The sequence below is a fragment of the Adiantum capillus-veneris genome, chromosome 5, assembly GCF_014529385.1.
Source record: "Adiantum capillus-veneris isolate H3 chromosome 5, ASM1452938v2, whole genome shotgun sequence".
In the NCBI taxonomy this organism is placed as follows: domain Eukaryota; kingdom Viridiplantae; phylum Streptophyta; class Polypodiopsida; order Polypodiales; family Pteridaceae; genus Adiantum; species Adiantum capillus-veneris.
Window position 1 is genome coordinate 142,563,226 of NC_140935.1, and position 60,948 is coordinate 142,624,173.

General features: G+C 39.9%; 1 protein-coding gene across 2 annotated transcripts; it reads right to left on the reverse strand.

Annotated features, from left to right (window-relative positions):
* Positions 1 to 41,031: 41,031 nt before the first annotated feature.
* LOC147458204 (uncharacterized) lies at positions 41,032 to 59,155 on the reverse strand. 2 transcript variants are annotated; one of them, XM_086512910.1, is made up of 7 exons: positions 58,926 to 59,155; positions 52,583 to 52,702; positions 52,384 to 52,495; positions 51,774 to 51,889; positions 41,733 to 41,918; positions 41,477 to 41,625; positions 41,032 to 41,343 (listed from the first exon to the last, which is right to left on the reverse strand). In XM_086512910.1, exons 1-7 carry the CDS (start codon positions 59,042 to 59,044, stop codon positions 41,153 to 41,155), a joined length of 993 nt encoding a protein of 330 aa, XP_086369036.1. In that variant the 5' UTR covers positions 59,045 to 59,155; the 3' UTR covers positions 41,032 to 41,152. The 2 variants fall into 2 exon arrangements, with proteins under 2 accessions (XP_086369036.1, XP_086369037.1); XM_086512911.1 differs by having other exon boundaries at positions 52,583 to 52,684; positions 58,926 to 59,152.
* Between the last annotated feature and the right edge of the window lie 1,793 nt (positions 59,156 to 60,948).

Sequence of the window (60,948 nt, forward strand, 5' to 3'; positions counted from 1 at the left end):
TTTAGATAGAAAATGATGGATAAACTAGCATTGTTTTGCTTTATGAATTTATCAAATAAGACTTTTTGGAAGATGGTTTTAAACTTTGAATAAAACTAATGTTTTAGGAAAGAATCTGTTAATTCTGGACAAAGAGTAGAATTAAGAATGAGACCATGATTTTGGGGCAGTGACATCTCTCGCATGAACCTGATAACAAATCATGAATCACAATTGATTCAATGGAATGAATGACTGGACCACTTTGTTCTAGTGATGGATTGGGATCCCCAAAAAATATTTCTCGCACACGATAGTGCTTGAGGCAAATGATTCTCACACACGATAGTGCTTGAGGCAAACGATTCTCGCACATGATAGTGGTTGAGGCGAATGACTACTTGCACATGATAGTGCTTGAGTTGGAAATCTCTATAGACATGACCATAATATGGGATTAGTTAACCCGACATCAATGAGGTCCAGAATCGATCTAGATATGGTTACTAAATACGTTGCTGGCAGTCATTGTTTGAGATTTAGAATGAAATTTTTTGAGATTTGTCATGTGATGTGATATGGGATTAGTTAACCCGACATCAATGAGGTCCAAAATGGATCTAGATATGGTTACTAAATACGTTGCTGGCAGTCATTGTTTGAGATTTAGAATGAAATTTTTTGAGATTTGTCATGTGATGTCATGTCACAAATTGATGACGTGGCATGTCCAACTTATGGACCTTTGTTGAGGGGCCCAGGTGCCATTAATAAGAAGCGAAGAGCATGCTGATGTGGCTGCTGTAAGGATTGCCATATAACGTGATGGGCTGCTAACATGGAAAAATTGTATGGATTTTTGCAATTTTGGTGATTTTTGCTGACTGCTTTTGTCAGCGCTAGCTTTTTGGAGACATGGCTTTTGAAGTATAATGCTTTTGGGGCTTTGCTTTTAGCAACCCTTGTTAAACCTTCATAAGTGACCCAAGGGGGCTCACTTCTCAAAGCGTCTGGACGTAGAGTCTGAGAAAGAGCACCTGTGGTCCGGTTGTACTTTTCTCAACGATTAATATAAAAAGAAATACCAAAAGGGGCGCGACTCTTTGGGGCCAATATCTCTTGGCACGGAACTAAGCCGGGCCGTGTCAACTCTCTTTTGATTTGTGAAGTGTTTTTAAGTGAATCTCGATTGTGTTGCGGTAGAATCTTGACTTCGGGTGTCCTTGAAGTTTGTTACATACAATTCATCAACAAGTGTAAAAGAACTGCCATTTGTAGCAGTTGGTGCAATATTTCCAACTCCATAAACCGGATAAGAGGCATTCTCGGCACAAATGACTAAATTTCATGAGGGACAGTCTCAAGAGAGGCAAACAAATCACGCTGTGAAGTAATGTGCTTTGTAGCACCACTGTAAAAATACCACACATGTGATCAGCAGCAACTGACGTACATGTATCATGGACATAAGGATCATAAGTGCACTCTACATTAAAAGCCTATTCTGCATCAACATCCACATTACCGTCTCCTTTCACAGAAGCCTCAACAATAGCTGCATTGTAGTGGAACCAACATTTGTGGTGGAAGCAGCCTCTTTCTTCTTAGCCTTTTTGGCCTTCAACTTAGGACACTGCTTGATCAAGTGATCATTAGCTTTACAATAATGGCAATGCATCTTCTTTTTTCCCTTTTCACTAGAATTCCCATATGAATTGCTTCAAGCAGAAGCATTAGGAACATGTGACTTACCACTCATACAAGAACCATGAGAAGTGGCTACATTGTTGTTACCACCTTTTGTTTGAGTAGAAATAAAGGCTTGTTCAACCGCACGTTGTCTAGTCCTTTTTTTTCTAGAAAGTGACTCTTGCAACAGCAATGTGCATAATGCATCAAACTTGACAACTTCTGGATTTGCTTGGGTCATAAGTCTCCAAGTGAAGGAGTACGAGCGGAAGTGCGATGCGAGAGAGAGTGCGAGAAGAAGAGCACGACGATATGGTGAACTCGCTCTACTGTAATGTGTAGAGCATAGTGAGTTCTTATTAGGTTTTTACAAAAGAATATGTGTACATACCTGGCGGCCCGCCCACTTACCTGGGCGACCACATTGGGCTTTATACCCCAACAACCTCCCACTTAAAGTCCAATGTGGTACTTTAAGTGTGAGAGAAGCTACTATACAAGCTAATATACAAGAGATGTAGAGAAGTGATGTACTACCCTACACCTAACTGCTTGCGAAAATGTGCAAAGCTCTCTGAGGGAAGTCCTTTTGTAAGTAGATCGGCAGGATTTTCTGTGGTGTGAACTTTGACAAGCTGAAGTTGCTTATCCTCGAGCATTTCCCTGATGAAATGATACTTCACATCCACATGCTTTGTCTTTGAGTGATAAACTGGATTGCGAGCCAATTGTATAGCACTTTGACTATCACAATATAACACAGGCATCTCTTCTTTGATTCCCAAATCTGTTACTAATCGATTAAGCCAAATTGATTCTTTGCATGCCTCTGATGCTGCAACATATTCAGCCTCTATAGTAGACTGAGTAACACAATCTTGTAATCTAGAACGCCATGATACTGCTCCACCAGCCAATGTAAAGACATACCCTAACGTAGACCTTCGGTTGTCTAAGTCACCTGCATAATCTGAGTCTGTAAAACCCTTTACACTTAACTCCTGACTCCCATAGCATATACGCATACTCTTTGTAGCTTTCAGGTATCTCAATATTCCTTTCACTGCCTCCGAATGTTTCTTGCCTGGGTTTGACATGTATCGACTTACTACTCCCACTGCAAATGCAATGTCTGGACGAGTAGCAATCATTGCATACATCAAACTACCCACTGCAGACGTATATGGAATCTTATCCATTTCAGTATGTTCTTCCTCAGACACAGGACAATCTTGTTTGCTAAGTTTCACATATGGTGGCAATGGAACACTCAGTGCCTTTCCCTTCTCCATATTGAAACGTTGCAAAACCTTGTCAATAAACTCTGTTTGAGATAACCAAATCAACTTATTTGATCTGTCTCTCTCAATGCGCATACCAAGTATATGACTTGCCTCACCCATGTCTTTCATGTCAAACGATTTTGCCATCTTTGACTTCAAAGCTGAAATTTCTTCCAAGTGCTTGCCAGCAATCAACATGTCATCCACATACAAAATAAGGATCAGCCAACTGCCATCCTTAGCCTTCTTTGTATATAGACAGTGATCGAACTCACTACGTTTGTAGTTTTGAGAAAGCATAAACTTGTGGAATTTATGGTACCATGCCCTCGGTGATTGTTTTAAGCCATAAAGACTCTTTAACAACTGGCATACCCAATCTTCCTTGCCTTTCTCAACAAACCCTTTTGGCTGTTGCATGTAAATTTCCACATCTAAATCACCATGCAAGAACGTTGTCTTGACATCCATTTGGTGCAACACCAAATCTAATATGGCAACCAATGCAAGAAAGCATCTCAATGTAGTCATCTTGACCACCGGAGAGAAGACTTCATCAAAGTCAATGCCTTGTTCTTGCTTAAAGCCCTTGGCAACAAGCCTTGCTTTGTACTTTGGCTGACTATCATGAGCGGTGATCTTATACCTGTAAACCCATTTACAAGGTAGAGCCTTTTTGCCCAGTGGTAATTTAACTAGCTTCCATGTCTTGTTTTTATGCAGAGTTGTCATCTCTGACTGCATGGCCAATTGCCAATTCCCGGAGTCCTTCATTTGCACTGCTTCCTTGTAACATGAAGGCTCATTGCAATCAGTCAACATGACATAGTTCATAGATGGAACAAATCTATCAGGAGGTTGCGTGATACGTCCAGATCGACGCACAATAGGTGGCTCAGGCTCAGCCACAACCTGTGGTTCCACTCTATCCTGTCCTTGCTCCTCTTGAGCCCTGACATTTTGTCTTGCACGTGCAAGTCCATCTTCTTGGAAGACAACTCTTCTAATCTCCTCAACCCTCTCTGGTTTAGAATGATATTTGGATTCATTAAAGTGAACATCATTGCTGCGGACAACCTTTCTGGATTCGGGATCCCAAAGTCTGTACCCCATCTCACCAGAATTACCATAGCCTAGAAAGATACACTTTCTACTCTTTGGCTCAAGTTTGTTCCTAAATTCCTTTGGAACGTGAGTATATGCCTCACAGCCAAAGACTCTGAGATGCTTGCATGAGGGCATTTTGCCTGACCATACCATCTCTGGCACTGAATCCTTCTGCAAAACCTTGCTAGGAGATCTATTTACAAGATGAATTAGACAACATACTTCTGACCTTCTCTTGTATGGTCCTATTCATCCTCTCAGCAACACCATTTTGAGGAGGATTGTAAGGAGCGGTAAGTTCACGTTTTATACCTTTTGACTCACAAAAGTCCTGAAAGGCCTTTGAAACATACTCTCCACCATTGTCAGTGTGTAAGCATTTAAGCTTCTTGCCACTTTGATTCTCCACAAGTGTCACAAACGTTTTGAAAACACTAAACGCTTCATCCTTGTGCTTGAGAAAGTAAACCCATACTTTCCTCGAGTAATCATCTATAAATGTCATAAAGTAAGAATCTCCCCCTAGAGATAGGTTAGGCATAGGTCCACACAAATCACTATGAACAAGTGCCAACTGTGTATCTCTTCTGTTTCTATGCTTATGTGGCTGATGTGTTTGCTTACCATACAGACAATGTTCACAGAATTCAAAATCATTAAATGAAAAGCCAGGCAAATAACCAGAACGAGACAAGATTTCTATTCCCTTCTTGGACATATGTCCTAACCGGCTATGCCACAAAGAAACGTTCGGCTGCTCGGTTACATTGATTACATTTTTAGAGACATTTGATACATAAATCATGTAAAGTCCTCCAGACTTTACTCCATGTGCTACTGTCAAAGAACCCTTGGATATCTTCCACATGTTCTGTCCAAAAGTGGTGACGTAGCCAGCATCATCAAGTAAACATGTGTTGATCAAGCTCTTTGTAATTGCGGGAACATGTCTCACATTCTTCAGCGTGAAAGAAGAGCCATTCTGAAAATTCAATTGAACATCTCCAACACCTAAGATCTCACATGTCTGCCCATTGCCTAGCCGAACATGATCTTTAGTGGTCACATAAGAGGTAAACCACTCCTTGTTTGGAGGCACATGAAGTGATGCCCCTGAGTCTATAATCCAGTCACTCAGTGCATTTCCATCAGATGCTGTAAGAAGAGCTGAGTCCTTTGTATTCTTCAAAAAGTAGATGTCTCCTGACACTAGACTGTCATCCTCTAAAACAGTGTTTGTCACATTTATTTCTTGAATCTTCACTGAGGACTTGTTCTTCTCACCATGGTCTTCAGCTTTCTCTTTGCCTTTTTCTGCTTTCCATTCTCTGCAGTCTCTTTTCATGTGACCCTTCTTGCCACAATGGTAGCATTCTATGTCACTCTTGCCTTTAGCACTACAGGACTTGCTACGAGACTGATTCCTCTTTCCACCTTTGTACTTTTCTTTGGTCCTTCCCCTGACAACTAAGGTTGTTCCTTTGCCTTTGTCCATTGTCTTTCTATTGGTTTCTTCAGTAAGCAGACTTCCTTCTACACCTGCTATGTTCAAACCATCTGGAGGTGCAGAATTACTCAAAGCTGTGCGAAAAGTGTCCCAACTTTCCGGCAATGTGATCAACAGGAACATAGCTCTAACAGGTTCATCAAACTTGACACCTTGAGCTGACAACTGACTATAGATTGTGTTGAATTCATTCAGATGATTGGACATAGGTGTCCCTTCTTTCATCTTCAAGTCAACAAGCTTCTTAAGGCAGTATACCTGTGAAGCTGCACTCTGCTTCTCATAAAGATCACTCAGCTTTAACCATGCTTGATAAGCCGACATCTCGTCTGCTACATTGAGGTAAACGCTTTCTGCCAAAGTCAGCATAATGGTAGAAAGTGCCAATTCATCCATTTCGCTCCATTCATCTTCGTCCATATCTTCTGGTTTTATCCCCTTGAGCTTTATAGGTTTTATCTGCTTCTTTTGTACCAACACTTGCCAAATCTACTTCTTCCACAATGGGAAATTGGTTCCATCCAGCTTCTTGATATTGTAAAGAGCAGTGTCCTGTGATCCAGCCATAGCTACGCTTCACAGTGGTTTACTTTCCTGGGAAAAATTCGACAGAGTTTCCCCTGTAAACTGACCTCTGAACCAATATCAACCTGTCAAATGAACCAAGAAAGCTTCAGATTCTCCATAAATTTCGACAGAGTCTCCTTTGTAAAATGGCTCTGGTGTACTCAAAAACAGACCAAAAAACAACTCAAAAAACACTATCTCTCTAACACTGTAAGCTGCGGGTAAACCTGTCCTGCACCTGTACTGTCTCTCACTGTCCTGTAAGCATAGACTGCAACAATGCCTCAACGGCAGTAAAGCAAAGATGCAATCCCAACTGTCTAACTCACAGTCAATACATCCTAGCTGCCTATCTAAGGGTGCTCGACGGATCTCTCCAAGACCTGTATCACCGAAAGGATCTCAACATTCGAGAATCCCCCAGCTCAATAAAACCTCACTCGACCCTCAACAAAGGCTGCAGTAAATCTGACAGTACATAGACTTCCCACAAAGTCATACATCCACAAATTTCCCACTGTATGTTGTAACCGCTGCGGCGGTTGTTTGCTGCGTGACTCACAGCCAACAAACCCTCAACAGACATACATCATCTCTAACAATACATCCCATGTGGAAGTACCTGCAATGTCAGGATGAAATCTGGAATATCAAGCAGCAAACACAAGCTACCTGATGAACTAGTGGATGTCGCCTACAGACTGTGTGTAGATGCGCCCGTGTCATATGTGACACACCTCCAAGAACTGTGAGCCGTCCTTCGATGTGTAGACAGCCACAAATCAACACTCTGGGAGTGTCGATATCCTCAGCACCTGCAGTCGTAGGCCGAAAACCCCAAATTTGCAGAGTCAGATCTGCACCCGCCGAGACCACGTAGTCGAAAATGGCCTGCGCAGACCTTTGTCGAAGCCGAACGGTGGTCGAGATGACCTCAGAATGAAATTCTGGCAACACCAAGCCCTTTGGTCGGTCCCACAGGATTTGGGTCCGTGTATGCCCCTGTCCAATTTTACTCCAATCTGATCAAGTGACTCTAGCCTCCTGCAGTGCTGCCCCGAGCCTCGATCTGAGCTCTGATACCAGTTGAAGGAGTACGAGCGGAAGTGCGACACGAGAGAGAGTACGAGAAGAAGAGCACGACGATATGGTGAACTCGCTCTATTGTAATGTATAGAGCATAGTGAGTTCTTATTAGGTTTTTACAAAAGAATATGTGTACATACCTGGCGGCCCGCCCACTTACCTGGGCGACCACATTGGGCTTTATACCCCAACACCAAGTACTAGCAAAAGTCAGGTAAGAATATGGCAAAGCATCAAGAACAATTTACACAAGGGAACTGTTGACTTTGCCTGCAAAAATAAGTTTCTCATTGATATCCTTGACACCAGCAAGGAAAGTGTCCATATCATCTTCCTCATGCATAATTTTTTACTGCAGCTCTTTACGCAACAATGCAATTTTTGCCTCATTGCGACTTGCATCAAGACTAAACACAATATCCCAAACCCATTTTGCAGATTCATTAAACGAATGTGAGGAGTAATAGTGCGCTTCACAGATAATGCAATCAATGCATGAGCCAACGCATATTTAACATCTCACAAGAAGCTTGCCCAGCCGTAGGCAAAATAGCTCTGGCAACAACAATCCTGCCACCAAAACCTGCAATATTCTCAACATTGCCTACATCCTCAGAACCAAGGTGTACAGCAATGCCCTGCACAATATTCCAAACACCCTTTGACACAAGGACATGCTGCATCATATAAGCCCACATAGGGTAATTGTCCCCATCCAATCTATCCTCTGTAGCAAACATCTTGAAAACATTTGTGTTGTTGTCAGCCATGGAAAATGTTGCATTTGATGTGAAAACTACCTGACAACAGGAGAAACAAAGCGGGAACAACACGTGCTATATAGCACAATCTGTAGTAGATTGTAAGGGACTTGTATTGCAAAAAAGGCGCTGATAAAAATTCTACCCCAAAATGACAAAATAGCCTTCACAATATTGTCTGCAATGGAAACGAAGGCCAAAATGAGTCTGAATCAAAAATCTGAGAAGACTAAGCTCTAGAGCTAGCCCGAAATATTTGTCTACCTACTGACGCTCGCCAAAGATCACAAAAATCGTAGAAAATGAGCAAGCATGTGCTGGAGTTGTTGGCGACTAAGCCCAGTAGGACGCAGCATGCTATGTTACCAATTGTTGGAATTAGGGTTGCAAGAAGACACACACAACTTGGAGAAGCAAAAAAAGCTCAAGGCACACAACAGAGAGTGTACTACTTAGTGTGAAAATGAAAAGATAAGATAGCCCTAGAGTGATGGGCGTATATACAATGGGAAAAAAACTTGTAGTGAGAGAAAAAATGCCCCAACGATCCTAAATTTGTTCACACACATCACTAACACATGTATATGGTAACAAATAATTTTATATTTGCTTGAAAAGGGTTAGGCTTGCAGCAATCCGACCTACGAGATGAAGGCATATTTCATTTGCATTATATGGCTTAGTCTTGATGTATATGATAAGTGGAGTGTGATGTCATTCTAACCATATTGTAGAAAAATTGGCAAATGCAAAATTATTTTTGTGTAAACCACCTTCCTAATGTCTAAAGCCAGTTGTCTTTTTGAACAAAATGTTCTTTTGTGCAATATTTTAAAACAACAACACACACACACACATAAAAGATACTCATAAAGATGTACCTAACTCAAAGTCTTCTCTCTCTCTCTCTCTCTCTCTCTCTCTCTCTCTCTCTCTCTCTCTCTCTCTCTCTCTCTCTCTCTCTCTCTCTCTCTCAATATACAAAATTTGTGTCAAACGGCATGTAGGGCACAATGATTTGGACCTCAAAAGAGTTTATGTGTGCCATTCAGCACACTCTAATAGTTCTTTGTGTCCTTTATAATGTATCTTGAGAGAGGGACCGCTTCTCCTATGTTGTGTGTTGTACATCTCTCTCTCTCTCTCTCTCTCTCTCTCTCTCTCTCTCTCTCTCTCTCTCAAATTGTTGAGGTCTCTTGGAATTGTTCCTATGACATTAAAAATTCTCTTCTCTCTTAGTTTCTTTGATACTCAATGATCTATAATTAGTGTTGCTTGGTAGGCCTTCATATAGAACGTTATGCTTATCAACAATAGATTGTAGTGTAAAGAGATTAATAGTTCAACAAAAATACAAATATCATTTAATAGACATGAAAATGAATACATAACAACCAATTGATAATTTAAAAGTTATAGACAATATAGGGACAGACATCCACAACAAAAATCTATGAGAAGACATTAATGTAAGTGAGGCATGTGAAAGAGAGTGTGGCATTCATTTGTTGTAGAGTCAGGCAAGTGCAAAGGAGTATGAATAGATATAGTAAAAAAGCAAGCAAATGTCTAATGCAATATAAAATACGCATTGCTGAGCTATAAAAAAAATGAAGTGCCTGTGTATTTATTAGACATATATGATGTGACGTGGAACATCTACTAGTGAGGAAAACATGTAGCTACATGCAAGTAAGGGAAGCCTTAGCAAATTGAAATATAGAAAGAAAAGATGAATTCTAAAATTGAAGTACACTACTGACCTAGAAATCATGTATGAGTGTCATCCGGGTGTGCAAGGCAGACAACATTGTTTAAGTTACACTACATGAAAACAATATGAAATGACATTTTGTCATGCAACGAAGCATAGAGTGAAAATGTAGAACGTATATTGCACACCATTCAAAAGTGCCATAGGAAAGTATGGTGGAGAGTCAAAGTGTACCCTGCCCACCAGTAGTCTTCATTGTGTTGTCCAAAAAAATGCATACACATGGAGGTCTGGATGCGAATCACTAACGTCACGGTATTGTCAATGTGTAGTCATGCTTGCCTATTCAAAACCAGTGGTTGTGAATATATATGCTTCATGTGGTATGAGAGTACTTTTAATATGAGATTCTAAACTAGAAAATATCACAATGTGACAGTGCCCTTTTTAATGATATTGGAATTGGAGACAAAGTTCAAGAGATCAAGTGTAATTGTTTATTTGCAGAGTCTGAACTTCTTGTCAATGCATGAGCATGATCTCTCACACATGACTTGCTAAGGAAGAATTATTGCCCACCGTGTAGATTTCAATTTAGCTTTTAATTTTTCAATTGAGCTTTTGGATAAGGGCTACTAGTGAGTCTTTGTATTATATGCTTTTGTATAAATTCTTGATTTTTTCTACACCTTAGTCTTGCTTGGTTAGATTTGCTATAGTAGTTAATGCTTGAATTGGTGTGAATGTGGAATAATACTCAATATAGTGGTGTATGAGTCATAGTAGCTACTATGTAAATAGGATACTAACAAGTACATTACTAAAAAGTTTTTCTACACAAAAAAGATAGATAAAAATAAACATGAAACAATTTTTGAAACATAATCTCATTTTCCTGGTAAAGCATGCATGCAGCCTCTCCATTAAAATAGAGGACTAACCTTATGAGTATATCTTCACTTGAACAAGATGGTACAACAAAAATATCAGCTTTGAGGATCTACAAAAGAAAGTGGAAAATACTAGCACATTTTGTACTAAGTAGATAGTGGACGGTCTGCGTGAGTGCCATATGGAAGATGGTGGAGACTTGGTTAAGTGTCTCTCAAAATTTATAAAAAACACCGTGTCCCATAGTCCATTTCTTGCTACATGATCACAGTAACTGGAGATGGGCAAGCACTTGAGACACTTGGGCCACATTGTTAAAGGGTTGAAGTAGACTAAACACACATGCCAGGAATGGTGTGTAGGTCACAATAACCACACCATCCTACACAATTCTATAGATTCTTCTTCCAAGATTTAGGAAAATAAACTCTTATGTCCATGCTCCAGAGACAATAGCACACTACCTTCTCTGTAAAGTTGTGTGAGACTGTGTTCAAGTTCTTGAAAGAAAATTGTTGATCTAGAGCTAGTGTTGGAAGATACAACTTGCACATGGGGAGAGCTTCAAGCACTCTCATAGATTGCTCATATCTAGTGGCAAAAGAAATTGGTAATGCTTTCTAATTCTAAGAATGAATGCACACAATGTTTTAAGAAGGGGCTCGCTTGTAAGAAAGCAAGGGATTGTCCATATTTGGTTATAAATATTTTTATAGAAGCTTCAAGGTGTTGTTGAAGGAGATTTGATGAGTGCATTTGCAAAGGAGGACATTGGTAGAAAAGGAAGCTACCATGGCTGAAAGAAGGACATATCAGAGAAAGTGACAGTTTGAAGAAAGTGTGGCACAAGTGGTTGCAAGAAGAACACATCAAAGAAGTGATGGTGTCAAGAAAGTGTGACAGAGAAATGTTTGATGTTCTTGATAAGTTGTAGATTACCTCCCTTATGATTTGTTTGAATCAAACATGTCCATGATACCTTTTGATGTTTTGAGAGACCTAGAGCATGCATCACTAAAGGTTGAATGTTTGGAGAAAAGGTCTTGGTTCAGCTTGAAGCAATTCACATGGAGGCCAATGAAAGAACAACTTTCAAGCATTTCAAATCAGCTTATAATGTGCTTAATGATTTTGTCAAGTTATTGATGATTTTGTGCACAGCAAAGCTAGCAAGCATGAGGCTTCTATGGGATTTCTTGATTTTTACTAGAGTCATCAGATGATGCAAGTAAAATTGAGCCACATCTTTGCTAGAGCTACACACAAACTGATGTGTTAGTGGTGGAGCATTATGGCACACTAGCTAAAGTGAAGAAACTCAATGGATCCAAAAACACAATCAGTGAGGGAGAGGTAGTAATGCAAGTTGTAAAAAAAATGGCTTGAGGGAGATTCAGTAGCGGATTTGTCACGTACACTAGGAGCACCAATGTTAATGGTATCTCCTCAGAGAGTGAAGGAAGGATTTGTTGATTGTCTAATGTTGCAACTCAATGATGATGCAACATTTGATTATAGCCATGAAGCTATGTTGGAGCTACAATATTGGTTGTAGCTAGAAGAGGATTTTAGGCTTCATTAACATACATCTGATAAGCTGGATAATATTGCATTGGGTAATGTGATTGTAGCTTATGAAGATCAGTGAGTGCAAGTCCAAGTCGAGATAAGATGTGGCCAGATATTAAAGGTACAACAACCACCAAAATTGAAGATGATAATATTGATAAAGTGATGATGTTTGGGTTGGGTGAGTATGTTTGAGAGGGATCGCCATTTTGATTATGAGTTTCTAATAGTTTAGAATGAGACTACTACATTTTTAGAAAAACTTTGTGCCTTCGAAAGGGAATGGGATCCAAGTGGAGGTGTATAAATGCAGCTATGCAAGCTACTGTCAGTGCACTGAATCTAAAGGACAACAGTGCTACTAATTTTCTTTGGGCGATAGTCATAATATTCAAGTTACATAATCACAAATTAGATGCTCAAAATAATTGCCTCATAGTATAGACAACATCTAGTTTTGAATGTGTTGGTACTTCAAAGAATCATCACAGTTCAACTTTCAAAATATCTAGATCAAAATGTTTAGAGAGCAGACCAAACAATTTCATATTAAAATTTGAAAATTAGAAAATTAGAATCTAAAAATTCAAATGAGACTAGATCTAATCAAATTTAGGTTTAGAAATCAAAAAATTTAGATTAAAAATCAGAATTTTTGGAACTTTCAGATAAAAACTTAGACCTTTCAAAAATTTAGCTCAAACAATTCAAATCTTAAAATTCTTAGATCAAAGAAAAAAATACAATTTGAAAATATGTAGGTTTTAGATCAGAAGTTTTTGAAACTTGAAAATTTTGATTTCAATAAATCTTAAGTTTTAGATAAGAAATATCAAAAAAATAGATTTCAACAAATTTTAAATTTTAGATCAAGATTTTTGAAATTTCTAAAATTTTCAAAATATTTAGATGAGAAATTTCAAATTTTAGTTGAAAATTTTCAAAATTTCTAGAATTTAGGGTTTAGGGTTCCAGCAATCCCAAGAATTTTCAAATTTCAAAATCATAACTCAAAATTTTTAAAATTCCAATGATGTGTGGCTCTAGCAGAGTTTCTAGCTAGTCTATACAAATTGCCAAATGCCTTTAGCAAAGTTTCATATGTATTTTGAAATTTGCAAGGTCACAAATCAAAAAAAGGGGAGGAGAATGGAGATTGGCAAGTACTTGGGGCACTTGGGCCGCTTAGTGTGAAAGGGTACACTCCATAAATAAAGCCCTAAGTCTTGTATTAAGGGGCACACTTTTAGACATTTATCAATATATCAATGTGAGTTGCTCTCTTCTAGGAAGCAACAATGGAGAGCTTATATCTTTCTTCTTCTTCTTGCATGTCTTTTGTATAGCATTTCTGTCTCTATCTCTCTTCTAAGTAGCAAAAAACCTTCTACAATACTGACAAACAACTTGAAGTTCTCTCTAATAATTTGGTATTCAAGTCTTTGCCATAGCCATGTGAATTTTTCTCGTTTAATATTGTATTCAATTCCTTGCCATAGCCCTTTTGGGGTATCTTGTGATATGTATGCCAACTTTGGTGCCCTTAGGACATAAAGTTCTTAGTGAGCTTTCTATAAAAAAGTGTATCCTCTTGGAACATGTTGATTAAAGAAAGCTTCTTTTTGGATGCAGTCAAGCATGGTCCTTTTCTATTGTTCTCGTAACTTCTCCTCTTTGGCTAAAGCTAATTGTGTCATTGCAGTTCTTTGAATTGAATCATCTGAATTTCTTACAATTTTCAAGATGAAATGATATTGCAAGGGTCAAGATTGTTTGAGAGAGCAGACAATTTCTAGGAGGTGTTCTTTTGGTTTAGTTGAATATTAAGGGATATAGCATTGTGGCCTCATAAAAGATTGACAAGCACCTTTAGGTGCTCTGTATGAGTAGAGAATAATGTTGACACCATCCAAAATAGTATGCAGAAATCTCTTGTAGTAGGTGAAAGGGTTGTTGTTAGTTAGGATAATTCTTAGAGAGTTTAAACATACATGTCATACATATCGTGAAAGAGCAATAACAAGTGATTCTCACCTAATTCCCCTGCTCTCTTCATGATATACTTCATCATAGGTTGTTGAAAGAAAGGTGAGTGCCATCTATTCACCAACTATTAACTTATGCCTTTATCACCACCTTATAAATTTGACTCATTAGGATGGAGCTTGCTAAGTTGAGACTCATATATATACATACATACATATACATACATACATACATACATACATACATACATACATATATATATATATATACATATATATATATATATATATATATATATATATGTATATGTATGTATGTATATATATATACATAGACATATACATATATATATATATATATCTATATATATATATATATATATATATATATATATATATATATATAAACATATATATATATATATATATATAGACATATATATATATATATATATATATATATATATATGTTTATATATATATATATATATATATATATATATATATATATATATATATAGATATATATATATATGTATGTATATGTCTATGTATATATATATACATACATACATATACATATATATATATATATATATATATATATATATATATATATATAGAGAGAGAGAGAGAGAGAGAGAGAGAGATGGAAGAGAGAGAAAGAGATAGATAGAGAGAGAGGTGCATGGAGGGAGAGACAGAGAGAGAGAGAGAGAGAGAGAGAGAGAGAGAGAGAGAGAGAGAGAGAGAGAGAAAGCTCCCTTCAAAAAATCATTTTGCAGCAAACCGAGGTTTTTTTTTTAATTCCTCAGTTGAGAAAAAATCTAAAAAAAGCTCCCTACAAAGCTTCCTCCAAAAGCTCTCTCGAAACCTCAACTCACGTCCTTTGTAGCTATTGACGAATTCGTTCCCCGCCCGCTTTCTTCTTCTTGTCTGCAGAAGAACCCAACTGCCAATGGTTATTGTAGTGAATAGCCATCAACCATGGTCCAAGTCGAAGTTGTTGAATATTTCTACTGACTTGATATATGTAGACGGTCGACGAGGTCATCTGCTCTCCGTTTGTTGTTTTCTCTACGGGCTTTGTGATAGAACACAAAGAAAGCGGCACTGTAGTTTAGACAGCAAAGAAAATGTCGGGAAGAGAGTTTCACCTTCAGTATATGCAAACTTTCTTTAAAAAAGTGCACTACATTCAATGTGATTTACGCCACATTTGGCCTACCTCTGTCCGGTGGGCAAAAGAATGATTCGTGCAAACTGCGGCATATATTTTATTCCAAGATTTTTAAAGCAATTAAAACATCATTTCTATAGAAGAAAAAATTTGAGAGAAATGAAATAAATCGGAACTACCATTACGGCATGCCAAAATCTATTGGTTGGATGGCATTCTCTCTCTAGTGCCAAAAGGACCCAAATTGAGTCCAAACTTTCCTTAATGATTAGGCTAGTGCTAACATTCCCCCCCTCCTATATTGGGTAGTGCTTGGGCTTTCATGCTTTATGATGCTTTTGGAGTGCTTTGAGAGCTTCATAATATTTGATCCGCAACTTCTTGTTGCCTTTAGTGAGGAACTGGAGGTTGATTGGACTTTTGAGTTCTATGTTAGAGTAGCAAACAATTCTAACAAAAAGGATTTCTATTACAAGGCTGAAGATTTTGGTTCTGAAAGTGAAGAGCCCTGTATAGAATGCTTCTTCAAAAGTTTGCATGTAAAGAAAGAAAATAACATGACTCGTGCATAGATGTTGTAGAGGACTTCATTGCAAAGCTGATGACAAGTTGTAGCATAGTCCTTGATTGCCCTTGAGAAAGGATCAACCACTTCTAGGGGAGTTGCCAACAAATTACGGAAGGTTCTTGTAAACCCTTGGATCTTGTTTTTGAATGCATTCATCTCTTGATTTATTTTCTCAATGATGTGGTGGGAAAATTGAGTGTGAGGACCTCAAGATCTCCCAAGTATGAGATCCCAATGCTATTCTTGGTGCTCTCCAATGTGTTGATGAGCACGTAAGAGGCAATGATTGATTGGCATTGGTAGCATGGTCTTCAAAGCTATGGTACATGTTGAAGCTATACCATGATTGGGGTTACTATATAGTGGTGGCCTTTTGGTAAAAAGTGGAGGTAATGGTGATATAGCCGTGTAGGATCTTCTCTCGGCTTGTGGATCATATTAGTGAAGATAGCTGCGATGTTGTTTTTGGTAAATACTCTTGTTCTTTTCTTCTCTTTAGACCTCATTGACTCTCCTTCTTTCGGTAGCCTTAGTGCCTTTGCTACTATATCTTTGGTAATATGCACTTCAATGTCCTGCTCAATGGAGTCAATGATCAAACATTCTGATGAGCTTGAACCATATATCATTGGCAGTCTTGAAATTCTATATGGTGAGAGAAATTTCCTTTGTAAAATATTTCGCAATGGCCTATGTTGCCTTCACATTGCTTGCATCCCAATTGTTGGCTCCTCATGATTTTAGATGCTCCTCATCCTGAAGGTGGGTGCACCTGTTGTGGTATCCCTCATGTAGGACATGGCTCCGAGCCGTCAACTATATCTCATAAGCCTTTTTACGTGAACCAAAATCACATGATCGAATGTCAATGAGTGTAATTATTGTCATTCAGTTTGTCGTTGGCGTTGGAGCAAGGGGGGCCACGTTGCATGCACAAGATCTTGAGAAAAAATTTCTTCCTTCTTGCACTTAAAAAGGACCTCAAAGATGGCTCCACAAAAGTTTGCACAAAAGGGCTCCAAAATTCCTTCCTTCCAATCCACCAAGACTATGTTGATGTCCACCCTCTTCTTTGCCATATGCCACCCAGCACTCTTTGCGCATAGCGTTTTAAAATGCTAAGTCTCCAAAAAGGGGGTATTCATCATTGAGTGTTGTGGTCAAGGGAGTCGTCATCGTCAAGGAATGCTAGAAGCAAAATTTTTGAAATGCAAGGGGGTCTGGTCACTATTGCATTGCCATCGACAGGGCTAGCATTTTAGAGCACTATAGTCATCAACAAGTGCAACACCCACAAGCTCCGATAGGGGAAAGATAGCTATGAAGAAGACGTAGAAATGCTATGAAGAAGAGGCAAAAACAACATAAACCAAGCATTTTAAAATGGGACAGGGGAGATAATGTAATTCCAATGGTAGAGGGGGTTGAGAAGAGAGAAACGACACCTTCTCTTCTCAATGCTTGTTGGTCTCCTCCAAAGCTTTGATACCATGTCAAAGTTGATGATGTGTAAGCGTTGAACCAAGGAGAGAAGCAAGAGAGAGAGAGAGAGAGAGAGAGAGATACTTCTGAACCAACCAACCTTGGCAATGAGCTAGGATATCTTTACAATGGAGGCTAGGTGCTCACCTTAGCAAATTTCCCTACCCAATATTTGACAAATAAGTAAAATAAATACGTAAAGCCAAAATAAATATTGGGATTACATTCGGTTATTCACTTGAGATGCTACAAAATTTAACAGATACTTCATCTAGGATGAAGATTTCTGAGCATGAAAAGTACTAGCACCATGTTCTACAAGAGAACTTGATGGTGGGATGTCATATGGCTGCTAGGACCATGTGAAGGAGGCTTTACTTGATCTGCAACCAATTGGGTCATGAACTTATTAACTAAAGTAGCTAACTAAGTCAAATTGGTGTTGAATAATCCAAATTTGTCTCAAGCTACAACATATGGTTCATCATTATACTAAAATCTCAAATATCCACAAATCCATGATTACTTTGCACATCATCAATAGTCACATCCCAAATATCTATTATGCTAGCATCGGCGGATCTCACGTGTGGTAGTGGTTGCTCAAAACCAAACTGATAATCCCATCCTAAGAACTGGTCGAAATGGATTTAAAAATATGTACTTCGATATAAAGTAAAAATGCTCGTAACTTGTGTCAATATGGCACGAAACCATCACAATCCATGTGTGCTTTTGTTGGTGAAGAATGAGCAGACACTCATAGCTTGTGTCAATACGATACAAAACTTAAAAACTCCTTGCATGCATTATCATGTTGGCATTTGTTGAAGAGTTGACTTCACAAAATATGACGTCAAAATCCTTCCGTGCTTTTGTTAAAGAGTCAACCTCACAAAAGATGAGTAGGTCTACAAATCTTGCACATTCAAAAATCCCTTTACGAAGGTTACAGAAGCAAGCCCCTTTTGATGATGCATTGAAATCTACAAACAACAAGCCATTGTCCTAGCCAAGAAAGACTCACGGAACAATTGTGAAACTCCTTGACAAAAACCATGTAATAAGAAAGAGAGATTTTCATCACTTTGTCTAAAGTTTGAGTCTATACAAGCAGTATAGTGTTGCTCACACTATTTACATCAAGTGCAACATCCTTGCCTCGATAAAAAAAAGAGGACTTTTCTCTCAGGAAACTTCATATTGTCAGCCATGCGATCAAACCATTGTTCCGCAAGGATAACATCTTCATGCTTGAGTGGAGAGATGAAGAAATTGTATTTGTCAACATAGGTCTGCACATGGAGCCTTAGCTTCCCGATCAATGGAGTGACCATTGACTAAGGCCTCTTTCCCTTTGAAATCTCCATTTGCGTGTACTACATCTCCCATCTTGAAGTCATGAATCCCTAGCTTAGTAGCTATCTCAATAGCAAAATGAATTTTTGGGTAGAGCTAGGATCAAACAGTATGAAAGCATCATACTCTCTTACTTTTCCCAAGGATAAGAGAGTGGTGCTCCTTTGTGATGGCCTTCCTCTTTTAGAGTCTCCACCATGGTGGCTCTAGAAGGGTCATTATGTTCACTTCTCTTAGGACATGCTCGAGAAACATGACCTTGCTCCCCACACTTGAAACACTTGTTATCTTTACAATAACGCTCAACCTCTTTAGATGAAATTTTGTTTTCTACCTTTGTAGCCTTTTCCTTTGCATTTCCTTCATTATTTTTGTTGTTGTTATTAGACTTGGGAGAAGTTTGTCTCACATTTTTCTTCCCCTTTGGCTCAATTGGTTCCTTAGCTTTTGTTGTCTTTGGAAAAAAAATCTGACTCAAAGAGTAATTAGATATTATCGGTTATTCAAGAAAGTGTTAGTCATATTGAAGAGAAAATCAAAATGAATGTGAAAAGAAATAGACAATAGATTCAAAGGTTCATTGTTACCACCTTATAATGTTTGGGCCTTTAGCACATAATGTCCCTAAGATGCGAGCTCCCATCATGTCAACTTTTAGTAGCTATTGACTACGTTAGTATGGTAATTATTGTATGGCTTATCATCGACCATTCTATCCCCTTCCTCTTGTGACAGATAACAAGCCCTCAACCAAGTTCTAGTAGGTGTCATCTTAACTATGCTCTCTAATCAATGTCACTAAGTTGTAATTAAGTGACAAGAACAATCTCTCTTATGCAAAAATTGGCAAAAATCACTCATGAGATAAAGTAATGGCAACTACAACATAAGAGTGAAACCCAACACCTGACTAGCTCATGTTTTTTTGGAAGCATGAACTTCTTGCCAAGACCTCCTACATTCTCAAAGCTCGAATGGAGTGTCATGAACACCTTGACATCGTGTAGAAATTGATCTTACAACTTGTGTAAAGGTCCTCATCTATGTAGACAAGTCTTACACTTTTTTATAAATAACATTTCCTTAATGAGCCCCGTACTAACTTCTCTTCGTGAATTTTTTTGCCCTAGGTCTTATTTTTGTCTAATGTCCCATGTCTTTAAGATGCAAGCATCCATAATTACGTATGGAGAGAGTTACTTTCACTCGTGAATATAACTTTTCATTGAGCAAATTCCAAGAGAATATAGCCTAGATAGAAACATTGTCAATATCAGTCCCTGATATTGTGTAAATGCACCATGTTTAATCAAAGACATGTAGAGTTTGCTAAAGAAATGAGGAGCCGATCACCAAAAGAAGAGAGAATAGGACAAAATGACCCAATAGCAATAGCTCGATAATAGAAGAGATACTCATACAAGTAGATGAATCAAAAAGGGATGCAAGGGTCACCTTTATACTAGCAAAGTGACCTAGAGATCCGAAAAAAAGGAAAAGACACAAAATATGGACAATTAGGCCAAGACAACTAAAAATGGACTAAAATGAAGATGCAGAGCCAATGTGGCCATACAAGCGTGCCATGTAGACTAGGATTCCACCATTTGACAATCTAGATTTAAGTTGACATGGAGGCTTGGCAAGAAGATCTACAAGATTTTCAATGGTGGGACAATACTCCAAGCTGATATAACCACCTTCAAAATAATCTTGAACAAAGTGGTAATGAGCATCAATATGTTTGATCAAGCCAAGAACAACTTAATTGTGTGCTAAAGCAATAGCACTTTAAATATTTGAATATATATTGGTAGGAGATGAAGATGCAATGTTAAGATGATCCATAAAATCATGGGGTAAGTCCTCCTAAAAGATCCTTCTCTAAAAATCCCACTGATAGATTCTCTAAAATATGATTGTTTTCAATGGAAGACATCTCAACTATCATAGCATCACTCTAATGAGCATGAGACAAATCCACCTATATAGAATGTGGTTCATTCAAAGTTATGACATAAGTGTATAATTCATGTGGTGTGAATTATGAGTCACCCATTAAGTAGAAACTTTCTCATTACTGGTGAAGTCCTAAAGACCAAACTCTCAAACTAGAATGAGATCCCCTCTAGGAGGAACCTTCAGGGCTTCACGCGCACAGTAGAGGATATATGAGTAGAAGTACCACCAATAGTGTGGGAAAAGCCTATGTAGAGGGAGAGGATGTCAATGATAAGGAATCAATAACATGGGTAGGGGGGGGGTCATGGTAGTGGCGGGTTGCAAGTGGCAGAAGAGGCTAAATCATTTCAACAAGTGGGAATGGGTTCATACCAACATGGGATGAAAAAGCTCTAGCAAATTCAATACCAAATCTAGTCTCATCAAATTGAGCATAATAGGAGGGAACAATAACCAAGGTAGGATCCCAAACTCAAAATCCTTTGGAGCAAGACGCATAGCCACAAAATGTCATCTCTTTGGATTTGGCATGCAAAGTACCCTCTTCTTTCATTGAACGTGAACATGAACTACAGAACCAAGACATGAAGATCAGAGACAATATATTTATAAATGTAAATACCTCCTTTAGAGTGATGCCATTCACCATCTTTGTGAAAGAGGTGGTGGAGTATATACCTCCTTTGGAGTGATGCCATCCACTATATTTGTGAAAGAGCTATATATTAAATAAACCAATGTAGCCACAACTTCACACCCAAAATCAAGAGGGAGAGAGGCAGAATGCAAGAGAGTGTGTGCATCTCGTTCACAAAACCATTCTAATGAGGGATGTAAGGGAAAGATATTTTCCTTTGAATTCGCTTAAAAGAGAGAGATGAATCAAATGGTATAAACTCACCTCCATTGTTGTATGGTCTCAAAATAGAGACTTTAGAGTAGGCTAAAAATTTGCAGAAGAGTCTCTTGACTAAGACCACCTCTCATTTTCACTATGGGGAAGAAGGATTTGAATAAATTTAGTGGAAAAGGCTTTCAAGCTTGGAAAACCAGGGTGAAAGGCTACTTATTTGTAGTTTGACGAGCATCAAAGGGTCGTTTTCACAAACCAAGTCTCAAACCACAAAGCAATATTGTATCTCATTCCTCTTAGAGTGGTTTTGCATACACACTCACACTCATTGCACTTTAAATTCATATCCAAAAGTGATGTACTAATATTTGAGAAATGTGTCTCACTATTTTTTTTTGGGAGATGACTTGCCCATTATTGTATTGTAAAGAAGAGACTCTAGCTAAGATCACTCCTCTTTTGCACTATGGTGAAGAAGGGACTATATAAATTTACTAATTATGGATTTCACCCTTGTCAAACCAAGATAAAAATCAACCTAGTGAGAAATAATTATGCTCTTGTTGGAGCATCACTACCCACTACCACTAATTTTTGTGTTTGTGTGTGTGTGTGTGTGTGTGTGTGTGTGTGTGTGTGTGTGTGTGTGTGTGTAGTTGCAACTGTTTTACTTATATAATAAAACATAAATGAACCGTTTAGTTCAAAAGACAGCTGGCTTTAGACAAGTGTAATGATCGATACCAAAACAACTCAGTTTTAGAATTATTTTTATACATTGCTATAAGAATGAGGTCTCATCCTAGTGTAGAAGTTCAGTGGCCGATCTAAAATGTATGTTCCATGAAGTGGCAAGAGCCTGGTATGTCAAGGACGGACATTTTCTTTAAGCCCAAAAAAATTCAAGAAAGGATAAAGTCCTCACCTGCATCCATTCAAACAAGACAACAAATATGTTAGCTTTGAATGCATTTTACAGGTGTCAAATGACTATAATAGTTGTTATCCATGTCCAGCTTTTTTAATTTAAAACTAACGTCCAAAGTGTTCATGTATTCCAGTGTTTTTTAAGTTCAATTCAATGCTTGTAAAAACAAACAAAAAAACTTCCTTTGATTTATGGAAGTAATTATATAAATGTAAACCCAACTTTTATTAGACCTTAAATAGATATTAACATAAATATCATTTTGATCAGAAGGCCACCACCCCTTCTTATCCAAGTGTCTTAATACCCATATCAGCCCAAAAGTCGGTCCTTCAATGTTATAAATTACTTTGCAAGATTGTCAAGCTCTTTCCTTAATTAGTCAAACAACTCATCTAAATCTTTCAAGTGCGGTAAACCTTTTACTGCTTCCATTCATAAAGCCATTAGGCAACATAAAGTAACCTAATCTTCAGCAACAACAGATACCACCCATAAAAAATTTCCTTTGTTTAGTTTAGCCATCAAACTCGGCCTTGGTATATCAAGCAAAAATAAATTTCACAGACCCAATTGGGTAAGAGGTATCCCATTATACCTTAGATTGTATCAATAAGTGTCATGCCTAATGTGAAGAAACTTTACTAAATCCACTCTACTCAGCCATAATACTGTTAAAAAATTATAGTAAATGCCGACCCCCAGTGAGCAATACAATACATCAAAAGCGGCATTCTTATTCCACTAGCAGCCCAACAACAACCCAATATCAAATGGAACAGAATCCATCCCAAGCATGGAAACAACAAAACAATATTTATAATATTCACACAATCCACAAACCAAAAACCAAGTATCTGACGCCCTTTGGGGTGAGGAGCATCAATAATTCCTACACCATGCTCCATCATTTTTCCTGCAAATGTCAAGGGTATACCATACCAACCCTCTACCCCACCTTTTTGTTAAAAAAACCAAATTCAGGAAGCGTGGTATCAAGACAGAATTCCAATTGATGCCTATACTCTATGAACCACAATAATCCATAGTTATGTTATCAAATATTAAGGGTATATCATACCGATCCACCTTTTTTACCAACTAACTTCAGACAGCGCAGTATTAAGACAGAAGTTTAACCACCATGCCACAAATCACTTTGTAATTAGTTACACATTTCAACAAGCCAATGATCAGAAGAACATGGCATATTTTAGAGTTAGGCTTACTATTTTTGCAAGAGTTTTTTAGGAACCATATCAGGCGCACTCAACTCTTACTACATCCCCTTAAGTATTTCTTCAGGGGTACAATACTATATATGATATAGGAAAAAGTTTAGCTAATACATATAAAAAAACCAAATCATTTGAACATCAATGCAAGCTTTACAGGCAGGTCTATTGCTCATGGTTAATAAACCATGAACGCAAACTTCCCATCCCTCATCAATATTTATGTTACCGAGCGGTACAACATACCAAGGTGTACTAAAGAACAACCCTTAGAAAACTAAAAGTGCAGAATAATGAAAAAAATGCAGTAAAAGAACCCAATCTATTCCGGTGGAGTATCAACCTGTGAAGCCTCCTTGTGTTCAACCATCTCCATAGCCACACAGTAAGCAGATGTTCAAGCCCTCAAACAACTCTCTTTCACATACACATACGATACTCAAAAGCCAAGGCTAAGTGAGGGGCATAGAGCAACCCTCACCTAGTTTAAATACCCATTCGATACATGCTCTAAGTAGCCTTAATATTGGAAAATCTTATTTGATATGTTCATCATCTTGTTATCATCGCGTGGTATATGTTATCCAGCGGCAGTCGCCATGGTCAATCGAGTGTTGGTGGGGGGGGTGTTTTTTGGAAAGAAATCACACACATACAGTGTTTTGCAGGCGTAAAGAATGATTACAGCTATTGGTTAAGGGGTAGAGATCGAGGCATAGAGTGAGGGAGTGGGGGGTGAAGCCAAAGTAAAAGCGAGATCCTGGTCATAATGATCCCAAGTAAGTGTCCTATTGCCAGAGTAATGGGAGTCACCCCTCCAAATGGGGGGAGTTCCTGTGTGGATTTGTAGAGACATGGGTCCTATGAGCAAGGCCATCAGCACGGCCGGATAGTGTGTACGCTAGGGAGAGGCTATAAGATAGCACGGTTGGGTAGAGACTAGCACACGCATTACCACCACCCTTTCATTAGTATCCGAGCTATTCTTGAGAAAGAGGAAAAGCGGGTTGCATGTGCATGCGATGCACTCCTTTTCTCCCATGTTCTGCAGATAGTGACCTCTCCAATGTGCAGCCAAAAAAAGGCAGGCACAGTTTTTTGTGCGCAGCACGCGAAGGTAGACAGCGACAACTAGCCGTAAAAATGAGCTAAATCAAAACAGTCACACATACAATCAATCCAATCCTCAAAAACCTTGTCCATGTCTTTGCCTCACCACTAAAATCCCTAGGTTGATGTTTGTGGAGCATCACATGAATATCACTGTCAATCATATTTTGCAATGGAGCGGCTAGTACATTAGTGTCAGGCAGCCATGCCATTCCATCTTAGAGCATGATAAATTACTACACATTATCAGATTTAAATAATTCTTTTAATTCAAATTTTTTTCTTTTATGGCAAATTTTTATTAAAGTTTAAAATAAAAAAGGAGATCTGAGAGCATGAAAGAAGAGAAAGAGAGATTAGCATGTACTCATTTTAAAGCTCAAGAATGAATATACACGCTCAAAGTTGTTCCATTCCTCAAGCATAGAGTTAGTCACAAAATGTTGCAAATTATTGTTACAACTCAAAGATGTACACACGACATTTATCAAATCGAGATACTAATGAAAATTCACATTTTCAAAATCAAAAGGATCCTTCTATTTATTTCAAAAAAAGGTGCATAAATACAAGAAAGACCTATAAACCACTTCTTATACCCAACAATGGATGCTCTACCCTTATATCTGCTTACATTTTTAGGTTTCAAAAGTAAGGACCTCTATCCAAGGATTGAGGTTTATATCTTCTTCCTCATACTATTCCTTCCCACGAGAAATGTCCTTAGGTAGAATCCCATGAACAAAATTTACATGAATATGTCTCTCATTTTTTATAAAAAATAAAAATAGTTATTATGATTGTGCGCTCCTTGCCGCACTGTCGAAGCAAGGGACTTGCCAATACACCGTATGCGAGCCACAAACGGCTCCAAGCACACAACAAGCCTAAACTAGCAAGCTCAAGAAAACAAAGGGTGTGTCACTCACCGCTCTACGCTCGCCTTCGTGGTGGATTCCTCGCCGCGATGAAGAAGAAGCTGCAGTCGTGCCGCGCTCAACCGCTTCGCCGCCATCGTGCCTTCGTAATGCTCGATCGCACACACACTCTCCGTCTCTCTCTCTCTCTCTCACACACACACAAGGAGGTGAAGAAGAAGAAGATGGAGATGGAGCAAGAGCACTCTTCAATTGCACAAATGAGAGAATGAGTAAAAATTAGGTTTAGTTGGCTTTTATAGGGGCTCACCCCATTCACACTTGGGCGCCCATGCTTAACCAACTAATCCCTTGAATGTCCAAGTTAAAGTGCGCCTCTCATCGGCGATCACTCTACCTTTCCCTATTGGTCCGACAAGCCCGGTACCTGACTCTACCAAATACATAATACGCGTCCATCGTAGGTGATGGGTGTCCGTGTGCCGTGAGGGTTAACATGCCCCCCTTCCTGATGTAGATTCCGTCCTCGGAAGCTATTGAGTTGAAGCTGGTTCGTCGAGGTGGAAGAGAATTTGAGATGAATGTCCTTAGCCTTCTTCAGTCACTGCAAAATCAAACAACATTGGCACAGTAATTGCATTCTCTTAAAAAGCATATGCAGTTTTAGGTAGACACATTGATTGGTCAAAGAATTTCAAACAATTTGTTAGCAATGAACATTAAATTGCAATGTAATCAAATGCATAAACAGATGTAAAGGTAGAAAATTAAACAAGTCTGGGGTCACTAATTTGACGGTCAAAAAGCACTAGAGATCGAATATTAATACCATGGGTAAGCTTCTTAATTTTCTGTGGTCAATTAAGTTGTTTAATCGCGAGAGCCAAGTATTCATGTTCGAGGGTTGACTAGAGGCTATATCTAGAAAACCTTGTAGTTAAGCTACCATAAAAGGAATTTCTCATGAAATCATCGCCTGGCTGATTACTTTTTCTTTGACTCCCCAAAGTCTTTTCACATTGATTCAATTATGATGTGTGTGCTTATTTTGTATGCCTTGGGTTTTTTGCTTTTCAAGGAAAAGCGCCCACGCTGGGAACCTCTAGGGCTCTAGTACCATAGGCAATACATGTGAGTGAAGTACCAAATCAAGCTGAGATTTCTCTTCCAGCTTAAAATTTTACATTGTGGCACTTTGCTTTTTTGCTTGTTCATTTTCAGCATTTTAATTTTGTAACTTTGGGGGGTCATATAACACTGTTACACTCCCCAGGCTCATCACATTAGTAAACTCCCTTTATAATACTTAAGCTAAAGGTCACTAGGGTTAAGCCCACTAGAAAGCCCTAGTACATTTCATACAATGCTGCCTAAATCGGATTAAGAACCTAAGTAACCATTGCTTATTAGGAAGGCATTCCCCATGGTATTAAGAGAAGATTTCTAATACCTAGCTTGGTCAAACTAGCTTAGTCGGACTGCTTGATTTTTACCCCTAAACAAGTGATTATGACAAAACATTACATTGAATTAAATGTTTGATACTAAGCAAATGCGCTGAATATTATGCTACCAATCACAATCAAAGCAGACAAACATGGATGCAAAAAAGATAAGGGCAATGCTAATGGACAAGAAACACCTGTTTGTGTTGATGGTCGCGCTTGATTTGAAGTGTGAACGAGAGAAAGGTTCCATGAAGGTCCAAATCCTATCAATAGCAACACGCTCCTGTACACACTATGAAATACAAACAATACCTCTAGGAGGCACATCAGTGGGAAAAGAGATCTTTGCTAATCACTCAACTCTAAAACAGAAACACTCCTATCGTACTAATCTTACCTACCCTCCATCACTCAAGTGATGAGGATCAAAGGTGTTTCATGGCATAGGTTTCTGTTTCACTGTACCAGATGTGACATGTGTAGGTCTGAGTCAATGTTTTGACTTCAATGTGCATACTCGTTTGCTAATTGCTCTTGCTCTTTTTTTTTTTTTTTTTTGTGAGTATAAAGCTTTATATGTACATTCCCTAAGATTAGAATTGAGAGGTCAGGGAAAAAGGTTGAGAGGGAAGCAAGTGAATGATGGATGTCCACAAACACTCCCCCCTTCCTTGGGTAGATCATACCGTTTGAAATGAGCTTGTCACCCTTTGAAACCAATTGTTCCAGTTGGTAATAGGTGAGGATTTTTGCCAGTAGTTTGTTATTACCCTAGGTGCCTTGTCGAGTTGCAACGGTGGTAAGGTACTCTCCCAGGATCGAACTTGAAGTGGTTCATCAGGTGATTCTTGAACACTGGGAGGTGTGGATTCTTTTGTAGCTTCATTGAGGTCCACTACTATAGATGGAGACTGTGTAGAAGCTTTTACCTCTATGGATGTATTACATGATGAGCTAGAATCTTCATGGGACTCCCCCCTTCCTGAGCTAGGTGGAACAAATCGTTCTTTCTTTGGTACCCAAACTAGCTCGGGACTAGGTGTGTAGCATTCTGTGATTTTTTTCTTTCCACGATCATTGATTCGTTTTGGAGCTACGGGATTGGGCTCACTTGGGTCAGGTGATAGGTAAGAGCACAATCTACGTTTTGGCACCCAGATTTGATCATTTCCTTCATAGTATCCTTGGGCTTCCAATAGTCGTTTAGGGATCCATCGCAACATTTTCTTACTTTTCTTGGAGCGAGTGGTACGTTTCTTACAAGGCTTCTGCTTTTTAGCACTAGTTATGGTCACTAAAGAAGCTTTAGGGACCCACTTGTATGTTTTCTCTGTTATATTAGGATGGTTCTTGTGTGTCTCAAGCTTTCTTTCAACTACATTAGTTGAAGCTCTAGAGAGTTGGGCTATGGGGACGTATGGTTCAACCTCCTGGACATGCAATGTCTTGGGTTTTATTTCCTTGGGCAATATCTGAGGGACTATGGCTTGAGTGGTAGGGCTAAGAGTTGGTTTTTGCGTTGTAACACCCCCAGTCCCCCAATCAATAGTGCATTTGGTGGCTATCATCCACGTGCGGCCTAGGTTTATATTACCCTCCATAGTTCCAGTAGGCATGACCAAAAAGTCTTGAGCTACCACCCCATTGTCATAACTGACAGAAGTGTGCCAGATTCCAAAAACCGCAGTTTTTTTCTTGTTGACACCCTTGACTTGGATAATACTCTCAGATAGAGGTGGCTTCCCTAACTGACACCACACCCCATAGGATAGCAGATTGTATTTAGCACCCGTGTCCAATAAGGCGTTATATAGCACTTTTCCATAGGCACTATTTAACTCAATGGGGTATCGTAGAGGTGTGTCAGAGTCCAACCCATCCTCTTCGTGTGCTTCATTTGCATCAGGTTCCGAGCGAGTAGCTCTACCTAATGTTTCCATGAAACGGCTAAACATACTAGTACTAGGCTGTGGAGCTTCGGGAGGTGCATGGCCTTCTCTCTCAGTGTTTTGGGTAGGGTATGCTTCCATGATTTCTGAGTCGGAGGAGGAATCACTAGCGGCTATTTTAGGGTCTTGGGTGGTGCTACCTTGTGTCCCCGCTGAGGGTCTAGAGCTTATCGTGGATGGATAATGGGTGTCCGTATGAACAGAGGCACCCTCAATATGCTCATGTTCTAGCACCCGCCCAGAGCGTAAGTGCATGTGCTTTTGATACCCTAAGGTGTCAAAAAGCTGCTCTAGGAGGCCTTGTGACTAGTTTTTAGCGTGTTTTTTGTTTGTTTTTTTGCTAGATTTTTTAGAGCGTGTCGTGGAATGGGCCGTGTGATAGCTCAAAACGAGCGTATCGGTCAGAGGGTCGTGCCGTGCTTCACAGCCCTCCGTTTGGTCACTCTATGCCCTCGGAATCCCTAAAACTGTCAATTTCCAGTAGGGAACTAGGCCCAAACTAGGAAGTCTAAGGGTGCAAGTGGGACGAGAAAGGAGGAGAGTGGAGGACTTGTCCCACATGCTCTCATTCTCTCTTGAGGGAGTAGGGTATATATATAAGAGTGAGTCTAGTATATATCATAAGACTGAGGACTGAGGCCTGGGCCTGGGCTTGGGCTTGGGCTAATGATCTCGATCCCGATCTATCTTTTATACAAACCAACCCGTCCGTTTTAAGAGTCACTTTTTTATTTTCGAAAAATTTTTCCGCCCGCTCACTCGCGTTTTTAATTTCCGAATTTTTTCCTTTTAAATATTTTTTTTTTCCAAGATTTATTTTTTTTTTCTCTCAAAAAACTTTTTTTTTTCCCAAAAGTTATATCTTTGGTTGAGCATGAGGACCTTATTAGTAGCGAGGATAATTTCCTACATAGGAACTTCCATTGGAAACCAAACATTCACATAAAGGATGTATTTGCGTATCTACAGTGCATCCTCTTGAAATTTATCTTTGACTCGAAGCAAAGGATGGGAGATGTACTTGTTCAAAACTTGAGTCATGTGCTCCGGTTGAGTATCAACATAGAGTTTGCATGCTATGTAGAATTTTGGGACAAGGTAGTCTTTTGTCCCCTTCAAAGCACAAACTACTTCAACACCCCAACAAACATTGAATTTGATAACATAATTGAAAAAGACGTTTTTTTTGCAAAGTCGGAAGGAAACTCTTCTAAGCAATCCATGACTTCCAACTAGACACAAGAGAAAAATGAGACTGACTTAGTACACTCGAATCCAAAAATAAATCTATGCTTTATTCAATAGAATTAAGAGAGTTACATCACTATGCTTCATGGTAGCTTATCTGCTTATATTGTCTACGAGTTGACATCACAGGAAAATCTCTTATATATCTCGAAAGAACTTTCGGTCTAAATTTTTTCTCTAGTCCATCCTTTCCATGTTTTTTGCAAGTGTTTCAATTTCTTAATGACCTCAAGAATCCTAGCAAATCTAGGGAATACTCCCATGTAGAAATACATATCGCCCAAACTTGACAGCATCCTAAGTTGCAACAACCTTAGGTTTGGGAACCAATTTTTTAGGTCATCTTTAATATAGTCAAAAAGGTTTTTGATGTGGCATGAGAAAACTTTGGTCAAGGGCTTTCCATTAGACTCCCATATTTGGAATCAAAAAGACCTTGGTTGCGATTTCGAAGTAGGAGATTTCTCTTTTATCTCTCAACAACGAATCAACAACTAGGTTGCCATGTTGTTGAATACTACTATCAAGACTTCTTGCCCTTTGCTAAAGTAATCAGAAGATATTGCCATTGTTTACTACAAAACAAACATAGAAGAATAAGAAATCTTGGTGTACTTGTCCAACGACTCAATCAAAGCATTCCAATCAATTCCAACCAAATCTTATACAATGTAGAAAAAATCTAACCCATGTTCATACTCTAAACAAGTTCTATTTCCAATTGGTGTCTAAAAAATCTTTTATGAAGACATTATTTATTTCCAAATAGAATTTATGAATGTGTACATGATGCATAATTAATCCAACTAGTATCAGTTTTCAAGCTATCCCTACAACCTTTGGCTTTGATACCAACTAAGAGAACCCCTTCCCACGGGTACATGCAACAGATATACCAATTAACATCTTTCATTGGTACACAATTTATGTTACATTACAATGTGGAAGAAAAAGATAAGGGAGGGAATTCTCAAGCCCGAGAGTTTAAGCACTAAGCCTGACTACACATACATGTACCTATCATCTAGTGCTACCCCCTGAATGTGTACGAGGACTTGCAGTAAAAAAAGAAGAGACAAAATCACAAGGCCTACCTCTATAAAATATAGCAAAATAAAAAAGTTGACCTTTTTTATAAATCAAAACATCATAATCACACTCGAGGTAAACATCACAATGAAAATTCTCCATTGAGCTCCTCCTCAAACGAAAACCATTTGTAGCTACTTAAAATAAAAACCGTTTATTATATGTGAAAAGGACAATGTTAATATGCCAGCTTTTACTAACCCCTAACTAATGCTATTAAAAAATAACTACATCATAACTTCAAACCAAAAATGACTTTTTAAGAGCATCAAACCTTGTGTGAAATCAACCGGTCCACACACTCCTACTATGCATAGAGAGAATCTCGCTTTATTAAGAGCGAGCCAAAACACCTCTGTTGACACATACCACATTGCGAATGGGGACACTTCGTCTCCCTCCATGAGTTGAGCTCTGAAAAGATTTCAATACCTACCAATGGTAGGATATCAATAAACATACAATTTTAGGTACCATGCCTCTTCAATGACCACATTGGATGCTAGATTAGACCTGTCATACATGAAATGAGCCATATAGACCTATCACAGATCTTTCTAATTGCCTCAATAGTGTAGGAATTATGAATTGATGCTATAAAAAAATAACTACATCATAATTTCAAATCAAAAATGATTTTGTAAGAGCACCAACACTTGTGTGAAATCAACTGGTTCACCCAATTCTACTATGCACACAGAGAATCTTACTCTACTGGAAGTGAGTTATAACACCTTTGACCCATGCCACGTTGCGAACGAGGCCACTTCACCTCCCTCCATGAGCCTGAGCTCTGAAAGGATTTCAAATACCTACTAGGGGTAGGACATCAATACCAAACAGATAAGTTTAGGCACCACACCTCTTCAATGACCACATTGGATGCTAGATTAGACCCATCATACATTAATTGAGCCGTATAGACCTGTCACAGATATTTCTAGTTGACTCAACAGTGTAGGTCCATCTAAAAATCCTTCTACATTAACACAATGAAATTGGCCCCCATAGACCTTCCCTTTTTTGTTGTGGAGTGCAGATTGCTAGTTTGTTATACAATAATGTTGAGCCTGAGTCCTCTTTATGCAACCACAAATGCATCAAACAATTCCTTCTAAGACAATCAATCTTGTTGAACCTTTTCCCTTAGCATGAATAGTAACAATGGTATGGCTCTCACCGCTCATACCAACAAAACTTGGCTACAACCAACTAACCAAAATCATCAACCACAATCCAAATCGTGAACCATAAATCCATCAAACACATAACATGGGTGAGCATGCCACTCCTCTTTGGGTGATGCAAAACCATCCCTGCAAGACCACTTTGGTACAAAAATTGGATACAATAGAGAGAAACTTACATTAACTCATAGAGCTTTCACATGCAAAGCCAAAGTCAAAATCAAAATAGGACTACACACAAGTGAGAACTAAGCAAATAAAGTTTGCAGATTGCACAATGGTATATAGTAGGCATACACACAAATGATTCTCTCATTAAAAACTTGTGTTCCAAATTACAAAAATTAACATTTATACTTGGCCAATTGTCAAAAATCTAGTCCTCATACAAACATGGCTCAATAAAGTGGCATCCTAAGTGCAAGTACATACATTTTGGAAGCTCAAAGCCCTTAAATAATCATTAATGGCACAAATATACACCTGTGAAAATAAGATTTATAAGAGTCTACAGTACAAGCAGATAGAACCAAATTGGTTCTGTGAAGAACGGGTGCAAAAATGTATCTTATGATTAGCCTTTGGTTGCACCTATTAGCTTCTTAGCAAACATTCCTCCCTCCTAGGCCCTGTTTTCCCTAGCATGCCTAGGTCTTTGTACATGTCGTTGTTGGTTGAGTTGACAATTTTCATGTGTATAATCAATTGCTAATGTCAAAAGTCCAACTTTGGTATAAAGTTAAGTATCACAGTATTTAACTTTTCTTCACAATGGGGGTTTTTTTCATCACTAGTGGTTTTCCATTATTTGATACACCCTTTCATCAAGTTTGAGCAAAGGGAATGGATTTTGGTACAAAAAGAAACAAGGGGGTTTGACGAGCTTGTGCCACGTGGCACGCTAATAACCCAAAACAAATTTGATAAAGTATACATAGTGCAAGAGAACAAAGCATTCAACATCACAATGGGAGAGAGAGCTCTTGATATGAACTAAAGCTCCCATGTCTATGGGTGTGGCCTATATGATGCACCCCTGTGTGCACACTCTTGTGGTGTGCGGGCAATTGTGCCGGGCATTGCTAGCAACACTCTTCTATTGATGGCCTGGGTGATGTTGGGGTTGGTTGCTTGGTTGGGTTCATACCCCGACCATTAGTGGCAAGCCACTTTGCATCAGTTACCCCTTAAGGGTTTTCCCCACAAGTGTCGATTCAAATGGAACTAAGTGGAGCATTCATGCATATGTTGAGTTGTTGAGTTGCCTAAAAATGAAAAAGTAAAAGCCCTCTTTTTTATTTATTTGAAAAAAAACGAGAGAACGAGTACAAAGAAGGAATAGAAGATTTTCAGATGGTATTATTGGCATATTTTTGGGGAGTGTGTGGACTTAAAGAAGAAGGGAGGAAGAAGAAGAGGAGAAGGGGAAGTTTTTGTAGAGTGGGAGAGTTTTCTCTCACCATTGACAAGGACTTGCAGCCTCCATAGTCGATCCAATCAACATCACATTGTGTAATTCATAGGATTGGACAAGTAAAAGACAGAAGAAAAATCCATCATTGATAGAGTTTTTGGAGCTAGATTGTAACTATGTAAGTTGTTTAAGCTCATTAATTGCATGGGAGAATTTGTTAAGGTGTATGTTGAGTGGATTTTGACCATATAATTGTTTAGTTCTGTTTGGTTTATTGAACTTAATTAAACTACAATTTTTGGTTCCTAATTCTTTTTAAATCATCAATGTCTCTCTTCGATCATCTTGTTTAGTACAAATTTATTCCATATACCATATTACGTGCTTAAATGATATATCTTAACTCCTTCCACAACCAAAGGCTTGGAGCCTACAATTATCTTCTTAAGCAACAATTATCTTGACAACGCAAGATCGAGACAATTACAAACCAAGAAAAAATAACTTCAAACATTAATGGATCTTGATATAAACCAAACCTTCTTTATTAGCTATCGAGACAATTACAAACCAAGAAAAAATAACTTCAAACATTAATGGATCTTGATATAAACCAAACCTTCTTTATTAGCTATCAATATTCGTCTCATAATTCTCTTTAGAAGCTATGTTGATTTTATTAACATTCACTATCTTACTCAAAATCATGTAAATGTGTAGAATGTTTACTTGAACGAGTTTGTTTTGACAAAAAATAGTAAACTTCAACTGCTTTAACTACAAAAAATGCATTAATTGGGGATAAACTGCTTTAACTCAAAAGACTTTGTAGTCTACAAGGAGATGTAGAGCATTGAGTTAAGAAATTTGGAAAAGTCTCTATCTTTGAAACTCCATCAACCTTCATAAAACAACATTTTTAGGCTCTTTGTAAAGAGATACATGAGTTGAAACGTCCTTTTGGATCTTGTAATGCATCAAAGTCTTCTTTTGCAAGTTTTCTACTTTGTCTAGCAAAAATTTGCTAAAATTTGCAAAAGTTTTCTACTTTGTCTAGCAAAAGGTGAAGGAAGGAAAATTGTGCCAACCAACAATTTCTTAAAATCCTTATAGGACAGATTACCTTTTTTATAAACTAAATTCGCATGCAAATAAACTTTTAAAATCTTTTTATTGAGATCTATAGAAAGACATCTGATCCATTCATTCTTCATTATCTTTTGCTATATTTGAAGAAGCATGTAGATCACTCTATAGGTACAAGAGTCATATTGGGCATTTGAGCAGAAGTTGCCTACATGTTTGAATGAATGGATGGAACTCTTCTACAATGTTGAAACTTGTCCAAGGACTTTAACAAGTTCAACAAAAAAAGTATGAGTAAAAATATGCTTTATTTTAAATGTCACTAGATTGGTCAATCAAGCTTATCATTACAAAAAAATTCTCAAACTTACAGTAACAAGGGTGGGGACAAGCGTATGAAAACATATCTTTCCTTAGGTGCACATGCTTAACCTTAGCACTAAAATCGTGCAAACAATGTGAGTATTCCAAATGCCATCCTCAAAATGGCTAGATACACTTCTAGAAGGGCTCTTGTGATTGCCATAGATGCAAGACCTACCCAGTGACATAGAGGTGTGATGGCAAGAAACGGAAGAAGGGAAGGAGTAGCAGAGAAAGTGCTCATTATTTGAGGTGTGTTAGAGAGAAAGAATAGATAAAAAGGAGAGCAAGAACAAAAGGACTTTGAAAGCTGATTGCACCAAAGTAAGCAAGATGTAAGTTTCAAGGGCAAGAGACATTCTATGTAATCTTTTGATACAACACATTTTGAGCTCCAAAAATTGGCATCTAAGAGGGAAGATATGTCAATATCTTATAAAGACAGCTACATTTGGAGGCATATTACCAAAATCCTCAAGCATTAATTAACTAATCAATCGTTACAGTGCTCTATTTTTCCCCTAATTTTGGCCCTAATGCACCAATGTAACTCAGAACCTTTGTCTCAATGGAGAATGTCGCATACATGTCGACCAAACTATCATTCTCTCTTCTTCGAACTTAAAAGACGACTTCTTGACGACTAGTCTTCTCGTCGACACTGATTGCAAGGCCACAATGCTAAGAGAGACAATCGTTGGATCTTATACCACTTAATAGCAATGAAGGCATGCATGGAGAGGATGAGATGGAAACGAGAGGAAAAGTGTGGGTGGACCTTCCTATGATCACTACATCTCACAATGTAGATCCCTTGTTTGGTTATGGATATAGAGAAAGAACAAGATTGAATGCCGCTAGCCCAGACAAAGAAGGCCAGTGGGGCATAGTGGCCCTCTACACTCAACAAGATGACCACCCCCATAGGTGTACTCAAAGAGGGTAAGACTTTGAAGAATGTCTCATTGTGCAGTAATGAGTTGCATGAGCCTCTTGATAGTGGGATTTTCCCATTTTGTAAAGTAAATTGATAGCTTCCTTAAATTTGACCAAAAAAATCCATCGACTTAAGGGATATTTATACAAAGAGGTTACTATCACTCGCTTTACATTAATGCAAATTTATTGTAATCAGTAAGGTGTCCCCTGATATAATGTGATTATTCTCTCATGCTCTTTTAATCACTTGACCAAGCTTGGAATTAGAATTTTTTATGTCCATAGCATCACATGTATCACTTCAACCCAAGCTAATTATAAAATAAACAGAAGGATGCTTTGTATTGTTTGCATTACTTCCAGACCATGATAGACAAAGTACACTCTAAACTTGAGCCTCTATCATGCAAAGAATATTGATCTTGGTATTTATGGTTTATTCAGCTTCCAATAGTACTTGCATGTTGATTGTGCCCCCCATCAATATTATTTTCAATATATGATGCAACTCAATGTGTTTGAATTATTAAGACAATTTCATTTCTCCTTCATTGTCACTAAGGCTTATAGCCTTTTTCTCAAAAATATTATGTGTTTGATCACTTTAACATTACAAAGTGACCTTTCATTATTTGGGGCAAAAAATCAAGTATTTTGGTATTGATGATGCACCTAATCATTGATTTATAATCTCCATACCCATTGTTTACCAATATCCATACAAACTATCGATACAACTAGAACATCACCAATAAAATAGATCAAAAAATGGATTGTGCTTACAAACGAGTGACCAACTCTTAGATGAGTTGTAAGATGGATACTTCCATCTTGGTCAAGCAACGCTTATGTCAATTTTTGGATCCTCCAACTCTTATCTCTCATACCCCATACTTGTAGTATAGATATTTTTGTCACCAAGTACTCTCATCAATTCCTCAACTATTACTTGTTTTTTCACAATAATCGATGATTAGAGCATATATTGTTCATGTTGTCTTGGCAGTTTTCAACATGAAATTCTTATCATTTACAATTGAAAGTAACATTTCATGAAGAAAAATGAACACGTTTAAAATTTTCTTTAACCTTAGTGTTTTTTGGTAGCAAGGATTGTGAATTAAACGTTGCTTTGAAATAACTTTGAAAGATTAAAGAGAGCTTTGAAATGGAGAGAAGAAGAATGCAACACACTCACACACAAAAAATTATTCATTATATTAAACATTGATCTGAAATTAATTGAAATTACATACAAAACTTGAAATTGCAAAGTCATCTCATTACAAAGATAATAGACATAGTAAACACAATTGTTGATCATATTGTCATTGGAAAGTCAAAACATTACAAAGATAAGGGTGTGCAATACAAAAAGAGGGGTAACTTTGGCTAATTCTTGAAGTCTCGTCGCAATAGACGTGCAAGATGCATATCTTTTGGTTGTATTGTCACTCGCTCTGCATGAATGGCTGCTCCCTATCGGACTTTGTTGTTTGCTGGCCCTCTTCTTCTCTCTAGCGCTGGGCACGTTGCTTCATTCTTTTTCTAGGTGTTATATCTTGAGGAGGTGGAGACGCAAGAGCCCTCGATGACTCTGGTGCCCTACCACCATGCCCAGTGCCAGAAGAGTTCCTGGAACGGCCAGGTGTTCGTGGTTGTTTTCTTGTGCCTTTAAGCCATGCCAGCTTCTCACATCCTTGGAGGGTGTTTTTGTTGGCAAGCGGATGCTCTTTCGCGGTTTGTTTGGTGCGTGCCATTTTGTTGGTAAGAGCTCGCTTGTTCTTAAGAAATGAGTGGTTTATGAGAGCATGTAATATTTATAAGGGCCCATTTAAAAAGAGCGCTGTTCACACTATTTTTTTTAAAAAAACTATTATTTTTTTAATAAACATGTCGCTAAGAGTTGGACCCTGCATTCATGTTTAGTGACTCGCGCAGTATCCACTTTGATCCTTGTCGCACTCTGCATCGCCGCCATGCAGCATGCTTGGTGGGACCTTGCGACATTTGCCACTTGTTGCTATGCTCTTGATGACTCCATTTTCGCACTTCAATAGCAATCTTGGATTTTCACGCACGCTCCACTATGAGCTTACAAACAAATGTTGTGCGAAAGAACCAGTTGAACATCTCCTCCAAATAATTGGATTGCACCATTCCACCACCATGTCGAGTACACTCCCCTTGCTCGATAATGGGACTTATCCATGCCTTGAGTGCAAAAAATTTCAAGCGATCCATAGTTGTGCATAAAAAATGCACCATGCGCAAAGAAGATATGCTGTTCACATGAGTAAACGATCCACATTATTTAATAAAAACAATCCCTTTTAATAAATACACCACGTAAAATGGCTTACCATGTAATGTGTGATGTTATTTTCACCCCAAGAAAGGTTGAAGACCTTGGTAAAATCTGCCAAGGCTTCTTGAAATGATTGGCATTGTTCTTCTGTTGTGCTGTTAAGGCCCATAAGCTTGACCATTTTATCAAAATGTGACCAAACTTGCTTGCGCTTGTTTGCAAGCTGTCCATTTGAATCATTGTCAGTATTCGCTTTGCATAACTCCTTCTAAAGCTCCCAAAGGTTACCTGCCTACTGGTTGGAGCTGTTTTGAGCATCATATCGACTTGGCTTTTCTTGGGAAACTTTCTTCAAAAAGTGTCTAGCTTTTTGTCCACTGATTGACACTTGTTGAACAATTTCATGGGCCTCCCCTATGTTCTTTGCAGCAACTATAGACACATTTCCACCGTGACAGCCAATGGAATTCAAGAGTACCTCCACTCTTTCGATCACTTCCTGGGACTTTTCCAACAGTTTCATTGTGAAAGCAATAGCCTATCAAAAATGCGCATGAATGCGTGAAATGTACAATTGCTTAATGATGCCATAGGCAAATTAGATGTTTCAAGAGGCATTTCGATTGACAAACCCAATTGCATCACAACTAAGAAGTTAGAAGCCTTAGAAACAAGGAGCCCTAGAGGAAACCTGTATAGTGATTGAGAATAGAAAGCTTAACTCTGTACAGTCCATTAGCAAAATTAGATGCTTAAGCTTAAACTGTGTTGAAAATCTTCTGAGACAAGCCCAATCATATGACGAGTGAAAAATCACAAAGTTTTCTTTTAACAATATTATAGATAATGTCCCATGGCAAATCCCTCAAGGATTCTCTAATATATAGCTTTAAAATTGCCAAAAAAGAATACAAAGAAATATCTTCATGTCATGGAAAGCCGCTCAAGAGGAATCTATGAATAAAATGGTAACTTATTTATGATTTTAGCGAACTTAGGCATGTAGATGACTTGAAACAACACTCTCTTGCAATCATCATGAAAAGGTGGCAAGAGGGCTGTTTTCACTATGTGGGAAAGAAATCTATTTCACACACTTACTTGTTACATGGACACAATTATGGTGCGAGGCTATTTCAAGCCAAAAAAAGGGACCTTTTCTTGGACATATAAAACACACAAGGCTTCCTTGAACATAGAGAATGGATGAATTCTCACTCTTTATGATGGTTAGCCACACCAAAACAAAGAAACTTATTTTGAAGCTAACTTCCCCTGTGAACTTCGGGGCTTGCCACAATTTTGGATTTTTATCCAAGCAACTTCAAACATTAGACTCCATCAAAAACTCCCATGCAATCCTTTAGAAAAATGAGTCATGGAGTCTACTACTGCTTGGTCACGCGTTAAAAGGGATAGTGTGCATATGTTACTTTAATGTAAATCAACACATGGAATTGGGATAAAATTTTCAGTACTCTTTAAAAAACCCTGTCAACTTTTTTCTTGCTTCATGAAAGCTTTTGAATGGAGACATTTTCAGCATAGCTCAAATAAAGATGCTAAGAATGATTTCGCTTTTTGCAATCAAGAAACAAATTAAATTGGGCATACGTTTGCAAATTCTTGGCATCTTTTTTGTGCATACGTCCATAATATTCAACACCCACCACTGCTCAAGATCACAAGCTAAAGGATTGGAAGTTACCCTACCCTCCAACTCATTGGTGGAGAGCCAAAACTTCACACTTGTACTTGGCTCTCCTTCCTGCTACTAAGTAGCATGACAAGTTTAACAGTACATGGTAAATACAAATGGGAAATTCACAGTGGTGGTGCTGCTTCGGAAATCTTTAGTGGTCTCCAACAATCTCCTTCTATAACATGTTCTTTCATACATCCTCCCCACAGCAGCCACATTGCATTAAAGAGGACTCAGATCCAACATTTATAACAGATGCCTCGCCAAGCAAGAAATTGTATGACAATGCTTTTGATTCTGCCTTGACACGTAGTTTGGTGTAGTCCTCTACAATCCCATTTACATTGTTCTCTCAGATTTCAACCACCCAAAAACAAATCACATAGGTTGTGACCTAGTGCCTTGTTAGATAATGAATCCTTTTTAGTATGTGGACTTGCCCAAATGCCACTCTCCAGAATGTCGAGTGGTCACACTTCCTTCCAAGGTCTCGTATCAGACATGGAGTCCTATCAAATGCACAGAGATCAAGAAGTATGCCGACTATGTTATTTGCTTCGATGTACAAAATGGCATTAAACAGACATGCTATTCCTCATCCGCAATTCATCTCAAGGACACTAAATCTTTCAAGAAAAATCCATGGATAGCTGCTATTAGCATGTTGATAGCATCATGACATTATGATATTAAATTACAAAGATTACAAGAAGAGCTGTAATACATTCAAGCATGTAATGTGAGCAAAGCCACATCCCTTAACTCAAATGCGCGAGGCTTTCCAGTGCCCTCAGCTTGAAATATAAGCTCAAGGTTGCCCCTAACTTCTATATCCACCTTAGTGGGTTGAACAGAGGATCCTTGCCGATGGTCACGTAGGTAGCAAACAACTTTAACATCAGCGACTGTATGAACACCTGTGTCAAGGAAGAGAGAATGAAATTAAAGAAAACAGATGCTTGTAGGTCAATTTCAATCCATGCTGCAAACAGCAATTTAAATTTTCATATTTTGAATGCAACACCAGGCCTTAGGAGCAGAAATATATACCTAAGAAAGCCCAAACACTCCATTTGTGGATTGCCTCATAGTGACTTATTTTCGAGCGCTTTGCTACAGCTAGAGCTTCCACATCCTGCATTGGACCTTTAAAACGCAAAAACTCTCCAAACAAAATCCCACCTTCACGGAGTTCCAATCTGTTCGCAACATGCAGGGCAGAATAGTGTCAAACTTTAAAGGCATGCTATTCATTATCTTAGCTAGTGCACATATGACAGCAGGGTGAATATGTTCGTGAACCTACCTGTCCCAAGTAGGGGCAGTACTGAGAACATAGTGTAGATGATTGAGTGGAGAGGTTGAAAGAATTCTTGCTGTAGAAATGGCTGTTTCAATTCCTAGAATGCTTGAAGATGACGCCTTCTTCTGAATATCCTGCCACCTATCATACGACAGCACTTCTGGCACCAACAAAATATCCTGCTCGGGCCTGAAATGGATGCAAAGTCACTCAATGCTGATGTAAATGCATCTTGCTAACAATCATAGACCCCGTTAATACTATTCTAAAAACAGTGGCACAGAAGCTCAATAATATATATACACAAACGAAGACTTCATCTGTCAACTCCTGTGCAGGAGCCATGAGAGATCAGAGGCACAGTAGAGGCCTGGGATCATGTGCGAGACCAAACTAATACAATCTTGGTGGATCTGATACGGAGTATGGGTACAAGATAAAAATGAAGTGAAAAACTAAAATCATCATCATCATCATCATCAATGCCTGAGGACGTCCGGCATCGGGTGCTGTCCGAAAAAACGAGAGAGAGAGAGAGAGAGAGAGAGAGAGAGAGAGAGAGAGACTCTCCATGCTGATAACAAGCAACATATACAAGTGACCAAGGGTGGTCCAGCATAGATCTGACATGCCCAATAAATAGACCCGCCGAGGTACACACAACTGTGGCTACTACTCACACTACCAACTGCTCCTGCACACGAGACCATTGGCAGAATCTCCACATGGGTGTGAAGTGCAGAGCTTTGGAACAAAGTAGAGATTGCATAGAGCTTTCAAAACCTTGCATTGTGTAAGACTTTGCATATTATTTCACGTGCACATGGCTCTGTGTGCCACGTGGATATGCTTCATCAACTTCCAGAGCCAATTTTCCCTTTCTTCCTAGATAGGGATGTCTAGAAGGATTAGTACCGGCAATTTTGAGCCTATTCGTAGGACTTGCATGTCCGGGCAAGTCCAGTAGATTAGATTTTCCAGTTTTGGAACTGTGCTGACGTGTCAAGCCACTGAAGAACGGAGCCAACCTTTAGATCTCGGCATAAAAAGAAGCAAGAGAAGAAGTAAAAGTTCCACCAACTTTTGGGACCCCGTCCAATGGGGCCTAGAGGACATAAAGGCATTAAAATAAAACTGGACCCACACACAAAAAAAAGAATAGCGTAAAAACTTATGCCGTGGCAGCCAATGTGGATCTCCGGATTTTGCACTGACTGATGACGTGGCAACCTGTACGGATTTCCGCTTTTTACGCTGGCTTGCTAAAGTGGCAACCTGAGCAGATTTCCATGATTTACGCTAGCAGCTTTTGAGCACCTGCTATTGAGCGAGTTGCTTTTGAGTTTGAAAGATTTTCATGTAACTGCTTTTTATGGCGAAGGGCCTTTAAATATGAGCCAAGGGCTCATTCTCTCGCATGCTTCAGTACGAAGCTGCAGAGGGTGGAGTACCGGCATTGTACTGAGTTCAAGTAATATAAAGAAATACCGAAAGGGGCGCCAAGGTTTGGGGCCGATACTCTTTGGGATGGAACTTCGCACTCCCCATGTTGTCTCTCTCTTTCAATTCAGTTGTTATTGAAGTGCTTAAAGTTGTTCAGTCTCTTCTTTTCCGTTGGCAAGTGGTGTCCGTCTTGTGACAGTGGTATCAGAGCTTCAAGCGTGTGCTTTTCTGAAAGCATGCCGGTCCCACCAAAGCAAACCGGTGCTTCCAAAATCTATTGGAATTTCATTCAAAGAATCCTCGTGCCTCAACCCCGAACTTGTTAGGCACTCCCTTACTTCATCGCGCATCGGGCGCACTCCCCTCTTCATCGCTCTGTCTTACAAGGCATAAGCCATAAAGATCACTTGCAAAGAAGGATCACGAATTCTTTTCAAGCCGTTGTTTTTCTCAGAGGTAGTGCCATGCAGTGGTGGATGTTTATAGCTACCAAGCTGTACACTCCAAGGACTTGGCAAGCTTTCAAGAAAAATTTTGCCCAAAGTTACATGCCTTCAGACATCTTCCTTCGGATTGCAGCTTCTGGCAGAGTAGGGTATCCTGAAATGCTTGCCATGGAAACCCTAGCAGATTATAACTTGAAATTTCTCGACATCTCTTCGTAAGTGTCTCTTGTCGAGTTGATAACCTTGGAGGTCCAGTGTGATTGCTGTCTTGGGACTACCATCGCCAGAGGAACATTGTCTGTCCAAGAGCTGATAGACTATGCTGTGGTCGGCTACAACCTAATGGAAGGAACCTAACCCTAATTTTTGGTGCAGGTTTCAGGATGGAAAGTCAGTCGACTTTTCGAGCTCAACTAATGTCGAGATTGTTTTTGTAAGTTTGAATTTTGTCTAAGAATCTGTTTGAGAACTTGTTTGGTGATCCCGTTTAGAATTTGTTTGAAATGGATGGTATCTGTTTTGAACCTGTATTGGTGCCGATTTGAATTGTTTGACTCTGGTTTTTACAACTGGTTTCAATGATTGGTGATTTTACTCTCGGGTGGAGTAGTGAGAAATGATGTTTCAGAATGCTTGCACATACTCATGGCCCAGACCCTTGTGGTTATTTGCAGGCGGAGTATTGAATGCTTGAAAAATATTGTTGTTGTTACTCCCGGCCCCGACCTGGATGGTTATGCGGAAGGAGTATTAAGAAGTCTGAGCAATGGTTACTCTCAGCACCTCCAAACGATACAGGCTGCGGTCTGGGGGGGCGTTTGGCTGTAAAAGGCCTCTATATCTCCCAGCCCGGACCTTTTTAGGTTATGCGGGAGAAGTGATGAGGGAGTCGTTAAATATCTCCTGGCTCGGACCTGTTAGGTTATGCGGGACGAGTGTTCATCAGCGGCTTTATGTTTTTACCTCTTGTAACATGCATATGTGAGCATTTGTGTTACATTGTGATGTGCCAACCACTGAATATTCCTTATTAGATGAGATATTTCTGGGAAGTCAACGACCCAAGATATCAAGAGTTCCGATCTGGAATGAAACTCCTTATTGGATGAGATTCTTTTGTGAAGCCAATGACCAAGAAATCAAGAGCTCCGATTTGGAATGAGAAAATTGATTGTTCCTCAGAATGTCCCTCGGAATGACCCTCGGAAATTTTTGAGCTAAATTGAGTTTTTTTGAAGATATGCTATAACCGCGGACGATTACTTTCTTTCAAGGAGGGATGTCACAAATTGCTGACATGTCAAGCCACTGAAGAACGGAGCCAACCTTCACATCCCAACCGACGGGCCTAAACCCTAAAAATGATCTAAATGTGATCTAAATATGATCTGAATGTGATGTGATGTGACTGTCGTCTTGGTGCAAGTCCTAGATTTGTGTCGTCTAGTGCATCGGTACTAGAGTCAATGTCTACTGAACTGGTTTATGGCTAATGTCTTATTGCACGCGTAATCAAGGGAGATTACAGTTCTTTCAAGAGGGGGGTATGTTACAAACTGATGGCGTGGCCGATCACCTGGACAATACGGGTGCTGATGTGGCAGCAAGAGGTACGGACAAATGATGACGTGGCAAATTGTACGACAAAATCTGGATTTTGTGCTGACAGGTGCCACGTGGCATGTTAGGTGCAACCGAATGAATGTTGTATTTTCTCAAGATTAGTGATCTTTATTGCTCAAGGTTCCTTTTAGTTTTTAGGGAAAGAGAGAGCTTTCCGTCTTGTAGAGTGCTGTGGTCACGAACAAAGTGAGTGGATATTGTGCGTGCAAGTGAATGAGACTGAGAGAAGGAGAGAGAAGAGATACGACACCCGAGAGGTTGTAAAACCCTCCTCCGAAGGCCCCACTCTCGTCGGCGAGAGTGGTCTACTTTGATTGCACAAAGGTGTACAATGCGTATGCAATGGACTGATGCAATGGGACTATGCCAATGACGACGACGGTGATGATGACGACGACTTGATGGCTGAAATCTGGGATCTTTTATCTGCTGATTTTCATGATCTTCTTGGTGGCTGAACATGACTGTTTTGGCTGCGTTTTGATGGCTGAAAATGGGGGAGCATCTGCAACCAACTTGGGGTGGTTCTGCTAATGAGTCATAGGCTGAAAACTGCGAGGATCTGCTGCACGCTGATTTGCTGCAGTTGACTAGCGTTAGTAAAAACGCTGGGAAAGCTGGTGGCTTGGGAGCAAAATCGCTACAATGCTGATGGTCTTGGCGATGATGCAAGGGGGAAAAGATGCGCGGGATCTGGTGTTGCCGCGGTACTGCAGGAGGACTCACCGGCTGAGGTCTTTCTCCAAAACGCTAGGCTCTGAGGGGGGTACTGCTGAGAAGTGACCTGTTGAGCGGGAAGCTCCTTCTTCCTCTTCTCCCAGAAAGTGCTAACTTGGGTTTGCTTATATATTAACTTAGCACAATTGCCCTACCTACTTTTGTTGGAAATTCACTTAAAAATAATAAGTGAAAATAACCAAAAATAGGAAAATAGGCTAAATGCACTGGAAAATTTCCCTGATTGAATCTGATGGATCCTGAAGGGAATACTGATGATCATGCTGTGTGCAACCGGAGGATATGCATCTAAGCTAAGTGACTGGGCATGCACGGTCTAGGAATAGATTCACAAAAGTGCCAGATCACTGCTAATCTAGACTTGACTGAACTGACTGAACCCTGCTGTGGTGTAGCTTGTCCACAGACACATAGGGTTGGGATGTGTCACGTGACATCCCCTCCTTTTCAAAGTGAGGTACTGGTACCGAACTGTATGGCGTCGAGGGAGATCGCCAACAGCATCCGGAATCCTGGAAGGGACTCTTCGCCGACCCACCCTGATGTGTGGGTCGTGCGGTACTTGAACTTCATAAAAGTCTGCAACGCTTGCTTCTTTGGGCCGCGCCGAAAAGTCTTCTGTGGCTCCTTTGATGCTTCAACTTCGTCTAGAGTCCTGCTTCTTTTGTCTTCAAGAATCTCCATAGCTAAAACTTCCTGAAACCATCTCCAACACAAAACCATGAACATACCCATTCCATGTAAAGTGAAGGAAAAAAATCTCGTCTTCGCTAAAGACTGTGTATGCAATGTAGATGAACATAGAGACGGAGTGACAACCCGTTCATCAAACACATGCAAACAATGCGATCGAATCTTTTCTGTTTGATCGAAATCAATCAATTGTGGCAAATCACAATGGAAATGCCCATGCTTGGTGCTCATACTATCATGTGCTCTTTCGGAAACTGTGTCATGCCAAGGAAGAGACATGGAATGTGACTTCCTTACATACATACTTTTCAGCTTTTCATGAAAAATCCGCATACATTCGTGCTCATCCATGAGAGAAACGTGCTCAACATACAATATGTCATGCCTAGGAAAAGGGATCACATAACGATGCTGACTAAAATACCAGAAACCTTCACGAATGAAACACTCGAACAATGCGTGCGTATCAATCATGCGAACACATAATACTTCCTGTAATGGCTCTTTGGACCAAGGCTCGAGAGCCAAGATCGGTTCTTCCTAAAGGATCGGATCGTCTTGTGGAGGTTCTTTGGACCTCGACTCTAAAGCCAAGATCGGATCTTCGTGATTGATCGAATCTACAACGAGGTTAGTTTCGCTAGGAAAAGCATCCACTAACACATCATCCTCATGAACAATCACATCATCTTCATGCAACTCATCATGCTTGTGAGAAATCACATCTTGATCATGCAAATCATCATGCTTGTGAGAAATCACGTCTTGATCATGCAAATCATCATGCTTGTCATTGTCATCCAAATCATTATGCAAATCATTGGCATCCAAATCATCATGCTTATCATTGTCCTTCAAATCATCATGCAAGTCATTGTCAATCAAATCATCATCATGCTTCACACAATCATGCAAATCCTGTGTTTCATGCTTTGGAGAAGAAGACACTGAGAGAGTCTCCTTTTCCCGAATCTCTTGCATCGGTGCCTGAACTTGAGAAAAGAGTCGGAACATCTCTTGCATTCGTGCTTTGTTCTCGCGGTAAAATTATGCTTGTCTTGCTTGGTTCTCTACTTGTCTACGTTCCATTTCTGCTTTTCTTTCTTTGAATTCACGATCCAATGTGGCTTGTCGTTCTTTGGCTTCCAAGCATGCTTGCTCACGCTCACGCGCTATGGCTGCCATTCTTGCGGCATTTCTTGCTTTGCGTTGTAAATTCTATTCCATAAACAACAATTCCAACTCCTCCATTGGAGTTAGTGCAATCAATGTCAGAGATGGGGAAGGGTCAGAAAAACCTCCTGGTGAGGAAAATTCTTCTTCGCCTCTCTCATGCTCATCACCTCCAAGCGAAGTATCCATTCCGCTTCGAGTGATGATCATTCTGAAGTCATGGGTTCTTGTGGTTTGGGTTCTTAAGTTCACGAGGAACTTGGGTTCTTGAGGGTCTTGGGTTCTGAAGTTCACGAGGAACTTGGGTTCTTGGGGGTCTTGGGTTCTTGAGGTTCTTGAGGTTTTCTTTCGCTTGCAAACCGCGTTGTTGAAGGATCTTCTCTTCACCCGAGTTCTACCCTTTTCTGCGGGCGCACCCCTTGGCGGCCTTGCGCTCACACCAAGGTTGCTTTTTCCCACCTCACGTCGATTGGCCGGCCGCTAAGTGCACGGTCCGCTCTCAATGAGTGAAAAGAGACATAAGGGGAGACTGGACAAGCCCTTCTTTCTTGGGATTCCTGTCACTCTTCAACAAAAGACGATTAGGAATCGCCACGCCCAAGTAAACTTGGGTTCGTGCGACCGCAACAAGAAAAAAAAATCTTGTGGTTCTTGTGGTTCTTCCCTTGAGTAATGTAGAACACTTCCAAAGCTCTGATACCAATGTTAGGTGCAGCGAAATGAATGTTGTATTTTCTCAAGATTAGTGATCTTTATTGCTCAAGGTTCCTTTTAGTTTTTAGGGAAAGAGAGAGCTTTCCGTCTTGTAGAATGCTGTGGTCACGAACAAAGTGAGTGGATATTGTGCGTGCAAGTGAATGAGACTGAGAGAAAGAGAAAGAAGAGATACGACACCCGAGAGGTTGTAAAAACCTCCTCCGAAGGCCCCACTCTCGTCCGCAAGAGTGGTCTACTTTGATTGCACAAAGGTGTACAATGCGTATGCAATGGACTGATGCAATGGGACTATGCCGATGACGACGACGACTTGATGGCTGAAATCTGGGATCTTTTATCTGCTGATTTTCATGGTCTTCTTGGTGGCTGAACATGACTGTTTTGGCTGCGTTTTGATGGCTGAAAATGGGGAGGCATCTGCAACCAACTTGGGGTGGTTCTGCTAATGAGTCATAGGCTGAAAACTGCGAGGATCTGCTGCTGTTTTGGGCTGAGAATTAAAAACGATGATGCTGTCCTGTTCTTGCCAAAAACGCTGGGCTCTGTATGCTCCAAAACGCTGATTTTCTGCAGTTGACTAGCGTTAGTAAAAACGCTGGGAAAGCTGGTGGCTTGGGAGTAAAATCGCTACAATGTTGATGGTCTTGGCGATGATGCAAGGGGGAAAAGATGCGGGGGATCTGGTGTTGCCGCGGTACTGTAGGAGGACTCACCGGCTGAGGTCTTTATCCAAAACGCTAGGCTCTGGGGGGGGGGGGGGGGGGGGGGGGGTACTGCTGAGAAGTGACCTGTTGAGCGGGAAGCTCGTGCTGCCTCTTCTGCCAGAAAGTGCTAACTTGGGTTTGCTTATATATTAACTTAGCAAAATTGCCCTACCTACTTTTGTTGGAAAGTCACTTAAAAATAATAAGTGAAAATCACCAAAAATAGGAAAATAGGCTAAATGCACTGGAAAATTTCCCTGATTGAATCTGATGGATCCTGAAGGGAATACTGATGATCATGCTGTGTGCAACCGGAGGATATGCATCTAAGCTAAGTGACTAGGCATGCACAGTCCACGAATAGACTCACAAAAGTGCCAGATCATTGCTAATCTAGACTTGATTGAACTGACTTAACCCTGCTGTGGTGTAGCTTGTCCACCGACACATAGGGTTGGGATGTGTCACGTGACATGGCATCAATACGGATTTCTGCAAAACGCGCTACCAGGCTGACGTGGCTGCTGTACGAAATTCCGCAAATTGCGTTGCTTGCTTTTTGGACAGATTTTTGATCAGTTGCTTTTGGAACACTTTGCTTTTGAGTTTGGAAGCTTCTGGGGCTCTGCTTTTTGGGCATCCCTTGTATCAATAAATAGACCGAAGGGGCCTCACTCTTCAGAGCATCTGGACACAAAGTCTAAGAGTAGAGGACCCCTCGGGAGTTGTACTTTGCTCAAGCATTAATATAAAAGAAATACCTAAAGGGGCGCCAGTCTATGGGGCCAATCTCTCTGACATCGGGCCGTGTCGACCAAATTGAACTGTGATTTTAAAGTTGTGAAGTATTTTAAGTGATTCTCTCGTATGTCGTGCCGGATTCCCGACTTGGGGTGCCCAAGCCTATGACACCTGACCCAGACCCTCGACCCTCAAGACCTAGTAAATGTCCCAAAAATAGGGAAAATAGAGGAAGTGGGGTCTACTGGCCCATAGGGTCCATGGGAAAGCGGGGAAAAATGCCCTAGGGGTACTCGAGCCTACATGGCCATGGAACCAAGCCAAAACCCAAGGCTAAACATGGCTAAACAGAACCCAACATGAGAAAACAACCTCACACTGGCCGGGCACAGCCATAAAACAGCCCTCACTTGTTTGTATGGTGGGCCCGTTGTAAAAGCCTTTTTTAAGGGCAGGCATGAGCCTTCTGCAGTGAAGATACTGTCACAAATTGCTAACGTGTCAAGCCACTGAAGAACGGAGCCAACCTGCAGATCCCGATCGAGGGGCCTTAGCCCTAAGAAGAAGAAGCAGAAGAAGCCGAAGCAGTAGAAGGAGCTTTACCAACTTGCAAAGTCTTGCCGAGTGGCCTATTCTAAAGAAGAGTTTCCGCCAACTTCGGGGACCCCGTCCGATGGGGCCCAAGTGACACAACGACAATAAATAAAGCTGGACCCACACACACAACGTAAAAACTTGATGACGTGGCAGCCACTACAGACACCCATGATTTGCGATGATGACGTGGCAGCTAGTACGGACTTCTACGAATTGCGTTGCTGACATGACAGGTGTACGGATTTCCGTAATTCATGCTGACACCTTCTGGGCAAGTTGCTTTTGGACCACATGCTTTTGAGTTTAAAGCTTTTCATGTAAACTGCTTTTCATAGGCCAAGGGCCTTTCAATATGTGCAAAGGGCTCAGTCTCTGGCACCCTTCCGAGTGAAGGTGCAGAGCGCGAGTACCGGCATTGTACTGAGTTCTAGTAATATAAAGAAATACCGAAAGGGGCGCCAAGGTTTGGGGCCAGTACTCTCTGGGGTGGAATTCCGCCACTCGGTGTTGCCTGTGCTCTCTCTCTTTCAGTTCAGCTATTGTTGAAGTGCCGAAAATCTGTTCAGCCTGTTCTTTTCCGTTGGCATGCGGTGCCCGTCTCGTGACAGATACTCCACAGCCAATGAAAAGATTCATGGTAGCTCCGACACCACAGAGACACTATCAGGCTTCTATACGACCATGGTGGCCACGGCCTTTCTTCACAAAGGGCCAGGATATCCAGTGGAGTTATCTGCCACGTGTGTGGCTCTTTACTCCTCCCATTTCGTGATTTAGCCATTGTATATTTATTTTGTAAGCATGAGAGAGTCTCCCTTATCCTCTTGTACAAAGTCTCCTCTTGCTAGGGGAGATGTAGCCCATTTGAAAGTTTCAATAAACTACTCGAAAGTGCAAGTCATACACTAATGCACTAAGATTACTCAATACAGGGTTAGATCCATCAACTCCGTAGTGATTACATTCTATGACATCTATTTTGATAGCCTTTTGACTAATCCTTCCAGTCTTATTTTTAACCATGTGTAGGGTAAGAAAAATCTTCTACAAAGAGTCAGGGTCAACTATGTTTTCAAGGAAGACAAAATCTGATACTCAGTAGCTAGTACAGCTAGATGGTTTCAAGCTAGACCGCCAGCCACCTTCCACAATAGATAAAGCAAGCAAACCTGGCCATCTCATTCACAAACACCACTTTGAACTTTATGAAATCCTTCGGCAGCATAACACCTCTTCTAGCCATGTATTGTGTCAGCACAGCTGCTTTGTCCTTAAGCTCTGTTACCTGAAAGGGAGTAAATATTCAAAGAAGAAACACCGTGTCACATCAAGAATCACTGTGGAAAAAAACCTTCAGATAAATAAAAACTATCAGCTATTTACCATATAATGATTGACATACACGACTTTCTTGAGGATTTTATTGAGTGTATATGTGGACCAGCAGTGTTTGTCAATTTACCAGCTTAAACCAATCAAACTTTGATCTTTTCAACAAGGGGGCAAATCTGGATTTGCTTTTGTGAATAAGATATTGTGATGCATGCATGGCCTCTGCAACAAATCAAAACTTACATTGATAGCTTTCTTTTAGGCCCACTTTTTAATCACTTTTAAATGTAAGGGTGGAATGGTTAAGTGTTTCCATTCCCTTGGTTCTCATGTGCAAGAATCTGGCATGTCATTACTGAAACCACAATGCTAGGTTCCACACACAATTGACTAGTTTTACAACAAATTGAAGTACTCCACTTTGATCTCTCACAAAAGGACACTCACAGCATTTGGGTGTTCTATCTCATTCCCATTAGAATCCGTCTCCAACCAGACACCACCACGGCCGGTTCTCACAGTACCTGACAATCCTTGAACAGAAAAAATGTACAACTCTCTGCACCACCCAAGTAAAATAATGAATGTAGGATCTTCTTGATTAGCTAAAACATAACCTTGAGACAAGCAATTTATATAGGCTTACTGTTCTGTTAGAAGGAGAACATCAAGGAGTTGATGTCCTCGACCTCCCGTGTCAGGTATGCGTAAGGCCTGGTAGATATTGCCCCCATACAACGCTCTAAATCTGCTCACAATACAACATCTGCTATTTTCAAGTCTCACACATACAAATCAGCTTCAGATTAAACAATGACAATGCTCAAAAAAATTCCACAAGCAATGATATGCTAAAAAATCTACTTGTGGGCACTTTGGAAGCCTGGATGATTCTACAATCACTTCTAGTCGGCTTCAGCACTGACACGTAGCCGGCTTTCAATGAAGGAAAGTGTGCGAAAAGCAGCGAAATACCTATGCATCTAAATATGGCTTTCTAGTATAGTGATTTGTCGCTCCCCACATAAATACCCATAAAGCATTAACAACTCGTTCCCCAGCTTCTTGGGATGCAAATAATGCATTTAAATTTTAACCACACATAACTAGATGAACCAACAGAACCTAGTTCACAAGTTAAGTAAAAAGCAAGTCATAAATACATGGCAGGCCTCCACCAGACATTTGCATTCTCAATGCCGCGAGCAAAGGATGATAAACGTGACATAAACATCACTTCTTGCTTGGTTGCTGCAAGAATGGAAAATGGGCCGTATACGGCGGAGGGAAAGTAGTTATCAAAGAATTCAAAAATCCACCACCGAGTGCATCACCACCATGAACCACCCTTTTACATATGGTCGTTTTGTGGCAACTACACCCCTCTTATGAGTCATACAAGAGTCCCATAAGCTAGTTGTTACCCAGAATGAAATGTAACCTTCAGATGTGCTGATTTGTCCTCTAGATCAGCAAGTACTGTGATGTGCGCTCACCACCTCAAGAAGGCATGACGACGCTCCTTCGCTGCCCTGGAGGAGCCTACTGAGGTATCTCACTGACTGCGAAGCACGATTTTTTTTTTAAAAAAAACATACGTACGTCCAAATGTTTTTTTTTTTTTTTTTTTCGTGCTCTGCTGATGATTATGACCTTTGAGTGCATAGTGCGGTTTGCAAATAATGATGCCAAATTTTCAAAGCTTGATAGTAATGATGACATCATCATCGTGCTTTGATGATGATGATGACCTTTGAGTGCAGTGTGCGGTTTGCAGTACTTTAATATTAAAGTCCATACATCAGACTTCAATCTTGGATTATCATTATGTGGGTTAGGTTTGTGTCTTCATTGTTCAGTTAGAGTCGTGGACTCTAGTTTTTGACATTTGTAATGGTCTTATTGTTGATTTGCTAGTCTTTATTTGAAGTCTTGGTGAATGCATAAGTAAACATATGAAGTACTCTCAATTTTCAGCTTTGTGAAAAAAATAACGAATTTTTATGCACCTAAGAACTTAATCAATTCTGCACTACGTACCTTACGTACTGAATTTGTATCAAACACTACATACCTAACAACCTTGCCATAAACTCAGCAATTGAGGCTAGTTTCATCCTTTTCGAAGGTTTTAGAGTTTTTAGGTTTTCGGCCAAACTTATGGTTTTTGTACTGTTCTGTCAGGTGCAACGGAATTGAAATGGTTGATAAGATCTAGACTTTACACTTCCACAAAACTTTACTTCTTTCCTTGCTTGAATGAATTTGCTAGTCTTTATTTGAAGTCTTGGTGAATGCATAAGTAAATCTATGAAGTACTCTCAGTTTTAGGCTTTGTGACAAAAATAACGAATTTTTATGTACCTAAAAACTTATTCCATTCTGCACTACGTACCTTACGTACTGAATTTGTATCGAACACTACATACCTAACCACCTTGCCATAAACACAGCAATTGAGGCTAGTTTCATCCTTTTCGAAGGTTTTAGAGTTTTTAGGTTTTCGGCCAAACTTATGGTTTTTGTATTATTCTGTTAGGTGCAACGGATTGAAATGGTTGATAAGATCTAGACTTTACACTTCCACAAATCTTTACTTCTTTCCTTGCTTGAATGTGTGCTACTTAGCACCAATGATGGTTCCTTTTAGAGAGAGCATGTGAGTGTCACAAACTGCTGACATGTCAAGCCACTGAAGAGCGGAGCCAACTTGCAAATCTCGGCCGAGGAGCCTAAACCCTAAGAGGAAGCAGCAGAAGAAGTTTCACCAACTTACAAAGTCTTGCCGAGTGGCCTATTTTTAAAGAAACTTGTGGGACCTCATCCGATGGGGCCCAATTGACATAAAGGCATTAAAATAAAGCAAGACCACACACACATCAATTCCTTGCGAGTAGCTGATGACGTGGCACTACTGTACGAACAGCCTGGAATTCACGCTGACATGGTGACGTGGAAGCTTTCCGCGTTTTGCACTGGCAGGTGCTGACGTGGCAAGTGTACGCATTTCCATAATTCACGCTAGCAGCTTTTTGGGCTCAACATTTTTGGGCCTGATGTTTTTGAGTTACCCCAATACCTCAAATGCGTACTCTACTAACTTGAAAGGGGAATGTCGCCACGGTAACTCTTCAGAATGAAGCACCTCCGGGGCTGATTTGATGCAGCTTTGGATCCATTTTAATATGGGGTTGCAGATGGCCACCAAGGGGTAGTTCTAGGGCTGAATTGCACTCCCGATGTGAGAGGAATGAAGGGCTGATGGCTGGCTGCAAAAACGCAGCATATCTGACACGCTTAGCAGGGCTGAAAATGCAGCGGTTGATGGAGCAGATGATGGACAGCGATGGGAGCACTCGATGCGATGAGGGAATGGCCAGGAAGAGGCTCGATGGGCTGCCGAATTGTCTGGGCTGCAGAAGGGAATTTGCGGTAGCAGATGCGCGGCTTCTTTGGCGAGGAACTAGGCCAAAAACACCAAAACGCTCTCTGTTGGGTTGATTTCTGTGATGTGGAGTAAAAACGCCAAGGGCGCTGCAGCCTGCAGGATGCACAAAATGATCGGCTGATCTACAACTTGCATTCGAAAACTAATGAAAAAACGCTAGGCTGGGTGCTCCTTTTATGTTGACTTTTTGGGTGACAAGTCGAGAAAATGTGCAAAGGTCGGGAACATGTGCAAATGTGCGCGTCTGTGAGTTTCAGGCGGTTGAATGGCCATAACTCACTGACCTATGAACCATTTGACAAGAGGTTGGACCAACACGTTCCTCTAGCCTAGATCTACATGCAGATCATGTCAGATGTTGTTACACACACTCCAAGCCAGAAACTCAACAGCAACACAAACAGAAACTACAAAATCATTGAACTTGGAGAGAGAGAAGAAGAAGAAGAAGAAGAAGAGGATTTTAACGTCATAGGAAACTATCCCAAGAGACCTTAAAAGACCTATTTGACGAGAGTTGAACTCATTGAGCGAGAGAGAGAGAGAGAGAGAGAGAGAGAGAGAGCATGGCGAAGTTTCGAGCCAAGACGCACTGGCCCCAAAGACTAGCGCCCCTTCCGGTATTTCTTTATTATTATGCTCGCAAAGTACAACTCCCAAGGGTCCAACTCTCTCCGAGACTCTACGCCCAGATGCTCCCAGAGAGTGAGTCGTGACCCTAGGGGCAGTTATAAATAGTACAAGGGATGCCCAAAAGCAGAGCCCAAAAGCACCAGTTTCCCACAAATCACGGAATTCCATACATCTGCCATGTCAACATGTCAGTGCGAATTGTGGAAATCGGTCGTAGACTTCAGGCATTCTGTATTTTGGGTTTAGGCCCCGCGGTCGGTGCTCCTAAAGTTTGCAGGGGACTAGGATTTTTTAAAATCCCTTATTCTTTTTAAGTTATAGGCCACTCGGCCAATCTTTCTGGGTTCAAAACTTCCTCTGTTCTTTGCGTTCCTTTTCTCTTGTCCTCTCGGCCATTCCTTTCCAGTTGGGCACACCACGTCATCACTTTGTGACATTCCCCCCTCTTGAAAAAATTGTAATTGTCCTCGATTCACTTCAAAATAGCCATAGGACATAAATTTTCTTTATTAGACAGACTCTATGTACCCATGCACTAGACTCCACCAATCTAGCACTATTACAAAGACAATAGTCACTGATCAATCACATTTCTGTTGAGGGTCTCAAACACAAATCAAGATCATTGTAACCTATTTAGCAATCACATCTAGACCGCGCTAATTTTTCAAGGATGTCTTGATCTACTAAATCTTATTACTATCAGAGACATATCCTTTCTTTTCATATCCTTTCTTTTCACTTTCTTCACACATTTCAATCAAGCAAACCATGCCCATGACCATCCCCACAAGACAGTACATCCACATAGCATGCACTTCCCAAAATCACACACTTAGTTCACATTGAACACCGTGCTTCAATCACTCAATCTAGTCATCTCATTCCGTCCAAAACTCTTGATGCACCTAGATCAATGTGCAACCATCTCATCATTCCAGAACTCTTGATGCACTCACAACAGTATCTAGTCATCTCATCCAGATAGACATCTTAATGTACCAGAATCTCATTCAGTTGACGTGGGGAATGGATCGTCGGATTGCTCTAACTACATGCACATCATGCCAGATGCCCACCGTAGTGTAGTAACATCTGCCAAAACGGGTGTACAAACTATTTATGCAAGAGGGTTCCAAAACTGGAAAACCTAATCTAATGGACTCGTTCGGACACGCAGGTCCTACGAACAAGCTCACAAAAATTGCCGGTACTAATCCTATCTAGCAATAGGGGAAAATTGGCTCCGGAAGACGTCGAAGCATGTCCATGTGGCACATAGAGCCATGTGCACGTGACATACAATGAGGAAATGCAAAAGTTTGTGGAAATTCTTGAAGGCTTTTGCCACAACAGTGGTCTCCCAGTAAATGTATCAAAAACAAAGCTGATGGTTCTATGCACAAAGCAATCAGAGACACCACCGATAGTTTATTACATGGGACAGCCCATACAAATCGCGAATACCTTAGTTACTAAGGAATCAATGTCCCTACACATCATAAATGGCACACATGCGCTCATCGTCAAGTAGCCGCAAGGAAAAGCAAATACCATCGCTTTGAATATGACTACAACCGTATAGATACCAAGGGCTGGAAAGTACGATATATGGTTTTTAATGCTTGTGTTACAAGAAATGCTATATGGGGTGGAAATATGGGCATGGATTGAGAAGTTACAAAAAGCTTTTCTTTGCAAACATTTAGGTGTCAATGGGCCTAGATCGGCTTCTACTTTTGGAAAGCCGATCTAGGCCCATTGAAATCCACGCTTTGATTCGGATACTTACATATGTCACATGAGTACGCCACATGGCGAATGAAAGGCTGCCTAGGAAGGCTTGGGATGCCAGCACACACCTACCTAAGAAAAACTCGAAAAGCAAGGTGCTCCCGTTGGGGATGGGCACTTGATATCCGACAGTGGTTCAAACGATGGGGGGTAGAATCTCGATGCTTATTTTAAGATGACACTTGAGGAAGTATTCATGCTTTTTAGCTTTTCAACTGGCCCTTTTACCGACCTATCAAGCAAAATGCCAAGAGGAGAAAAAGAGCATCAAATTGACATATTATAGCACATGCATTCACCCAACATGCTGGGAGATGTATATGTAGAAGGATGCACACACACAGCCATACATAGCTAACCCGCTGTCAATGATCTTTAAGCGAAGTATTGCAAGACTTCGCACTCGATCACATACTCTAGCCATCGAGACACATGCATGGAGTCGACAAACATGAGATGCAAGGCTATGTAGGATGTGTACACTACAGTGCACGGAATCCGAGGCGCTTGTGATGATGGTATGCCCAGGGTATGCACGCATACGGATGGACTTTGATCTCCCATTTGAGGGGCCGCTCAACCATGTTTTGGTCAATGCCCCCATATCAGTAGTGAAGACCCTCATCACCTGCATGTTCTGTTGTCAAGAGTCACCCCCCATCCCACACTGCTAAGGTAGATCTCTGCATTGCAGCTACCCCCTTTCCCTTGACGGGAAAGGAGACTCATTATATGCTTTGTTCAGTCTGATGGGTCATATTTGGTCTACTACAGACGATAGTAAACTACTCTCTCTCTCTCTCTCTCTCTCTCTCTCTCTCTCTCTCTCTCTCTCTGTGCAAGGACCTTCTTCAAACACTGCTTATTAATCTACTCCATCACTTTTTAATCTAAAGAATACGTCTCCACTATATTTAAAGTGAAACTGCAGTATTTTGATGAATGCATCGTGCAGAATGCACAGAATATCAAACCTAGCACAAAGATCCATGTAATCCACGTTGATTGCTGAAATCATTACCACAGTGCAGTCTACATGATGCATCTCCGTGCAATCTACTCGAAACAATATGCAAACATGAATCGGGAAAGAAATGCCATCAACGGGACTTACGATCTGCCGACATTGAGCTTTAGAAGGCCATCGCTGCCAAGTTGCGGGGAAGTGCGCCTACGGAAGAGCAGCTGGATGGCCCGGACAACAGCCATGAAGATCACGAGGTCGAACCACATGCCGCAGATGTTTGACTACACACAGACAGCTTCAGCGAGCCTTAGACTTCTCCCACGACACATAAACGAGATGGAATTTGCAGCTGCGGGTGTCATTTATCGTGTGCAAGAAACGAAATAACGACGGCACGGTCCACTGCTTGGGTTAAAGTATTCCGAAAATTACCAAAATACCCCTCTAATTTGTGGAAATTCCCAAAATACCCCTCAAATTACAAAAATTCCCAAAATACCCTTGTATCTATTTTAGCTGGATTGTTCACGATTTCTTAATCTTTATTCCTTTATGACAATGTATATCCGTTTTTTAGTGCTTAGCATGTAATTTGTCACAAATTACCTCCCAAAAACAGACAATTATGTCTAAAAATAATGAAGCAATTCATCTCCAAAGCCTACATAACCAGCTCAAATTCTAGTTTTAGTATCTTGTATTCATAGACGATCAGTCTTCTTATGAAAAGTTATAGTTTTTTTAATTTTTGGATAAATTTACTCTCACAACCAAGGGTATTTTGGGAATTTTTGACAAAATATGAGGGGTATATTGGGAATTTTTGAAGTTTGAAGGGTATTTTGGGAATTTCCACAAATTAGAGGGGTATTTTGGTAATTTTCCCTAAAGTATTTTACAGTCACTATCTAATACTATTGCACAGTTGGATACTATGGATGCATAGAGAATGTCATGAGAGGAGGATGCCATGGCTGTAAATGGCATTCCTTGGGATCTACGGTTGAAATTAGGTGCCGCAGATTCACCCTACTCTCGGCCATCGGATTACAGTGTTTTGTTATTTGCATTAATCAGCAAATAAAAGTAGACATGAAATTATGAACATCGTGAGGAAGAGAGAGAGAGAGAGAGAGAGCTTGTGCTTCCTTTCCATCAAAGCATGTGAGCTTCAACACAAAACCACAAGAGGGGTTAAAATTTTTTCAAGTTCATTGTTCATAATCATATCTTATTTGACTACTATTTGTATTGTGTATTGCTCCATTCTTTATGTTTCAAAGAAAACAAAACATGCATGCATGAGGGAGTTTGTAGAGACCTCCCCACTTTTTATAATACATTAATACATGCACTAAATTTTTAATGTGTTCGTTTATTGCATTATTGATTAGGAGTAAAGGCCTTTCTATTCTAGCTCATTATGATCAATTGGATATTGTTTGGCTTGACCTTTGTCACATTTTTGGATTTCTAGTGGATGTTGGATATGGATGCAACCTTCCATGCATGGAACAATTTCGCTTTGATCCCCATTTTCTTTAGGTCTCTTCAAAATAAGAGTATCTTTAGACAATTTTTTGCAACAAATTTTTACTCGTTGGAAAATTTCAAAACTTGGCTCAAGAAGACCTTATTCGGTTAAGTTTAGAGCACAATCAACACAACTAATGATCACTCTTATGCTTTCAATAACGTGTTTTTCTTTTCACATCTAACATATATATACATGGTTTATCTAGCCCTTTTACCATCGATTGCAATGATTTACCTTCAAAAAGGCAACAATAGTAACACACACTTTGACCATTGTTTAAAATCAAGATTACATTACCATTATCAAAACATGTACTACCCTAGTTTTCATGTCTATGAACTTCCACTAACCATAGGAATGACTTATTAAGATTAGGTTCCAACCACCTATACAGTTACCATCAGAATCTTTACGTTTATAATGTCCATTTGACAATAGACATGACCTCAAAATCGACCATTGAAAGATATAGCACCAATCCCCTACACATGCATAGGAGAATATACATCCAAGACACCTTAACATTTACAATTCTTGATCACCTTTTGCAAATATTTTGGTTTCAAAAATGTGAGGCAAATTGTATGTGTGATGAGTGCTAGATATCTCTGTCATGTGATTTGATGATGGTTA

What these genes read in the sequence shown, in the direction of transcription:
- LOC147458204 (XM_086512910.1), bottom strand. Translation starts at nt 59,044, where the DNA reads ATGTGGTTCGACCTCGTGATCTTCATGGCTGTTGTCCGGGCCATCCAG. An exon ending in AAGCTCAATGTCGGCAGATC is followed by an intron (nt 52,703 to 58,925) that starts GTAAGTCCCGTT and finishes TGAAAATAGCAG; the next exon opens with ATGTTGTATTGTGAGCAGAT. An exon ending in TTTGTGAATGAGATGGCCAG is followed by an intron (nt 41,919 to 51,773) that starts GTTTGCTTGCTT and finishes CATCCATTTCAG; the next exon opens with GCCCGAGCAGGATATTTTGT.